A 72,089-nucleotide genomic window follows, 5' to 3' on the forward strand; every position below is an offset into this window, starting at 1 on the left:
GAATCAGCCATGGGTGCACATGTGTTCCCCATCCTGAACCCCTCTGCCACCTCCCCCCCCATCCCATCCCTCAGAGTCATCCCAGTGCACCGGCCCTGAGCACCCTGTCTCATGCACTGAACCTGGACTGGTGATCTATTTCACATATGATAATATACATGTTTCAATGCTATTCTCTCAAATCATCCCACCCTCACTTTATCCCACAGAGTCCAAAAGTCTGTTCTCTACATCTGTGTCTCTTTTGCTGTCTCGCATACAGGGTCATCGTTACCATCTTTCTAAATTCCATATATATGCATTAATATACTGTACTGGTGTTTTTCTTTCTGACTTACTTCACTCTGAATAATAGGCTCCAGTTTCATCTATCTCATTAGAACTGATTCAAATGCATTCTTTTTAATAGCTGAGTAATATTCCATTGTGTATATGTACCACAGCTTTCTTATCCATTCGTGTTTTCTCCCCTCTTGATTCATCTCTGCATCACCTGACTCTTGATTACATTAATAGACCATTCTCCCATGCTCTCATTAGATTTTTCCACTGCTAAATGCTTACAATAATGCCTACTCCACAGTAAGCACTCAGACAATACCCATCAAATAACCTGAATGTATGTCAGGGGCGGGGGGCATGATCCCATGTGTGTCCTCCCTTATGCATGTGCTGACTCTGTCCACCTCTCCCCAAAGAGGTCTGGATTGGTTCAGCCAGGCACTGGTGTGTTATTGGGGCATAGCTCTCTGACCTGGCTATCCCACAGGCCGCCTTGTCTAATCATCTGTGGCCTGATGGGTGAGGCCCATTCACGAGGTGACAACTTCTGTGTAAGGACTGACCTTGGGTGATGGTGCTGTATAGGCATAGCAGTATATGCATGAACATTCTGGATGCCTCACTAGGACTCAGTAAATATGCCCTGATCATCCATTTTGTGCTCAGCAGTGCACCAGTTCTTGCAGATATGGACAAGTTAGAGTGAGTGCTCAAGTTCTTGCAGATATGGACAAGTTAGAGTGAGTGCTCAAAAGCTGCCTCCTAGGCAAGAAGGAAGGATTAGAAAGGAACTCAGGGAAACTTTTGGGGGTGATGGATAGTGTCTTGATTATGGTAGAGGTCTTGTAGGTGTGTGCAAGTGTCAAGATACCAAATTATGTGTGGTAAATGTATGCAGCTTATTGCACATCAATTGTATCTCCATAAAGCTGCCCCCCCCCAAATAAGTAAAAAGATGTCCTGCAAAATAATGAGGCCATTGTTTCCAAGGCTTGGCCATTCATTGGAATCTCTAGCTGAAACAGGTGCTTTTACACCTCTCCTGTTCCATAGCGTTTGTCTGAACATGAGATGAGAAAGATCTTGATCTGAAGTAATTATAAGTGTGTTGGAAGGATGGGCCAAATCCAACAGACGCTGTTTGATTTAATGGGGAACGATGTGAAACTCCTCTGTGACTCAAAAGCTAATGACACAGGGATGGGTTTAGGGAAAAACAGTTTCCCAGGAGAGTATACGAGGATGTTCAACTGACAGCAGATTTAACAGTGCGCTGTGACTGCCAAAAAGTGAACAAAAGTAAAATTTTAGGATGCATTATCCAGAAGAAGGAAAGAGATTGTTCTCCTTCTGAGTTCTTAGCTAGAATATTGTGTCTGTGTCCGGTAGAGCTCATTGTCATAGGGACATTTGGATAGTATTTTTCGGGGATACAAATCTGGATGGTAAAAGGATTTAAGGTAATATAGCATGAGGAACAGCAGAAGGAGCTGAGAATGTCTAAACCAAGGAGTACCTTCAACGATTTGCCAACTACAGGGGAGTGAAACTCAGCAGGTTCCAGGCATTCTGCAAAACATACATCACATGCTAAGCTTAAATTTGTAAGTCTGCAGGGAGGGGATGGGGGCTTGCCAGGTTCACCAAATTGGTCAACTCTCCACCTTCTAAGGACGTGTTAGAATTGAATTTTATAATTGGGCATAGCCATGTCATATTCCTTGGGCAGTGAAGTGCGTGCAAATGATACATAGAAGTTCTGGGTGGAAGCACATGTCAATATAGATCCACCAGCTGGATCACTGAGTGAAGACAGGGTAGGTGAGACCCTGGTCCTACTCACAGCGAGCATGAGCAAAAATGGAAACTTTGTTATTTAAAGCTCCGGAGACTTGTGGAGCTGTTTGTTACTACAGCAAGCAAAACATGCCCTGATCAATACAGTTTGTCATTAATTAGTATTTTCATATTTCAAATGAGGAAATAATTTGCCTAATACCCTACATCCAGGACGGAGCTAGGATGTGAAATCTGATGAGGGTGCCCCCAAATCACACGCACTTCATCACCCTAATACCCAGAGGGGTTAAATCTCATGAGTAATATTTGAGCAGAAGAAAGACCAAACTGAAAGTTAAAAGAGACCTCATTTTCGGCTCAATGTAAGAGATCTCAACCACAGTTATCTGACAATAGAAGGGGCTGCTCAGGAGGATTTTATCTCCCCATCTCACAAAGTGTTGAAGCAGAAGTTTATCAGCTGCCTTTCTAGGATGTGGTGGTAAAAATTCAAGCACCAGAAGACGCTTGAGTTTCCTTCCCGCTCGGAGATCCTAGTAGACAATGCCTTTTAAGTGGTAGATATGCCCAGAGGGCAGTTGATAAACACGAGCTGAGTGCAACAAAACATTCTCAACCAGAAAGGGGAAAGGAAGGCCCCCTCCTTCTCAGCATCTAGGTAACTGGTAAATTAAATCAATGATGCCAGCCCATGCACCCTGTAGAAGTTCAGAGGACCCAGCTGAGTCCTCAAATATTAATTACAGGAAATGATTTGTCTGCTCTAAGTGGTAATGCAGACCATACCCTGGGGTCAGTCTTTATTCTCTAAGATCTCCCCAAAGCAAAATACATTTTTATCTTTATATCTTGTCCCCGACCCACCCCTACCTCCATCTCCACCCAAACCCAGGTTAATAAATGCTGGCATTTAGTTGTGACCAAGGATTTTCTCTGCATTTTAAATCTCACCTTCCTTCAGTAAGACAGTAAGGCCCCAGCTCCCCCAGCCTGAACGTCTCAGCCACATAAATCATAGAGCAAGGAGATTTTTATGCAAAATAAAGCTCTTTCCATGCTTTTCCCCTTGCAATGATTACATGATTTTCCCCTGAAACTGAGCAATATATGTTTCATAAATAGATCCCTCTCTCTGTAAGCAAACCTTGGAAATGGATTATTTGTTTGGTTTGCATTTTGTTTTTCACTGTCAGAGACCAGAAGCCACTTCTCACAGGCCAGGGCAAAGAGGGGCGGAGGAGGGAGAAAGGAAATGGAAGGGCTGAGAGGCACAGAGACGGTTCTTTTCACTGGGACGCCCTCTCTTCCAGTGGTGCATTGCCTCTTAGAACTTAGAGCACAAGGTGCCCAGAAAGCCTTGAAAAGAGTCCATCCCTAATCCCAAAGCGGATGGTTCTCAAATTATCAGTGAGGGGGGAAAAAAAAGAACAGTAGAAAGAAAAAAAAAATGATGTGTTTTAACATCTGAAATTCATAGCCCTTCTAAGCGTATATTTATTCTTAGTAACCTCACGTCCCTTCTGAAGAAACCAGAGAAAGTTCAATATTTGAAAGAAGTTACCATTCTCTGCTGCCGGTACAGAATGGTGGGAAGTTAGAGGCACTCTGCAGGTTGATACCACATTGAACACAATCAGCTGCAAAAAAAAAAAAGGGGCACTAGTGATCCCTTTGAAAGAAAGGGTACGTTTAATGCCAGGGTTGTGAGTGCTGGACTGAAACAACTTCTGAAAGGTATTTATTTATTCCCCACTTCACAGAGAACCCCTGCAGTTCAGAAGGCCTCCCCCACCCCACCCCTGCCATGGAGCTGGGGCTGGACCCGGGGTCTCCCAGCTCTGACTTGTCATGTCCACTGGCCACGTGAGAGCCAGGGCTCCCAGCCCAGTGCGTCTAAAGAGACCAAATCATTTGATTTCCCAGGACAAAGGGGCCTCATCAGAGTGGACACAGCCCAGCAGGAAAGTCCTGACATCACACAAAAGAGAGACAACCTCATTATTCTGGAATGTAGGGGGTGGAGGGACAAAAGGGAGAGCAGAGTTGAAATGTGGCTTTGTACTATACCTGACTCTGAATGAGGCCCGTGAGTTTCCGAGTCCCACTGAGAACGCAGTAAACAATTTCAGCACTCTGCAGCACGCGGACACTTGGTGTGAACGTGCACCAATATGTGTCCACTTCACATGAGCCTTCAGTCTTTTAGGGAGGTCACACAGCCTAGTGGCTTCGGAGCGGGGGCCTGGTGTCAGCCTGTTTAAGCTTGACTCTTCCATCTCCAGCTTGTTACCGGTAAGACACTTTCCACGAGTACTCCTGTGAACTTCCGTTAACTCAATTGCAAAATGGGATCAGAACTCATTGTTGTCAGGCTTTGAACAATTCCTGGCTCCGAGCAGGTGATGTTCGACTCATTGTGATCACACGACCATCATCATTATGATGGAAGGTTTCCTGAGTATTTCAACCGGACACGCTCCTGCTGCTGTGGAGACCTTAAGATTCCGGACGTTGTAATCAAGTGTCCGGTGTTGAAAGCTTGAGTTCTCTACATTCAAATGCATGTGTGTGTGTGTGTGTGTTGAAACTGACTTGAGTCTTAGCTTTTCCATTAACAAAATATTAATGACAGTGTCTAGGATCAAGTAGGGTGTAAGTAAAGAGGGCCACCTGTGTAAAGGTGAGTCCCATCCCTGACACACAGCGTGGTCCGCATGGTAGCACCGTCAAGCCTTTCCATGAACTCAGATTCACGTCCTGTGGCTTGACAAGCCTTCGAGAGTGTGGGGAGTGATTCCAGGAGCAGCATGAGCTCCCCTGCTGTTCCTGTTGAAGGGTCCCTTGAAACAGGGACCAAACGGTCATATCTAAAATCTCCACCCTCTAACTCTTCATCCGTCACTGCAACCACATCTGACTGTAGCATGTAGGCCTCTGTCCCCACAACTTCTGGACCACAAGCTCACAGGAGCAGCTAAATGGTCTTTGCCACTTTCTCACACTCAGCCTACAGAAAACAAGCTATGTGAATGCCCAGGAATCATTCATCAGGTGCTTACTGAATGAATGAATAATACAAAGCCGCCTTCCCCCACCATTTAACACAGTGAGAGGTATTCTGTTTGCTAATTTAATATCATGTCTTTCTGGGCAGCATCTATGTGCTGGATTTACTTCATGCCGTGTCCCCAGTTTGAACACAGTTCCTGGCATACCCTGGATGTTCAATAAATGTTTCTTTGGTGAATGAATGAAGGAAGGAAAAAAATGAGTAAGCCATGGAGAAGCTCAGTGAATATTTGCTATGTCAAGCTAAATAAAACATTTGCCATCTGATGACTTGGGCAAATTAGGGTATAGGCATCAGTTCATTATGTCTGTGGCAAAGAACCAGTCATTGAACTTGTCTCTTTATAAAATATGATTTGGGGACTGTAATAAACCCAGAATGATGCATGCATGAAATAAAACTTAGTTGTGGGCTTTCCAAAATGATCCCATTCATCTACGTTCCATCCTGATTCGAAAGGCCTTTTCTTTAAAGTCTGTTTTCTTCACTCCTCATCTCTACGCCTCACCCCTCCTCAGGGACAGACCTGCCAATGCCAGCATCCTTTTTTTGTAACTTTTTTTCAAAGGAAAAAAAAAAAGCATTAAATGGCACGTGATTCACTGCAGAGACACAAGGCTTTATCTTATAAAGTGGAGAAAATACAAGGGACTCACAGAATAAATGTTGGGACATAACCACATATTGGCAAGGATTGGAAAGGAACCCTCATGCGATGATGGTTAGAATATAAATTGGTAAAACTATTTTGGAAATCTGTTTGCAGTTTCTACTAAAAATTAATCACACACCAACCCTATCACTCAGGAATTCTATCCCTGGGAATATTATCCATTAAAACCGGGGGCGTATATCCAAAGAAGACATACACGCAAATGTTTCTAGGTGACTTATTCATCTTAGTCAGGAGATAAATAGACGTGGTTTCTCCATCCAGCGGAATACGATAGAGCAGTTTACTACTGCTCCAACAATAGTGCCCATTTTAACGCAGTCTGGAAGAATCTCACAGATATTCTGTTGAGGAAACCAGGCACAAAAGAGTACCTACTGTATAAATCTATTTGTAGAAAGTTAAAAATAAAAAGGAAAACCCATCAATGATGATGGAAGTATGAACAGTGGGTAGGGAGGAAGGAGGCTAAACCAGGAAGGGGTGTCAGAGAGGCTTCTGGAGGGAGAGCTGGAAACACTTTACATCTTGATCTCACTTGAGGACACATAGGTTACCTTTATCATCAAATCAGATACTTAGGGTTTCATGCTCTGCTGTAGGTATATTGTTCCTCATTTAAAATATTTACTTGCAACAAATATCAGGATTCTCTCACAATACCAAGATTGCTAGACTTCTTTATTCATTGGTACGTTCATCTTCTTATTTCTTTTGAAATATCAATACGTGGCTTCGAATAGATTTCCCAGGTATTACTTTAATCGTTCAATTGCCCTGATGGTTGTAACATGGACCTCTCAGGTCAGAGGACAGATGCTCTAGAGCTTGAACTCAGGGACCGTGTGACCCAGATTCGCATTCTGGCTTTGCTGTGGATTAGCCATGTGACCTTGAGCATATTATCCTAAACTTCTTAGTCTTGGTCTCTTTATCTAGGAACTGGAAACAATATCTATATTCATAAGGATTAGAGAATATATGGGAAAGTGGCTGGCTTGGCACAGAGTAAAGGGTGTCTAGTCTTTGTATTAGAAGGAGTGGATGGGTCATTGTAAATGTTGTTGTAGTCATTGTTGCTGTTCAGTCGCTAAGTCTTGTATGACTCTTTGCAACCCCATGGACTATAGCATGCCAGGCTCCTCTGAGCCATGCCATCCAGGGCCCCCCAAGATGGGTCACAGTGAAGAGTTCTGACAAAACGTGGTCCACTGGAGGAAGTGGCACTAGCAGTAAAAGAGCCCGCCTGTCACTGCAGGAGACGTAAGAGACATGGGTTCAATTCCTGGGTTGGGAAGATCCCCTGGAGGAGGGAACAGCAACCCACTTCAGTATTCTTGCCTGGAGAATGCTATGGACAGAGGAGCCAGGCAGGTTACAGTCCATGGGGTCACAAAGAGTCAGAGACCACTGAAGAGACTTAACCCAGAGAAGGAAATGGCAACCCACTCCAGGATTCTCGCCTGGAGAACCCCATGGACAGTGTTGCAAAAGTACTAAAAGGATAACTGGAGTCCCGTTGGCTGGGGCACATGTAACCTCTCACGCTGGGTGTTGAGTGGAATGCATCACAGGGAGGGGGTGTGAGTGCCCTGAATGGTAATGACACTGAGGTCATGTCCTGTCAGAATGGGAACCTCCGAGCTTGACTTGGAAGAAAGGAGGACAACGGCCTGCAAGACATGTGCTCCTGGATCTGGAACACTGCCTGCTTAGGCTCTGACATTTATCCACGTTCCTGATGTCGCCAGAGCCCAAAGTAAAGCCAGATGTGCCATGCCCCAATCTGAACCCCAGGCTGTGGTTCCGCAGGCAGATGGCTCCAGAATTCCCCACAATGCTCCCCTCCATGGGCAGTGTGTGATGACTGTGTAAAAAAGGAAACCAGAGGTTCAACCTGGGTGGAATCCATGTCTGGTTAGATCATTTACGTTCATAATTACTTTCCGTCACCACACTGGAGCGTGTCTGGTTGTTCACAATGGGAAAAGTGATTTGCTGTGGCATCCACATGGAGAAGGGAGTGTGACTCACGGGTTCAGGCCCAGCTTCGGGAACGCAGTGTGGCCGAGTCCCTGCCTGGGCTGATTCAGTTGGTGGTGGCCAGGCCTTCCTGGCAAGGCCTCCAACTCTCAGAGACAAGAAAGACCAAGAACTCAATCGGGACACAAAAGATAGGCCAGTATTTTTCCCAGCAGGTCCTATCATTGTCCACAGTAATGGAACTTGTCACTGGAGCAGCGCCCGCTGAGCACTTCGTGTGTCATGTGTCACTATGACCTCCTGCTCTGTCTGTCTGGATACAGTCATCTCTGTTATAAAGATGATGACATGAAGGGTTATAGGAATGAAGTGAAGCTTGCAAGTGACAGAGCCAGAAATCGCATTCTTTCATGCCTGTCTGGACTTTCCTAATGGAACCTGCAGACTATTCGAGAGTCTGACTTTCCATTGGCCATGACCAAGCCCTATACTCAGGATTCCCTCAAGAATGACCACACTGCTGTCCTCAAAGAACCAGTTTCTGAATCAGGCCAGTTATCCCAGTTCTATTTGCCAGCTCTCAGTCCCTAACCTGGGCTGTCCTAGTGGCTCAGAGGTGAAGAAACTGCCTGCCAAACAGGAGATGCGGGTTCAATCCCTGGGTTGGGAAGCTCCCCTGGAGAAGGAAATGGGAAGCTACTCTAGTATTCTTGCCTGGGAAATCCCATGGACAGAGAAGCCTGGCGGGCTACAGTCCATGGGGTTGCAAAAGATTCAGATACAACTTAGCAACTAAACAACGATTCCCCTATCCAAATATCACATCCATTTGGGAAGGACTGAAAGTTGAAGGTAGCCCCTTGCTTTTTTCAAGGACATTGACCACAAGAGGAGCCATGTCAGGGAATCTTGGAGTCAGAATAACTCAGCCTTTTCAGGTGAAATCTCACACATACTCTTATTCCTAGAAGATTCCAAGAAGAAAATAAGAGATGTGAAACTTCATATTGGCTTCACCAAAATGCATGTACACATCCCAAGTGCACACTGGTTGGAGACTGATGATAGAGGCAAACAAAACAAAGAAACTTCTCTTGGCTCCCATGCTTCACACGTAAGATATATTCAGTGTACTACAGTCATTGGTTTTATTGTCATTCCATAAAAGAAAGGTATTAGTTTTCATCTCCTGTGGATGCTCTGAGAGACTTCTTACAAGGATTCAGCTTCTAAACAAGACTTAAACCCCCCAAGAGAGTCCCACAGAGGGGAGATCCCACCTTTGCCCATGAGCTGCTAGTTCTCTTGGACCATGTGGATACTCACTTCGCCCTTGGGATCTTGGGAGCAGGGTGTCTTCCAGTCACAGGACAGAATCAAGCTCTTGATCATAGTACAGGACACTAGACAAAAGAGACCAACACACACAGGCATTTGCGTGAGAGGAACTCACTCCTCCCTTGCAAAGGACTTGATTTCTGCCTGTCCATCTGGGGCTACCAGGAGCCACTGTGCCTGGCAGATGCAGGGGTGCTCACCAGCAGGCCGTCTCCAGGTGAGTGGACGTGCAGTTAAAGACAGGCAATTCGCTTGTATTGATCGCTGTGGTTGCCGGCACTTCCAGCAACTGTGCATCAGGAGACACTTGGAGCGGAACAAATGGCAAGCTTGGGTGTGTTGCCGTCACATCGCCCAGATTTACATCTGCTTAGAATAATTTTAGCTCAACACATTTCTCGTCGCTGAAACTGAGCAGGAGCTGTCACATACGATTCGAGCCAAGGCCAGGCTGGACTCTGTTTCCTACTTTCCAGCAGCCAAAGGCCCGCACTTCAGGACTCATCTGGGTGATTCTGGAAAAGATGAAGTCGTTGCAGATTTCATCACCGGGAAGGCCTGCCATGTCTTATAAGTCATTTGATATTTACATAGATCAGGCTTCGAAAACAATGAACTCCCAGGAAATACATAGTGGACACTAAATTTGTAGTCCCAGAGAAGAAAATGTTTCATGTTAGGGAAGGAACAGAGGTCCTGTTTGTCAAACTGTGCTCCATAGGGGCTGAGCTCTGCATTCCTTCCATGAAAAGAGGGGTCTGTCATCAAACAGTGGATGTATGTTAGAGCCCCGTCTCAGAGGTTCCCAAAATGTATCAGCAGACAAACAGTTCTCAAGTCCAGCAATCATGAAACCTCTGTCTTAGGGTTTTTCTGGAAGTTTTGCCCGTGGAAACTTTTTTCTCAGGAATACCTATTACCTGGAATGAGTTCTAGGAAACAGTCGGCCAACGCAAGAGCTTGCATTGTCACAGAGACCCAGGAAAAACATTCCTTCTCAGGTTGCAAGTCCTCAGAGATAGCTCTCTAGCAAGCTGCTGCTGCTGTTGCTGCTGCTGCTGAGTCGCTTCAGTCGTGTCCGACTCTGTGTGACCCCTTAGACGGCAGCCCACCAGGCTCTCCCGTCCCTGGGATTCTCCAGGCAAGAACACTGGAGTGGGTTGCCATTTCCTTCTCCAGTGCATGAAAGTGAAAAGTGAAAGTGAAATTGCTCAGTCGTGTCCGACTCTTAGCGACCCCATGGACTGTAGCCTACCAGGCTCCTCCGTCCATGGGATTTTCCAGACAAGAGTACTGGAGTGGGGTGCCATTGCCTTCTCCATCTCAAGCAAGAGTCCTGCTGAAAAGATTCTAGCTGGCAAGAATTATTTCACACTGGTCAGATTTCCAGGGGAGGAGAGAAGAGGCTGGGGAAATCACCCTCAAAAATGCAAGAAGTTTTGGACATTTTGTCAGGGCTGTTTGCCTTAGTCCACTTAGGATGCTAAAGCGAAAATACCACCACCTGGGTGGCTTAAACAACAAACATTTACTTCTCACAATTTTGGAGACTTAGGAAGCCCAAGATTATGACACTAGCATATTTACTGGCTGGTGAGGAACCCACGCACTTGTTGATAAACAGCCCTCTTTTCCCTGTGTCCTTATGTGGTAGAAGGGGCGAGGGAGCTCTCTGGGGCCTGCCTGGCCCTCCCTCCCTTCCTCCCTTCCTTTTCTCTCTCTTTCTTTCTCTCTACTGAAGTGTAGTTGACTAACAGTGTCATGTTACTTTCAGGTGTACAGCGGAGTGATTCAGTTGCATATGTTTTATATATATGTACATTATTTTTCATTTTCTTTTACATTATAAGTTGCTATAAGATATTGACTCTATCTCCCTGTGCTATGCAGCAGGCCCTTGTTATCTCTTTTATATACAGTAGTTTATATCTGTTAATCCCAAACTCTTTAATTTATCCCCCACCCCCTGCTCTCCCCTTTGGTAACCGTAAATTTGTTTTCTATGCCTGTAAGTCTATTTCTATTTTGTAAATAACTTCATTTGTATCATTTCTTTTAGATTCCACATATAAGTGATATCATACAGTATTTGTCTTTCTCTTTCTGACTTATTTTACTGGGTATGATAATCTCTAGGTCCATCCATATTGCTGCAAATGGTTTTATTTCATTCTTTTTTATGGCTGAAATATATATATATGTATATGTGTATATATATGTATACGTACATATGTATGTATGTGTATATATATATCTATATTATAAACAGTGCTGCTATCAACATTGGGGTGCATATATCTTTTTGAATTAGATTTTTCATCTTTTCTGGATATCTGACCAGGAGTTGGATTGCTGGATCATATGGTAGTTCTATTTTCAGTTTCTTAGGGAAAGTCCAGCCTGTTTTTCATAGTGGCTATATCAATTTACGTTGCCACCTACAGTGTAGGAAGATTCTCTGGAGTCTCTTTTATAAGGGCAATAATTCCGTTCTTAAAGTCCCCACCCAGCTGCCCAAATCTCTCCCCAAAGGCTCCACCTCCTAATGCTATCACCAGGGGACCAGGTTTCACTCATGAATTTTAGAAGGACACACACAGTCTATAATACCATCCAAGTTAATATCTTAGAAACAAAGTCAAGGATAGGAGGCCATGACCCTAATAACGTCCTAAACGGGACCTGGCTTACTGACCTGGGTTCTGGAGTCATTAGAATCAAGTCTAAATCCTTCACAACAGCGGCGTGGCCTCAGGAAACTTTCCTAACTTCCTCTAGCCTCACAATCTTAATCTTTAAAATGAGGACACTATAATAATAACAGTAGCATCTGCTTGTGTGAACCTTGTGAGGTTAAAATGAGACTATAGCTGCAAACCCCGGGCCTATTAGAAGCATTCGATAACTGCTAGCTATTAGAATTATTTGCTATTTTTCGTTTTTATTCTCCAGTCTTCCCATAGCGATGAGCTCTGAAACCCTGTAAGTAACGACAGTGATTTTATTCCAAGGCAAGGAGGGAGGAGGCAGACAGATCGAGGGGAGGGAGGACCCCAGGACAGAAAGTTGGTGGGGGCAGCCCCAGAAAAGAAAAGGGGTGGGCCTGGCACCATATGGAAAGAGGAGAGCCAGAAACAGCCTCCTCGGGGCTGCACAGCCGCATTAGAAAGGAGAGGAGGTGACTGCCGCCAAAACAAACTCGTCAGACACGGCCACAAGTACAGATGAGCGGCTGCGGAGTGCTGGGCGTACCTTCAGGGAGAGGTAGACCCAGCTCTGTGCTTCCGTCGCTTCCTTTTCCTCTTGCAATTCTAGTTTAGAGGGTTTTTTCTTTCAATAAAACTTTGCTGCTATCTGGGCCTACGGGTTTCTCAGGCATAGGCGGGTCTCTCCTTTACGTGTTAACACACTACATGGGAGCCCTGCAAACCTGGAAAAGTGGGTGCTTACCACCTGCTCAGAATCCACACCTGCGTGCATGGATGCGGCACTAGATGACAAAGTCAGAGCTTGACTCGTTTGTTAGTTTCTTTGGGATGCCTTGACAAATGACCCCAAATGTGGTGTCTTAAAACAAGAGCTGAAATCAGTGTTGGCAGGCCATGCTCTCTCTGAAGGCCCTAGGGGGGGAGCCTTGTTACCTATTCCAGCTTCTAGGGCTAGTGGCTTTCTTGGGCTTGTGGCAGCATAAACCCCAATCTCTGCCTCCCCTGTGTGTATGCCTGGGTTCCCCACTGTGCTCAGACCGTGGGTGTAGGCTCATCTTCATCAAGTGTGAGCTCGTCTTGAGACTCTAAATGAATGTTGTCGTTGTTGTTTAGTCACTAAGTCAGGTCTGACTCTTTGTGACCCCACAGACTGTTGCCCACCAGGCTCCTCCATCCTTGGGATTTTCCAGGCAAGAATACTGGAGTGGGTCACCATTCACTTCTCCAGGGGATCTTCCCGACCCAAGGATCGAACCCACAGCCCCTGCTTGGCAGGTGGATTCTTTACCACTCTGCCACCTGTTCAGCTCAGTTCAGTCACTCAGTCATGTCCAACTCTTTGTGACCCCATGGACTGTAGCACGCGAGGCTTCCCTGTCTGTCATCAACTCCTGGAGCCACCTGGGAAGTCCCTACATGAATTATATCTGCAAATACCCTATTTCCAAATAAGATTTCATTCTAAGATTCCAAGTAGACAGGAATTGGCTGGAGTGGGACCCAGGGATGAGGGGGCAGGCAGCTAGTATCCAACCCACTGCAGTGTGGGGGCCTGAGGTCAGAGTTGTGGGGGGTGGGGGGTAAGGAGCCAAAAGAGGATTAAATCAGGGCCGGTCACTCAGATGGGAAAAGAATTATTGATAATAATAAACAGAGGCAATGAGGTGGTCCTTGTGCTAAGTGTCCACATACTATCTCACAGAATCCTCATGAGGATGAGCGGGGTGACGTGAGTGCTGCTGTCAGCCCTGCTTTGCAGGTGAGGAAGCCAAGGTTCAGCGATGCCGTGGAATTTGGCCACGTCCACAGAACTAACTAGCGGTGGAGTCAGCTCTTGAGTGCAGGCTTCCCAGATGGCACAGTGTTTTAGGCTCTCTGGGCCATGAGGTCTCTGTTACAAGTACTCAGCTCCGCCATTGTCCTTTGAAAACAGCCAGAGATGATACGTGAACAAGTCAGGGAGGCTGTTCTCTAGTGAAGCTTTACTTATAAATACTCATCATGAACTGGATTTGGCTCAATTTTGATAATGATAATTTAACTCTATTCCAGGTCTTTAAGACAATCCATTTTTGAAATTGAATCCATCCAATACCACTATGAAGATAGTATTGTCAGGCCCATTTTACAAATAAGGAAACTAAAACCACACTGATTACGTCGTTTGTGGAAATTCCCATAGGTCTTCAGTGGCAGAAGTGGGATTTGAATCCAGGTCTGAGTGACTTCCAAGTTCCTGCCCTTAAGTAGGAGCTCAGCTGTTCTCAAACTTAAATCTGCCAGAGCTTTTGCATTTTAGCAAAGACACCTAGGTGACCTTGATGTAGGTGGATCTTGGGAAATACACTCTGGACAGTAAGTTACACTGCATTCTACGGTCACCTCCAAAGTAGGGTGACCACCTGTCTCAGTCTACACCCAGCAAGTCCCACACTTTTGGGGACCTGGGACAGCCAGTCCACTCAGATCCACACCTTCCCAACAGTGCCCAGCAGGTGGTAGACACTTGAAAAATCCTCATGGAAAGAATGAATGAATGAACCCAACTCTCAGTGGAAGCCCCAGTTGATTGGCAGGGCTCCCCCATAGCAAGAGATTGGAGGGACTCTTCAAGACCTAACTCAGAGGGACAGCTCCTCCCATTCCCCCGCAGAGCTAGTCACAGCCCCGGAAAAAGTGATGCCTCATCGTGTTCCCATTTGTGCTGACGTGTTCAGATGCCGCTCGTCCTTAATGCAAGAAGAAAGGAGAAGGAGACGGGAGTAAATCTCTGCTGTCATAATTACTCTTTCTGCCTTTCCACTGCCCTTTCCCCAAACTCTCAACCCTCCCCTACCCTCCTGCAGAGACCTGGCCCCAAGCGGTGGGGGTGGCAGGAAGGTCCCTGATGTTGGGAGGCTCTGCCTGTCCAGGCTTCACCTGGAATCCATTGGTGACCCTCTTTGGCAAGTCAGTGACCCTCTTAGGACCTGAGAAACAGCCTTATAAAGCTGGGAGTGGGGCAGTGGTCGAACCCTTTTCCTGCGAATCTTATAAGGTCAGCCTGAGGCGCTCACGTGTGGACAGGACTATGCCAAACCAGCACAGCTCAGACAATAAAACCTATAGTTACCATCAACACCCACCCATTTGTCATTCACCTTCTCAGGGGGTGTCTTAAAGTCCTGTGTAGAGCCAAGGAGGGCCTCAGGTTTTTGGAATCTCATGAGTTCAGAACTTTTGGTCCGTAGGGGAGACAGGCATGTAACAAATAATCACATACAGGGGGATGTAATTACAGTCATAACCATCGTTGACGTAGCCTCCAAAAGAGGACTTTGTCAGACCATGTAATAGGGAAACTGGCCCAGTCTTGAGGTTGCTGGAAGATTTCCTAGAGGCCCAGAGGTAGCACTGGAGTTAGCCAGATGAGGAAAGGGAGGAACTGCATGCTAAGACAAAGGAACAGCACAGGCGAACAAACGTACAAAAGGCAGCCAAAGTTGCCAACCTCACTGTCTTCTCATTCTCTTTGCACTTGCTTCTTTTCCTCCTGTGTCTTTTTCTCCTTCATTTCCTTCTACTATTTTTCTTGTTTTTCTTCTCATGCGGTGAGTATAGAGTGACCTCTTTGCTGCTGTTGTTGCATAGATACCACCCCCAGACTAGAGAACCAGCTCCCAGTCCACAGAAGCACCATCTGCTTTCCTTCCATTGTCCCCCCAGGTGTGGTCAGCATTGAGTGGCCCATGGCAAAACACAAGACCCAAGGGACACCTCATTCTATTGCAAATCACTCCAGGCCAGAGTCCTGGTCCTGACCTTGCACCAGCTCCCAAGCCCTCGGTGGGCTCCTGGGGGCCTCGAGGTATTCAGATGGGCACTGAGACCATAGTGGAATCCATTCACTTTGCAAATTTCGTAGAGTTTGGAAGCCTTTTCCCTAGAGGTAGAAATAAGTGGCCTCTTCTAGGAGAAACGGACCTCTTTTCACGTTGTTTGCCCTGATTTGTGCTCCATTAAAACAAACCTTCAGAGTCAGCTTCTGGTACGAGCCTCAGGATTCTTCTAAATGTATCCTTTCCATGAAGACGCTGCCATTGTTAATCACCAGGCACCATGGATTTGACGCCCTGGTATTGGAGTACGGGTTTTGCAGCTATTTATTTACCAACAGGGAAACAGAACAGTGGTTCCATTTGCTACTCTTAAATTTATTGTCAGTCCTTCTGTGTGGTGTAAAATTTTTAGTCATCTTCAACAGCTCTCAGAAATAAGCATTCCAAATATATTCGCCTACTGTACAAAGATGTGCTGATACCACTCCTTGCAATTTTTGCAAGAGACGATGGGAAATAGTAGATCTAACTGGTGGGAAATGAATCTTGGGAAGAAAACAAAAATCTGGGACCTTTGTAAAGCTTAGAAAAATCTCAAGAATCGCAAAGGTGCCCCCGGCATGGCCCACAGAAAAGAGCCTAGGTTAATCATTGCAGCTGGCAAGGGAAGGGAAAGGAGTGTTTCCCAGGACTGTGAGGACAGTCAAGGGTCAAAGGACATTGTCTCTGCACAGTAGTCACATCAGTGGTCAGCCATTGGGCCCACCAAGCCTCCTATCCACATTCATTCTCTGCAGCTTACACCCTTCTGGCTCTTCCACGAAAATAAAGGGAAACGGCCTGACACTGGCTGCAGAATTAGAGTTGTGAAAACCCAAGCAATCTGGAAGTCCCCAAACCTTTCTGCCCAGCGGGAGAAGCTTCCTGAAAACAAACAGGAAACGGAGCACAGTTTCCCAAGTGTTTCACCACCACCCCAGGCCAAAGAAATGGGCCCCAGCTTATGGGAGCTGACCTAGTCCATCTCTTCCCAGCTCAGCATGCTAAAACCCCTTATTGGCAGCGTGAAATTGGCCACGGTGGGCGTATGTCCACCAGGAAAGCTGGCAACTGCTCCAAATCGGACTTCAGTTTTTCTTGGGGCATCAATTTGCCAGCACACGGGATGCCTAATATCCATACCATTCTTCATTCTCTATCCTCAGATTGCATATCTATCTACTCATTCATGCAACCTGTGTTTATCGAGCCCTTATGAAGTGTCAGCATTCTGGAGTGGGAAATCTAGCCCCCATTTCATCTGTGTGAACAGCACTCAGAGAAATGAGCTGACTTGCCCAGAAGCACGGAGGGCCATTCCTGCCAGCCACTGAGGGTTCAGAGTGAAAAAGACAGACAAGGTCTCTGCCCTCAGGGAGTTTACATGCCTTCCATTTAAAAATCTGCACGTACGATAAAATTCTTCATTCATTTTCCATTTTTGTAAATGACTTAAAAGCATGTAAAACTGCCCATCAGAGCTTTAATCAGTTGAAAGAAGCAGTGTGGTCACAACAAACTAATGTCCTCTCCCCAAAAGCAAAGATGTTTTATATGGCTTTGTGGGGAAGAGATGTTTCTTATTGCAAGTTTGATTTCCATTGGTAAGATTAATTATCACAAGGTATCCTAGATAAATCCCTGGATTGGGAATTCCAGTTCCCATTTTATATATATATATATATATATATATGAGAAATCTAAAGAGGTGAGCTGGCAGAGGGAAGGTTTCTCCTTCAGGAATTGGGATCAGGACAGAACTTGATGCCAGAGACCCCGCCCCAATGGTATGCGGGTGCTGTATAAGAAAGTGCTTTGCAAATGCCAGTGCTGACTGCCATGAGCATTAGATGTTAGTGTTACATTGCTATGACATATAAGTGCACAAGCCCATGACACCAAACACGATTGTAGACCTTCTTTCCCAGGAGAAGGAACCCATGTTACCTTTCTAGGGGTTGTGCCCCTGTCTCAGGCCTCCATGTGTAGACTCCTGGGGCAGTGGGATGAGCAGAGGAGAGAAGGGAGTTGGAGAGCTGGCATTTTTGGTGAGCGCCATACTCTGCAGAGCCTGGGATGATAAGCAGAAGAGTTCATCGGCTCCCCCATTCCAGCCATCAGGCAGGAGCCAAATCAGGGCCATCACGAGTCCCTGAACCAGAGATGAGCAACAGCTGCTGGAAACCCAGGCTTCTCGCCCTATCCACAGAGTAAGCCGCTCTTCCCAGCAAAACAAAATGTTCCCGCTCATTATTATTTATTTTTTTTTTTTTAAGAAAGTCATGCAAGGCGTTAGAGTGGTGCTGAAGCTGGTTGTGTTCAGAAACTCCAAAAATGATAACAAATGTTTTTTATTTTATTTCATTTTCTTTTCCAAACCATATGGACTTGCCAGCTCCATGCATCACTGCTTGTTTATTCTAAACCAGCTGTTGGCACCCTGATAATGCTATAGGATCGTTCAAGTGCAGACTGCCAAACCACAGGATATGGAAATCATCTCCCTGATTGAAAAGAAAAAAAAAAAGAGAGAAAACCCCACCTCACGGCAGATTCCAGTCATGAACTTCTGCAAGGATGGGGGTCGGAAAAATGGGTGTGGGATCCTATAAATAGGCTTAAAACTCAGGATTGTTTTAACCAGGAGAACGTGTGACTCGTCTGGTTAATCACAACTAGTATTTGACCTTTCCAGAGGTACAGTTTGTGTTGCATTGCCAAATGCAACTTGCTGTTTTCTTCTCATAATTACTAAACTCTGATTCAAAAGTCAGCCACAAGAACACAGTTTGGAAACTCGATTCCCTATAGGTTTTAGGCATTTTCGTAAATGTATTTATTTGTTTGGACCATGAAAAGATAAACCACTCATGACAGGGGTAACCAGCCAAAGACACATATCTCGGTCTGCTGTCCTAGAATCACCCTAAACTTGTATTAGAGTCACTTGACCAAGTCTGGCCCCTGCATTCTATGCAAAGAAGAATAAACTAAGCAGAGGACCTAACCACAAAGAAGAGTCCTCCAGTCTGGAGGACGCAGGCTCTTTGAGAACTAACTATTGGACCTGGACTTGGCCTCCATGGAACAGAGTCCTACCTGCTGGAACTTTCTTTGTTGTCTGTATATTCTGCCACAAACAGCTGGGAAGAGGGTTAAGGAGGAACAGGAAGACAAGTCGTAGGTGAAGCCTTGCTCAGCACAAGGCACAGGCATCGTCTCAGTGAATCTCCACCAGACCTCAGTGCAGTGGGGGAAATGACTCCCATTTTACAAGACACGGGAACTGAGGCCCAGCATGGGGAAGCATCTTGTACCAGGCTATTGTGGGTTGGCCATATTCCCCAAAGAGATGCTAAAGCCTTAACCCCTGGTACCTGTGAACGTGATCTTGTTTGGAAAAGGGTCTTTGAAGGTGTAATAAGATGCAAATTCAGATAAGGTCATACTGGAGTAGAGTGGGACCTTCATCTAAAGTGACTGGTGTCCTTATAAGAAAAGAGGAAGAGACACGGAGACAGACACACACAGAGACTAATGCCGTGTGAAACACACAGCCATGCACAGAAAGGAGACAATGTAAAGAAGCCATGCGACCGGGGAGGCAAGGATTTCGAGGAAAGCCAAGGACTGCCCCCCTGGCGACAGTAGAAGCTAAGAGAAAAGCATGGGACAGATTCTCTGTAGAGTCCCTTGGAGAGAGCAGGGCCCGGCCAACATCTTGATTTCAGGCTTCTAGCCCCTAGAACCATGAGAGAAGACATCACTGCTGTTTCAAGCCACTTAGCTTGCAGTAATTAGTTATGGCAGCCTCAGGGGGCTAATACAAGGGTTAATATGGTTGGGACATACTTTACAATGGCTGGATATCCTTTACCTAAAGTGATAAAGAGAAACACGCTCTGTGCAGGAATTCCGACACATTTCAAAGAATTCCAGAGATAAATGGGAAACACATGACAGGAAATGAAGAACTGGGGAACTCCCTCCACGGCCCACATTCTATCAGGTGCCGAGGCTTCAGGGATGGGTCAGCTGTGGTCCCTGCCCTGGAGAGTAGGGATCCAGGGATGCTGGCGTCATCATCCCGATGTGCGGATGAGGTCCTCAATAGTGGAGACGGAATCGTCAGGGAGACCTTGAGCTGTTGGATGCTAAACCCCAGCACAGGCAGGAGCTGGAGACATCTTCTTAGAATGCGGATGCTTAAAGGCTGTGCTTGGTGGCCCTGTGGGATTAGATCTGGTGACAGGAAGGGGTAGCAATTGAGCAGCTCCATGTAAGGACTTCTGGCAGTGATGGCCACGCTAGGGAGGTCGGGGGCCCTAAGGAGAAGGGCTCACTAGTGCCGAAGTCATGTGTTGGCAAGAAGGGGAAGGCTTGAGACTTCCCCAGCAACACTGGAATGGCAGGGTGATCAATTTCTTGGGGCTCTTGTAGCTGCGGGTATTTAAAGACAGACAGGCACAAAGCCCGAGCTGGTTCTGAATGATTGATTCAGCAGGAGAGGAGCTTGAGAGCTGACGGCTGTGTCCAGGCACATCCTTGGGCCCTGGTTCTCTCAGATGAGCTTATTTCTCTGGAACCAGTCAAGCCAGTTCAGGGGCTGGAGAACTACTGTCATTTAGCCAAACCCGTGGGCTTCTGAGCTGTGATATATCTCTTTGCTCTTCTCTCAAAGGACATGACATCATCTCGGCACAGACACTCAGGTAATGTTCCCCATCATCTCGTTTGGCAAGAAAAATCCTACCAAGGAGAACCGCCCGCACCCCCCCACCCCCAACCAGTCTCGGAGCCTCTGGGTAATGGGGTTTAGGAGTGAAGAATCATTTTGCCCACATGAAAAATGCTTGGGGTGCTTTAAAGTCTTAACCTTCACTGAGCAAATGTGGCAAATAGTTTATTCCTCACTGCATGTTACAATTCTGATTTCTTCCTGGGTTTAAAGCTTTACACCAGTTAGTGTGAATGCTTAAATCTCCATGTTTATTAAGTGTCCATTTTTTGTCATTTTATTGAGTGCCTATTTATGCCAGGCACTAGGTTCAACTTTTACAAAATTTTGAACATCTGTACCTTATCGTATTTAATCCCAATGGCATTGAGTCTTGTTATCCTCGTTTTATAGATGAGGAGACAGAGGCTCAGAGAAGTTCAGGAACTTGTAAAAGTGGACCAGTTGGTGGGTGACAGAGTATAGGCCTCTGATGCTGGTGCCTTGATTCCAACCCTGTATTTTGATCCACTATGTTACCTTTTCAAAAGATTCAAAGATGAGTAATGTCCTTTATTTTCTGGACCGTTAAAGAACAGGCTCACGGTCTGCCCATTTATTGGCTTAGAGAGGAAGCACCTCCTCTCAAAACAGCATGCTCCTCTGAACCTTGTTAACTTACAGATTCTTCCGGGAATTTTCCTATTGCCAAACGCACAACACACACACACACATACACACACACAACTGAGCCCCTAGCAATATCCTCCCCCTTGGAAAGGGTCCCAGAAACAGCATGAAATCAAGGTTGCCAATCTTTTAACCCCTTGATCTAAGAAAAAAATCCTCATAATGTGTTTCAGGTGGTGATATTACAGATATCTCTTGCACTATGTAGTAATGGCTTTGCTGAAAAGTTGTGTGTAATTAATTATTGGTGACTCTGATGCAATTTAAAATTCACTGGTAGAACTTCTCTTGAAAGTAGTTCCACTGCATCTTGGTTTATGAAATGAATAGTCTTCTTGTCCATTTACAAACTGATTTTTTTTCTTGAAAACATAATTATAGAAAAGTTGTGAGTCCCATCTACTAAAGGGTTGATGACTTTCTTCACCTCCTCAGAAGCATCTCTGAGTTAACGTTTATTAATCCCAAAACATCAGGAGACAGAAACCTAAGTTTCTTAATAGAAACGCTTAATAGCATTTAACATAAGCTCTTTAAAAGAAGTCATCTTCCATTAGGTATATGAGTCTCATGTAGTTCCTTCTAGAGCTAACATCAAAAAAGATGTCCTTTTCACCACAGGGGATTGGAATGCAAACATAGGAAGTCAGGAGATACCTGGAGTAACAGGCAAGTTTGGCCTTGGAGTAGAAAATAAAGCAGAGCAGAGGCTAACAGGGTTTCATCAAGATAACACACTGGTCATAGTAAACACCCTTTCCCAACAAAACAAGAGATGACTCTACACATGTACATCCGTTCAGTTCAGTTCAGTCACTCAGTCGTGTCCGACTCTTTGCGACCCCATGAATCGCAGCACGCCAGGCCTCCCTGTCCATCACCAACTCCCAGAGTCTACCCAAACCCATGTCCATCGAGTTGGTGATGCCATCCAACCATCGCATCCTCTGTCGTCCCCTTCTCCTCCTGCCCCCAATCCTACCCAGCATTAGGGTCTTTTCCAATGAGTCAACTCTTTGCATGAGGTGGCAAAGTATTGGAGTTTCAGCTTCAACATCAGTCCTTCCAATGAACACCCAGGACTGATCTCCTTTAGGATGGACTGGTTGGGTCTCCTTGCAGTCCAAGGGACTCTCAAGAGTTTTCTCCAACACCACACTTCAAAAGGATCAGTTCTGCGGTGCTCAGCTTTCTTCACCGTCCAACTCTCACATCCATACATGACCACTGGAAAAACCATAGTCTTGACTAGATGGACTTTTGTTGGCAAAGTAATGTCTCTGCTTTTCAATATGCTGTCTAGGTTGGTCATAACCTTCCTTCCAAGGAGTAAGCATCTTTTAATTTCATGGCTGCAATCACCATCAGCAGTGATTTTGGAGCCCAAAAAAATAAAGTCTGACACTGTTTCCACTGTTTCCCCATCTATTTCCCATGAAGTGATGGGACCAGATGCCATGATCTTAGTTTTCTGAACGTTGAGCTTTAAGCCAACTTTTTCACTCTCCTCTTTCACTTTCATCAAGAGGCTCTTTAGTTCTTCTTCACTTTCTGCCATAAGGTTGGTGTCATCTGTATATCTGAGGTTGTTGATATTTCTCCCGGCAATCTTGATTCCAGCTTGTGTTTCTTCCAGCCCAGCGTTTCTCATGATGTACTCTGCATATAAGTTAAATAAGCAGGGTGACAATATACAACCTTGATGTACTCCTTTTCCTATTTGGAACCAGTCTGTTGTTCCATGTCCAGTTCTAACTGTTGCTTCCTGACCTGCATACAGGTTTCTCAAGAGACAGGTCAGATGATCTGGTATTCCCATCTCTTTCAGAATTTTCCACAGTTTATTGTGATCCACACATGTACATCATGTACACATGTACACGTACATCACCAGATGGTCAATACTGAAATCAGATTGATTATATTCTTTGCAACTGAAAATGGAGAAGCTCTATACAGTCAGTAAAAACAAGACCTGGAGCTCACTGTGGCTCAGATCATGAGTTCCTTATTGCAAAATTCAGGCCTAAATTGAAGAAAGTAAGGAAAACCACTATGTCATTCAGGTATGACCTAAATCAAATCCCTTATGATTATACAGTGGAGGTGATGAATAGATTCAAGAGATTAGATCTGGTAGACAGAGTACTTGGAGAACTATGGACAGGGGTTCATAATGTTGTACAGGAGGCGGTGACCAAAACCATCCCAAAGAAAAAGAAATGCGAGGAGGTAAAATGGTTGTCTGAGAAAGCTTTACAAATAGCTGATGAAAGAAGAGAAGCAAAAGGCAATGGAGAAAGGGAAAGATACACACAATTGAATGCAGAGTTTCAGAGAATAGCAAGGAGAGATAAGAAAGCCTTCTTAAATGAATAATGCAAAGAAATAGAGGAAAACAGAATGAGAAAGACTAAAGATCTCTTTAAGAAAATGGAAGATATCAAGGGAATATTTCATGCAAGGATAGGCACAATAAAGGACAGAAATGGTAAGGACTTAACAGAAGCAGAAGAGATTAAGAAGGGGTGGCAAGAATACACAGAAGAACTATACAAAACAATGTCTTAATGACCCAGATAACCAAGATGGTATGGTCACTTGCCTAATATCCACTTAGCCAAATATCCTGGAATGTGAGGTCAAGTGGGCCTTAGGAAGCATTGCTATGAACAAAGCTAGCGGAGGTGATGGAATGCCAGCTGAGTTGTTTCAAATCCTGGAAGATGATGCTGTGAAAGTGCTGCACTCAATATGCCAGCAAACTTGGAAAACTCAGCGATGGCCACAGGACTGGAAAAGGTCAGTTTGCATTCCAATCCCAAAGAAAGGCAATGCCAAAGAATGTTCAAACCACCATACAATTGTGCTCGTGTCACATGCTAGTAAGGTAAAGCTCAAAATCCTTCAAGCTAGGCTTCAGCAGTACATGAACTTAGAACTTCCAGATGTACAAGCTGAATTTAGAAAAGGCAGAGGAACTAGTGATCTAATTGCCAACATTCATTAGACCATAGATCATTGGACCATAGAAAATTCCAGAAAAGCATCTACTTCTTCAGTGACTACACTAAAGCCTTTGACTGTATGGGTCACAATAAACTGTGGAAAATTCTTAAAGAGATGGGAATACCAGAACACCTTAGCTGTCTCCTGAGAAACCTGTATGCAGGTCAAGGAGCAACAATTAGATACGGACATGGAACAACAGACTGGCTCAAAATTGGGAAAGGAGTACAAGGCTATATATTGTGACCCTGATTATTTAACTTCTATGCAGAGTACATCATGTCAAATTCTGGGCTGGATGAATCACAAGCTGGAATCAAGATTGCAGGAAGAAATATCAACAACCTCAGATATGCAGGTGATGCCACCCTTATGGCAGAAAGTGAAGAGAAACTAAAGAGCCTCTTGATAAGAATGAAAGAGGAAAGTGAAAAATCTGGCTTAAAACACAACATTCATAAAACAAAGATCATAGCATCTGGCCCCATCACTTCATGACAAATTGATGGGGAAAAAGTGGAAAGAGCGGCAGTTATTTTCTTGGGTTCCAAAATCATTGCAGACTATGACTACAACCATGAAATTAAAAGATTTTTGCTCCTTGGAAGAAAATTTATGACAAACTTAGACCATGTGTTAAAAAGCAGAAACATCACTTTGCTTACAAAAGTTCATATAGTCAAAGCTATGGGTTTTCCAATAGTCATGTACAGATATGAGAGTTGGGCCATAAAGAAGGCTGAGCGCCAAAGAATTAAAGCCTTCAAACTGTGATGCTGGAGAAGACTCTTGAGAGTCCCTTGGACTGCAAGGAGATCCAACCAGTCAATCCTAAAGGAAATCAGTCCTGAATACTCATTGGAAGGACTGATGCTGAAGCAGAAGCTCCAATATTTTTGGCCACCTGATGCAAAAAGCCAACTCACTGGAAAAGACCCTGATGCTGGGAAAGATTGAGGGCTGGAGGAGAAGCGGGTGACAGAGGATGAGATGGTTCAATGGCATCACTGACTAAACGGATATGAATTTGAGCAAACTTCCTGAGATAGCGAAGGACAGGGAAGCCTGGTGCTGCAGTCCATGGGGTTGCAGAGTCAGACATGATGGAGCAACTGAACAACAGGGTCTCTAGCCCAACTATCAATACAGTGGTGACAGACACTTCCCACTGGTGCCATGTGGTGATATCTTTTTGGTTCCTATCCCATTGCTAACCTCCCCATTAACACGGAACCCCTGGCTGAGAACACAGCTCTTCACAGGCCGAGGGAGCAGCCAGTGATAGTCAGGACAACATGGTTATTTACGAGCGCGAGCCTTGAAGTCAGAGGGGCCAGAAGTTACATCCCGAACCTGACCCTGCTGGATGACCTTGACTTTGATAAGTCATTAAACTCTGAAGTATCAGCTGCCTCACTTAGGCAGTGGAGAAATGAGAAGCTACCTCTCAGGATCAGTTGAAGTTTAAATGAAACAATATATTTAAAATGCTGTGCTTAGCACCTAGCATATAACAAGTGTTCATTAATATTACCCCCAGTTATTTCTTCTTGGCTTAAACTTATCAAGTATAATCCAGCCAAACCCTTGCTAAGGGTCATTCCTCTCATCTAGCTTCACAAAAGTTCTGAAGAACAAGGTGACTTCAGATGACACTCTCAGTCGAAGAGGCCCCAAATGAAGATGCTGAGACCTCTCAAATAAGCAGCGGGACAGGGAAAGTTACAGTACCTGGAGATGAGATCTAGAAAAATAAGAAAATTAGGCCCTGCTTAAATTACTTTTACCCAGCATTAATCACCATGAATGCAGCAAGAGATCTATTTTTGTACCAACATTAGAGGTCAAAGCCAGTGGAGATTTGAAATTTTTTTTTTCTCTTTCTCAAATTACTCAGGACTCAAAGTGGAGAAGATGACTTGTTGGTTTGCTGACTGGAGATTTTAGGCAAAGTCATGAGGCACTGACTTTTCTCTCCCCAGGACAGAGTAAGGTGATGCTTTGTCAACAACCTGGCTGATGTCATTGCTGTTGATAGTTGATCCTAATAATGTAGTCGGCAGCGTAGGCCAAGGGCTCCTATATGATATTCTCTGGCTCCTGAATTTCCCATACAAGCTGTCTCCATTGATCAGATATAATCGAATAATGGCTGAAATTCTGCTTCTCCATGGGTCCTATAGGCCATTTCTTTATGACATGACCAAATTGGCCATAGCGCATTCAATTTGTTTTAATGGCCAACACAGAGGCAATTAAGCGGATTGACTGTGCAGCGATCCAAATTGTCCATTAAGAAGGTGGCCAGAATAACTGGACCAAAGTCTTGTATCCCCCTACCATCCACTTATTTTGGGATGTCTAGACTTGGCTGAGCCTTTAAATTTTTTTAATTCTTAAAACTCCCGTTAACTAGTTCTGCTTAATGTTTATGCTACAGTTCTTTAGAAAGAAGCAAAGCAGGTTTGGAAAAGAAAGAGGGATTTTTTTTTTTTTTTTGGATGATCTCGACTTTTCTGATCTGAGTGAGGTAATAGGAAGTAAGTACCTCGTTCAAGTTCTGAAGATTTACAAGGGTGTGAGAAATGAAGTGCATTGGTGCCGATTGCTACTAATACACGTTTTATGAGGAGGAATTTATCTTCCCACACTAGCAGCCCCCAAGGTTATGATCTGTCTCTATAATATGTACCTGCTTTTGAACAACTGATGATTGACTTCATCTGGTCCTATTTTGCTAATTCAATCTGCAAAGGAAAACTACTCTTGCCAGAATTTTAAAGATGAAAAATGCACCCATTATATTATCAAATACAATTGATCTTGGAGCACGTGTGTGTTTAGATAAATGCATCTGATTCCTGTGTAAAAATTTAAGCAACACTGCGTACAGAAAGCCTCATTTTGTAGGGAGAAATAGAGTGTGTCAGCTATGGTGCTTTCGCTGAGAAGTTTGCAGTAGAGGGGCTAGTTTGCCAACAGAAAGAGGCAAAGATCATCAGAAGCAATTTGATCTCTCTCAACTTTCATGCTGAGAGTGTTTCATGTCCCTGTTTTCTGTTTCAACTGGCACTTTTCCTTTATATATTTATCATCAGTGTCATTGGGCAAAATCAAAAGCGAGAGCAAATTAATAAATCCATCTCAACTTCTTTCCACCATTTGTTCAAATTAGTAGTATCTTAAATGGATATTGTGTTTTTTGGCTCTCAAAACATATTTTCATGAGGGTCTCATTTTGAATAGATGAGGGATCCTTCTAAGATAGATATGGCTAACTCTGTTTGACTGATAAGGGAAGCACAGAAAAATGAGCAACTTTCCATAATTATGGCTATTGGTGGCAAAAAGAAGAACCAGGGCTGCTGGTTTGGAGCCTGGGGTTTGCCCTCAAGATAGACCTGGGTCTCCTGGCTGGGAAGCAGTATCCGATAGATAGTAAGGAGTGACCTGTAGTCATGCTGGCACATGGACATCTCTGGACAGGTCATCTCTGCCACCCCATCCCCAAAGTCTAAAGTCCCCTGAGCCCAGGAAATGTTCTTAGAGGCAATAAGTGTCAAGGTTAAAAGTGAAGAATCTGGATTTGAATCCAGTCCTGCTGTGGACTAGTCATGTCTTATGTCCTTGTTTTCCTTACCTACAGATTAAGTGTAACAACAGTATCCACTTCACAACTGCTCTGTTTTCTCTCCTGACTGGCTTTCTCTCCTGTTGACCAGTATATACTAATAAGACAATCCTACCATGAATACCTGGCACTCGGTAAATATTTGCGAATGAATGAATGAGAATAAATATCAAGTTCCTGGTATATAGTTATAAACACTCAATACATGTTCACTATTCATAATAATAGCTTTAGTAATGGATCAGAAGGGATTCCCTGGTGGCTCAGATGGTAAAGAATCTTCCTGCAGTGTAGAAGACCTGGGTTTGATCCCTGGGTTGGGAAGATGCCCTGGAGAAGGGAACAGCTACCCACTCCAGTATTCTCACCTGGAGAATTCCATGGACAGAGGAGCCAGGTGGGTTATAGGCTATGGATCAGAAAGATAAAGACCCACTTTTGTGTCTCTAAATGGGCTAGATTACATTGCTCTCCTCAGGTTATGGGATACGTTAGAAAATTCTGTGCAGAATGCCTGGCATGGTATCTACTCTCAGTGTTTCTGTGACCAGTATTATTATTGTTAATATTATCATCATTATTATTATTTCGAGTTCTGGAATTCCTCCAAGACTTTGCATACCAGCAGAATGGAAAAGGTTATTAGCATTCCCACCTGCTCACCATATGACAGAAGTCTGACCTACAGCACAGTAACTAGCCTGTGTAGGAAATATTCAATTCCTGACGTTCAGATGATGGATACTGAGGCTCGGACCTGGACAAGGTCATGGTTCTGGGACTTGGATGTCATTCTTCTCTTTTGTCAAGTCTCAGATTTCTTTCAGACCATGTGTCACCCCTATTAGTGGCTATTGCCTGTCACCACGTTGAAGCACGTTGTTCTCCAGGCATGAATGAGAGAGGGAACTCTGGGGCGATCACCATTAAGACAGCTCCATCAGTTTAACTCCTCCATCAGTTTGAGGAAAGAGCAAGGACTCTCCTTTTTTTCATGGAAAGGCATTTTATGTTAAAAATAGTAGTGTGTATACATCGATCCCAAACTCCCAATCTATCCCTCCCCCACTACCCTTCCACACCTGGTAATTAACCATCAGTTCACTCTCTAAGTCTGTGAGTTCATTTGTATCATTTTTTTAGATTCTGCATATAAGTGATATCACAAATTTATCTTCCTCTGTCCGACTTTCTTCATTTGGTATGATAATCTCCAGGTCTATCCATGTTACTGCAAATGGCATAATTTCATTTGTTTTAATGGCTGAGTAATATTCTGTTGGATATATATATGTACCACATCTTCTTTATCCATTCATCTGTCTGTAGACATTTAGGTTGCTTCCATGTTTTGGCTATTGTGAACAAAGCTGCTATGAACATTGGGGTACCATGTGTTCCTCTGGATATATGCCTAAAAGTGGGATTGCTGGATTGTATGGTATCTCTATTTTTAGATTTTTAAAGGAAACTCCACACTGTTCTCCATAGTGGCTGTGCCAATTTACATTCCCAACAACGCTGTAGGAGGGTTCCCTTTACTCCACACCTTCCCCAGCATTTATTGTTTGCAGATTTTTTGGTGATGACCATTCTGACTGGTGTGAGGTGATATCTCATTGTAGTTTTGATTTGCATTTCTCTAATAATTAGTGATGTTGAGCATCTTTTCATTTACTTCTTGGCTGTCTGTATGTCTTCTTTGGAGAAGTGTTTCTTCAGGTCTTCTGCCCATTTTTTAATTGGGTTGTTTGCTGTTTTGATACTGAGCTGTATGAGCTGTTTGTATTAATAAATTTTGGAAGGACTCTTCGCTAAATACCTGGCATATGGCAGGAACTCAGTATCTATCGAATGGGTAGATGAGCATCTCCTCAGACAAAAAGAGGGTCAGAGGGACAGTGTTCTCAAGTCCTGATCACTGCCTTGGGCCCCAAGGAAAGCCCCAGAGGCCCCATGGGAAACTTGAGCACAGTGGCTCTTGTCCTGATATCACTGTCATGAACGCTTTCAGGACACATCTCCTATTTTCTCCCAATTTAGAGAGAAAATGTAGTCTTGTGGCCCTGAGTTAGTGCCTTCCTTCCCGCCCTTCCACCAGCTTCTTCAAAGTCTGTTCAGCAGAGGCCCAGTGGTCCCCATTTGCAGAGTCTACGGCAAATTTCCTAATACCTGTGAACCACGAATTGCCTTATCAGCGCTTCTCTTCTCTTGCTGCTGCTGCTGCTAAGTCGCTTCAGTCGTGTCCAACTCTGTGCTACCCCATAGACGGCAGCCCACCAGGCTCCACTGTCCCTGGGATTCTCCAGGCAAGAACACTGGGGTGGGTTGCCATTTCCTTCTCCAATGCATGAACGTGAAAAGTGAAAGTGAAGTCGCTCAGTTGTGTCTGACTCTTTGCGACCCCACGGACTGCAGCCTACCAGGCTCCTATGGTGGCACAATTAACCAGATGATAAAGCTCTTTAAAATGAAAGAAAACCCTAAAAATATATTGATTTTCTACAGAGCCATAATGTTTAATGTATCATTCCAAACTGGAGAGGGGACTCATTTAGAAGGGACCCATAAATCTACAACCATCTCTGTGCAATGACATTAAAAAAAAAAAAGGCATCACAAAAAATTATATATATGGAAGCTTGTCTATCATTAAATTACTCAGTTTGGATTTCCACTAATAAAATAGAAGGACTTGTTACTATATTAGGCAAGTCACTCCCATTATTAATTTGTTAGATAAATGGCTTCTATATCTTGGAACTTTAAATGAAATGGAATTCACTAATCCTAATTGCTTTGCCTTCTACCGGAATTTTTTCCCATTAGTTCAGCATGTTTTTGTGTGTGTGTTTTTTTTTAGCTCTTTTCTACTTGAAGAGAGGAGCCTTCTTCAACTTAAAGCCTTAGGGTATACTTCATGGGTTTATTAATTATCAGGTATTCATTCAGAGGGGTTAATTAAGCAATGACTTTTTGTTGACTGTGGTATACAAAGAATAAAAGGCTTGACTTTGCCTGCTGATTAAGCTGCTAGGGACCCTGCCTTCATTTTCCTCCCTGTGGTTGAGGGATATAAAAGATCTTTGACCAGTTCTGGTCTTAAGTTCCAAGGCCACTCAGGAGGCCAGTTAAAACCAGTTCATATTTACAACTCAAGCCACCTTGAGATCACCCAAAGAAAAAGAGAGAAGCAATTCCCACTTTTGGGGGGAAAACTTTGTGCTTCTCTAATAATCATTCTTCTGTCTTCTCAGCCCAAACTTCAATATTTGCATTTTTCCTTTTTTTTTTTTTCCGCCAGTTGCTCAAGATGCCTTTCTTTTCTTATGACTTCAAACAGTCTACAGCATACTTTTGAACAGTGGAAGATAAAGAATGAGTTTCTGCCCCTTCTCTAGGCAGTTTAGTGGAATCAAAATAAATCACCATGGTAAGTCCAAACCGGCGGGAGTGGTGGGAGTTTGGATTTTTTTTTTCTTGATCATTTTCATCTCAGAGTACATCTACTCAGGTCCATGCTCAATAGTTGTGGTTCCCAAAAGTGAAGATGGGATAGAAGCAGGACGTATGTGCAGGGACAATGGGGTTTTTTTCCGTGTTCTTCGGTCATGCCTCACCACTCCAGAACCGGGTTAGAGAAACTGAGAAAAGAGGCCACACTCACTGATGCATTGAAATGCTGGAAAGCTATTTATCAGATGGCTCTTCTTGCCAAGTTCTATGTTTTGAGTTAGCACCTGCCTTCAGGAAACTTACAGTCTCCTGGAGAAGTCAGGGAGGATGCCCCATTACTTTGTAGCACTGCAGTTTTGATCTCTAGATCTTAGAGTTTTGATCTATAAGAGGATAAGTGATGAAGGGCAGGGGGAGAGATATATCAGTAAATCCCCACAAGACCAAGAGGAAGGGTCTAGAAGTATGGGGCTCACATAAGAGATCACCGGCACACAGACCTGGGGTCCCTCCCTTGAGCACGCAGCCCTCTCTTTAGAGGCCTCATCCCCAGCGTCTGGGGAAAAGCAAGCCTCAATTCAGCATTTAGCAGAACAAAGGAAAAACAATTGTGACCCAGAGACTACAAATGTTTTTCTTAAGCAACCACAAGGGACAGCCTCTTTGGTGAGTGCATTTACCAGATGGCCGGGGCTAGTCAGCTGCTTCCAATCAAATCTTGCACCACTGAGTCCGTGTATCTATCCCACACACTCAGCAAGATTCTGCTGAGTAGAGGAATTAAAAAAAAAAAAAAAAAAACACTTATTTTGTTCTATACCTAGAAAGTGTGCTCTTGGGGTTTTCAGGGACAGAATCCAAAACCAACAAGACCTTATCAGAGGAGAGCAATGGAAAAACGACCAAGCACCCTGTCCTGGGGCATAAGTTTGTTTTCAGTTTATGGTATTGGGGTAAAGGCAAGGGGACAAACTGGTTCTTCCAGTCAGGGCAGGAGTGAGGGGGTGGGGAATACTTTGGGGAGATGGAGAAGAAAGATTGTGAAAGAGAAATGAGGACGTTTGCAAGGTCACAGGGTGCTAAAGTTCAATTAATATTTTGCAGATTATAATTTATCTTGCTTTATCACTAGTCTTTAAAAAAAAAGACTAAATTCATTCCACCATATAAATGTCATGTAAGTGAATGTCGCTATATGTACTCGATTATTGATATCCATAAATATCGATTATTGATATCAATAAATCAGTGTTCTCGATAGGAACTCTGGAAAACATGCTGTAGTGGAAATTTTAAAATATATCATCCATACCCAACCTGTCTCAACATAAAATGGTTTCCTTTTAAAGAATCTGCTGGAATGACCGTTTTTTGGGGACGAGGAGGGCGCAGGTAAGAAATGAGATAATTTCTAGTGCTTGTTGAATGTGAGGAGGATTTTTGGTCCTCACACTTCCTCGTGTACACACACACACACACACATACTGAAATGCAGCTACCTCCCAGGTTGGAAATGCCCCCTCCAACAAACAAAATAGTCCACCCTCTCTCCCTCTGAATCTGAATGACTTTTTTCAACTTCTTTGTAGAAACAGGAAGTCCCTTTGGGAATTGGAACAATGCTTGCTGAACTTGACACCCCCAAACAGCACCGCCCCCTCCACACCCCTTGAACAGGGCTGGAGACGTTCAGTGTCTTTCAGGTCTGAGCACCCAGTCTGTCCTGGAGCCACCAGGCTTGTTCACACCTGCTTAATCGTTCTAAGACACAGAGCAGGGTTCCTGTAAGACACTTATGAAAAAGGCAAGGTGAGACTCTGCTGTGCAAAGGAGAGTCCTTTATGTGCCCCACCCTGAACCATTCCAGACAGCAGAGGTGTCAGGGGACGGACTGGAGTTTTGGTGTGGTCTGTACTCAATAAAATGCTTAGATTATGTCTTCTCCTTCTCTCGCCCCACCCCACTCCCACCACACCAAATCACACAAACAGATACGTGAGGCCCAATAATCCTCTCGTAAATGCAAGTAAAAAGAATCCCTACATTAGCCACCTCCTGTTAGCCAGCACTCTCCCAAGGCCCGAGATTAAAACTCTATAATATTCCATTTCTGTGTCTCTAAAGTGGGGCAGAATACCAGCTCACAGGGCAGTGGGAGGTGTAAAGAGATGAAGAGATGCAAGTTTGCAAGACCCCCGGCGTGTGGGTCCCTAGTCCCCACTGGGAGTTTCCCTCCGCTGTCTTCTTTCTAGTCTGCGCCACCCTGATCCAGCAATACTCTTCTGATAAAACACAGTTTGGCAGACTGTGAAATTGTTAAATGTCTGGATTTGGATGATGGTGAGGGAGAAAATTAAATTGCATGCATCTGAAGTAAAACCAGGAGCTCAGGAATTATCTGGCAAAGGGAAGCTTGATCTGGAAAACTGCTCCCCAGTTTTTATGACTTCCCAGTATGAACACACCCACCAGAAAGGGGTCAGCGTTCAGGAGATGCTGCAGTTGAATGTGACTTAGTGATGGGAGGCCTGGAGGATGAACCCTGAACCTTCCGAGGAAAGAAGGGGGCTGGGGGCCAGGGAAGGCAGGAAAGCACCTCTCTTTCCTGGAACTGCAGTGGAACACGGCCCTCCAAGCCCCGGCAACTTCTCTTTGCCGAGAGGTGACTTTGGAATCTGTGTCTTCCTGCAGCCACTGGTTAACTGTTAGAAATCTGTCCATAAAATGTGGTCAGAAAGCTATAATTTTCCCTCTGGAAGATTGCCCCATTGTGTAGAGATTTTGCTTGTTTGTTTGTTGGTTTTAATTCTTGTAAGAGGCTAAAAATAGCATGGGACTCATTGTCGACAAGGGTAGCTAAGTGTTTCTAAATCAGGATGTCAACGGATTTTGCTACCATTATATGTAGGCTGTCTCTGAGAAAGAAACAGTATGATGAAAAGGACCGGGATGCAAATATACAATCCTGTTTATTTTATTTTAATTCAGTCAAGACTTTCCTCCATCATTTAAGCTGCCAAAAGCCATTTTAAATACTACTGAGTCCCAATGTGTCTGTATTATTATTCACCCGGGGGTCTCAAGTCCCTTTACTAGTATGATTCCTGAGTCCACAATAGATGACTAGCAAGTATGGGATGGGAAGATGAAGGAATGATTGCATCAAGGATGACAGAATTAACTGTAAGTAGTCCCAAGGCTCTAGCTATTTCTTTCTCTCTTCACCGGCTATTTCCTCCACCACTCAACGTTCCATCTCCTAGATAAATGCTCAGATTATGCCAGGTGAGACTGGATTGCGTGATCTCTAGGCTAGCACTGGCTCCTCTTCCCACCTCCACTTCTTAAACTTGCTCCCTCATCCCTCACTTCTAGGAGTGTTTTCAAAGTCCTCTGACTGTAAGAATCACCTGGGATGCTTACTCAACGCACCGCTTCTCAAGTCCTTTCTGTGGATCTCCACCTAAGTTGCACATTAGATTCAACAGGGGAGCTTTTAAAACTGCTGATGACCAAGCTGTCTTCCAGAACAATTCCATCAGAAACTTGGGGTATAGGATCCAGGCATCAGCGGCTTTAAAGCTCCCCAAGTGATTCCTGTGTGCTGCCAAGTGTGAGTACCACCGTCGAGACGGGGATTCAGCAGGTCTGCTCTGAGGCCTTGGAGGTTGTGCACAAGTGCCCCGGGTGATTCTCAGCATCATGGACAGGTTTTTTGGAATTATCGGGCTACAGTTTGAGAACCAGATCAAACACTGTTTCTGACAATGTGTCAATTTCTCCTAAGACCAGTCAGTTGAGAGTTACTCCCCTGTGTACAGTTGAATTGCTCAGTGGTAAACACCTAACTAAATTGTACTGATCACATTCTCTCACCTGAGATAGTGGAAAGGGGAGTCACTGGGCTGCAGGTGGTGGGTGTCCGTTGTAAGAAAATATGAAGTAGATTTTTGATGGGATAATCCTATCTACTCCATTACATGTGAAGCTGGGGGAAGGAGCGAACAGACACACTGAGAGAAAGAAGCCATAAAGAAGGAAGACAGGACAACCCTGGCGAAAACTTTCTTTCTGCTCCTGATTTTTGATTCCCATGAGGCCCAGATGCTTGTCCTACCCATAGGTTCATTCATCATTCCTTAATTCTGTACACGTTCTACATGTTTCTAGATGGTTGTTGTTTAGTTGCTAAGCCATGTCCAACTCTTTGCAACCCCATGGACTGTAGCCCACTAGGCTTCTCTGTCCATGGGATTCTCCAGACAAGTGTGTTGCAGTGGGTTGCCATTTCCTTCTCCAGGAGATTTTCCCAACTCAGGTCTCCTACATAGGCAGGTGGACTTTTTACCGCTAAGCCACTAGGGAAGCCCATGTTTCTATATACTTCTTATTGTTTTCTGGATTAAGTAGGTTTTTCTTTCGTAGCAATCCAGATATAATTGTGATGGGACACATTCACCATTCTTCCTGGAGCCAAGTCAACAGTGGTGTCTGTCCTGGGATCCACGTTTCCTAATAGCAATTTTTTTTTTTCTTTTGAAGTCAGGTTTGTGGCATTATAATTTATCAATGACAAAATTAACCTTTTGTGTTCCATTATGTGAATTTTGACAAACATGACAGTCATGTAGCCACCTTTGTATTCACAATATAGAATATTTCCATCACTTCAAAAATGTTCCTTATGCCCTCTTTGTACCCTCGGCGTCTGACATTCACCGATGTGTTGTCTGTTCTTATAGTTTCATAGCTGTTTTACTTTCCATCATATCACGTGATTGGAACCATACAGTCGGTTTATTTTGAGATTGGCTTCTTTCACTTAACAGCATATTTTTTACTAATCCACAGTGTTGCAGGTATTAGATGTGGTTTTTTTTATTGTCCAGTTGTATTTCATCGTATGGGTATACCATAATTTGTTTATCCATCCACCAGTTAAATGACATTTGAATAGTTTGTTTTTTTCTGGGTTTTGGTGATTATGAATAAATAAATCCACTATAAATGTTTGTATTGAGGTTTTTGTGTGAAAGTATACTTTCATTCCTCTTGGGTAAACAGCCAGGGATGGAATTACTGGCTAATATATGTGTATGTTTATATTTACAGACAGTGTCAAACTACTTTCCAATATGACTGTACCATTTTGTATTTCCCTGAGCATTGCATGAGAATTCCAGTTGTTCTTAACTCCTGTCAGCACTTGGTGTTGACACTTTGATTTTTTTAAGTTATTTCAGCCATTTTAATAGGTAGTGATGTCTCATGGTGGTTTTAATTTGGATTTCCCTAATGACTAATAATGCTAAGCATCTTTTCAAGTATTTATTTATCATCTCTATCTTCCTTCCTTCAAGTGAAGTGTCTCTTAAAATATCTTGCCCATTTTTTTATTGGGTTGTTTTCTTATTATGGAGTTTTATAGGCTCTTGATAGAAATCCTTCATCAGGCATTTATTTTGCAAATATTTTCGCACAGCTTTTGGCTGGTTTATGCATTTCCACTGTGCCCTCTGAAGCGCAGAAATCATTCATTTTGCTGAGGTCCAATTTACAAATTTTTAAAAAGTGGATTGTATTTGTTGTGTTGTATCAAAGAGATTTTTGCCCAACTTAGGATTTTCTCCGATGCCAAGTTTTCTCTTACCTTTTCTTCCAATATTTTACATTTTCAGCTAGTTTAGTTTATAATGGTACAGGATGTTGACCAGTGTTCATTTATTTTGCATATAGTTGTCCAATTAGCATGTGTTGAAAAGATTATCCTCACTATCGACTTATTATTTATACCTTTTTCTTGAACTGTTTTTCGGAGCTGCTCTAGGGTTTACTGCATGTATTTTTAAATTATTGCAGTTCACCTGCAAATAACATTTTAACCCTACATGTACAATGAAAGTATCTACAATAGTCAACTTTCAGTTCTTTTCTGAGGTAGGCCTGCACACCTGGGCCTCACAGGTGGGTTTTCTGGCTGTCTGCGTGCCTCTTCTCGAGGGCAGCCAGCCTCTGTCCCACGCCTGGGATGGGTCATGTGGAAGAGCAGTCTGCTGCCCTCTCTCAGCAGTAGCTCTCTATTGTAATGAACGCCTTCATCGCCCACCTCCCCCCCCCCCCATACAGAGGGACTGTATCTTTTATTCTTCCCCAAGCCTTAATGAGTCTTTACCTGTGCCCCGGATGCCACAGGGTTTGCTGTGCCTCTCAGGCAGCTTAAGGGCTTTGATCAGTAGGAGGAAAGGCATCCTGCCTGCCCCACCCCCACAGCGGCAGTGGGTCCTCTCCCCCAGGGATGCATCACCTAAGGAGGCTCACTCTGGTCTCCTGCTTGTCCCCAGCCTTACTTGTGAGCATCTGGTGGACTAAATTGGAAATCCTACAAGTGAGTGACAGCTCCCAGTGTGTCTGTGGGTCCTAGAGGTCTCTATCCTCCTGCTGGCCTAGACTCTATCTCTGGCAATTTATTTAAAATGTTAAGGTACCTCCTGGTGTTGAGTCTTCCTTGGCCTGCCATGTGGAAAATCGTACTTGTATTCCAATTCTCCCATCCCTTGGAGAGGCCTTTCTTTACTTGGAAATTGGGCTACTTGGTGACCTTCTAACTTCAACTCTCTCACAGGTTCAAGAAAAGCTAGTTCATCTGGATTTTTCTTACTGTTAAGGTGGGAGTAGTACTCTGTTCAGCTTTCTATCCCCAAGGCAGAAGTGGAAACCTCTGTTTACACAAAGAGGCTAAACTTCTGGAAATACTCTCTTTCCTCTTAGACACATAGAGGATACAGGCCAGATCAACAAGTTGCTTCAATGTTCAGTTCATCACTGAACAGCTAATCTAATCTAGACAGTCTTTCTGAATTATATACATAAGTATTGATTGATTAAACCTCATGAACTATTTATTGATATACAGACACACTAATCTCATTTTTAATCATTTCTTCCAATATGTTTCTAGGCAGACAGTTTTAGTTTGGAATTCTTTTAATGCTGTTTTCATGCTGTGTTTCTTTCCTTTTTAAAATATGGTAAAATAATTAAGTACTTGTATTACTTTCTTACATCTTTGATAACAGACTGCTACAAACTAGTTGGCTTAAAACAACAGATATTTACTCTTGCACAGTTCTGGAGGTCAGCAGTCTGAAACTGAGGTGTGGGCAGGATAGGCTGCTTATGGAGGATTCATGTTCCATGCCTCTCTCCTAGCCTCTGATGGCTTCCAGAAGTCCCTGATGTTCCTCGGTTTGGAGATGCACCACTCCAGTTTTTGCCTCCATCTCTTTTTCTTCAATTGAAGTATAGCTGATTTACAGTTTTTCAGGTATAGAACAAAGTGATTTAGTTTGATTCACATATATATATGTATGTGTGTTTGTGTCCGTGTGTGTGTGCGTGTGTGTATATATACATACGTATATTCATATTCTCTGATTGTTTTCCATTATAGGTTATTACATAATGTTAAACATAGTTCCCTGTGTCATACAGTAGGTATAGCACAGATATAGTGGATATCTGTTAATCACAAATTCCCAATTTATCCCTCCCTTCCTTTCCCCTATGGTTCAGTTCAGTTCAATTGCTCAGTCGTGTCCGACTCTTTGTGACCCCATGAACCGCAGCACGCCAGACCTCCCTGTCCATCACCAACTCCCGGAGTTTACCCAAAGCCATGTCCATCGAGTCGGTGATGCCATCCAACCATCTCATCCTCTGCCGTCCCCTCCTCCTCCTGCCCCCAATCCTTCCCAGCATCAGGGTCTTTTCCAATGAGTCAATTCTTTGCATGAGGTGGCCAAAGTATTGGAGTTTCAGCTTCAACATCAGTCCTTCCAATGAACACCCAGGACTGATCTCCTTTAGGACGGACTGGTTGGATCTCCTTGCAGTCCAAGGGACTCTCAAGAGTCTTCTCCAACACCATGGTGACCATAAGTTTGTTTCTATTTTGTAAATAAGTTCATTTGTATCTTTTTTTTTTTAGATTCTACATATAAGTGATATCATATGATATTTGTCTTTTCTCTGACTTAGTTCACTTAGCATGATAATCTCTAGGTTCATCCATTTGCTGTGAATGGCATGGTGTCTTTTTCATGGCTGAATAGTATTCCTGTGTGTGTGTGTGTGTGTGTGTGTGTGTGTGTGTGTGTGACATCTTCTTTATCCATCCCTCTGCCAATGGACACTTAGACTATGACCCCATCTTCACATTGCCATCTTTACTGTATGTATCCTCTCCTTTTATAAGGACACCTATCATTGGGGTTAGGGTCCACCTTAAATCTAGGAACATCTCATCTTGAGGTCCTCATTTATATCTTCAAAGACTCTCTTCCAAATAAAGTCACCTTCACAGATTCTGGGGGTTGGGAATCAGCTATATCTTGTGGGGGCCCTACAGTTCTATTGATCTATGTTTACCAGGTCACACAAGTATTGTTTTCATAGTTGTAAGCTTTGCATCCACTGAATCTTCATTAACTGGTGAGAAGAAGCCTTGGGGAAGTCTTTGCCATTACAAAAGATGCCAATGTTTGCCAGTTTCACCTAGAATCAAATGATTTAATCAGTGAAGCCATTTGTTCTTTTTTTTTTTTCCCTGAAAAATCCACCAAGAAAGTCATTAGACATATTTTGGTTGGACTGACATTTTTAGTAGATCTGTAGTTTCAAAGTAAATAGGGCACAGCATCACCAGAAAGCCACAAAAAATAGACAAACCTGAATTAGGAGTAACTAATAACCCAAAGTTAGTTTATGTTGACCACAGCAGACAAATTCTGTTTGGCAGGTATAGACTCATTTCTGTAGTTTATATTGTCATTAACACGAACTGCCATGGAGCCATAATGACCTGAATAATTTAGTTCTGCTATTCAGGGATTAAGAAGAACTGAGTTCATATCTCGGCTAATCCATTTACAAGGTGTGGAACCCTCAGCAAGTTATACCATGAGTCTGGGATTCATTTTTCCCATCGGTTACATAAAAATAATATTACTTATGTTCTCTCAATGTTGTCCTGAAGATTCAATTAAATGAGGCCATGTAGGCAAAGCAGGGGCAAGTTCCAAGCACTAATAAATGTTAGTTACCCTCCCCTTTGACCCCATATTGCTGTTCATCAAATTAACCTTTCCCCACACGAACTGATTATGTAATGCTTTATGGCATTTTTCTGCTCATACAGAAAGGAAAGCAAGAAAGAGGCCTGGAATGGAAGTCAGGAGAAGTGGACTCTAACCCACTTAGACCTCTACCGCCCAGCTCTTTATCCTGCAGGACTGGGCTTAGTTGCCTGGGCCTCAGTTTCCTTCACCACAAAACAAACACCAGTCTCCAAAATTATCAGCTGTCTCAGAGGACCTTACAACCCCGACTGCACGCAGTTTACATCCTGGTTGCCAAAATCAGTGTCAGAGATACATGCACACTTTCTTCTCATTTATTCCAGACTTTCACACCATTGGTGATTCACCCATAATCTCCTAACTTGGAGAGTAAAGTCAGCACAATCGGGAGAATAAAGACCAGGCCTCTCTTTTCGCCAGGAAAGAGGACTTGGATTTGGGGGTAAAAACAGATGCAGGACTGTGTGGGTTTTCTGCCAGGCCCCGCGGATAGTGTATTCAAGGCTTGTCTCCTCCCAGAGGACCTGGCGCCACCCCATCCTCCGTCTCACACAGACCAGCATTTACCGCCTCTCCAAAACCTCCCAAGTATGTATTTCATAAAAGCAGGGCCTGGTTCAAATCCCTTGTAATGTCTCCAAAGGGAAGGAATAGAGTCAATAATCAGGGCTGTGTCTGTGAGTCGTAAATTCCCCAATCCCCTATTCCCTCTCCCAGCAAGCACACGCAGGCGCACGCACACACACATAAACACAGCCATAAATATATACACTCCCATTTAATAGACTGGGGACTCAAATTACAGTTACAGTGTAATAAAACTGACTAATCTGCAGGGTGTGTGCAGAAGCATGTGTGTGTGTGTGTGTGAGAGAGAGAGACACTTACAAGTCTTCTCCTTTACTTAAGGTCTAAATTCCCCCAGTGTGTTTCCTCTGGGACGCTGAAATAATCTGTCTTCACAGAACTGTCCTAGAAGCTTCTTATCCCTGGAGGCACAGCTGGTTACCTAATTTGCAGGCCCAGTGCAAAATGAAAACACAGGGGCCAGTCTTTAAATCTTTAAGAATTTCGAAACAGCAACAGCAGAGTGTGAAACCGAGTGTGGGATGAGACCTTCTCATTGCCAGGACCTCATGAGATTGCGCAGGTCACACCGTGGTTTGGTAGCAGACAGGTTCCCCGGGGTCAGCTCCCTACACCCTGCGCCATTTTTCTTTAGGGTATCTTACAGGGATGCATGCTCCTGGAGGTGTGTGACGTCAAGGAAACAGAGTGATCTTTGCCTGGGTTTGAGTCCTGCTAGACCACATACCAAGGCTGCCTGCTTGGACACTTCTGTTGCTCATTTTGAACTTCAGCTTCCCACCTCTTCCATGGAGACAGGGCGATTCATTTCCCAGAGTTAGAAGGAGCATTAAAAGCAGCAAGACATATAAAACCGCGAGGACAAAGCCTGGCACACAATAGATGTTCAAAGGGCCCTTCCTTTGGGCACAGACCTTGCAGATCTGTTCAAACAACAACCACACTGTTAAAAGCGAAGCTATTGTAACTCAAGTTTGCCAAAGGCCGCTGGTGATGGGGACCCAGTGGGATTTGAAAGCCCGACCAACGGTTTTCAAGGTCCTTCGCTTTTTACCACAAATGAGGTTTTCTCCCTTGAGAGTGGGAAGGGGTGACCTTCGAAAAGGCGTCGAGGTGGGGGGACTCAGGCAAGCGTCGACTAAAGGTGAAGACGAGTTGCAAGGGGAAAGGGGGAGGAGAGAGAGAGAAAGAAGGAAAAGTTCGCGCTGAAGTCTGAAGAGCGCCTGGGTTTGTTTTCCTGCCTGGGACGGGGAACTGTCTGGCCGCCAGGTTCCTGGAGCGCGGCCCGCGGCTCCCATTGGTCGGCACGCGGCTGTTGCTACGCGGATGGACCAATGGCACACGAGGGCCGTGCTGGCTCCGCCCTCCCCCGGGCTGGCTTGGCCCCTCAGGCGGTTTTTTTCCCCTTAGGAAGGCCAGGCGCTGAGTTGGGGGCGAGCCCGGGCGGGGCTGCCGCCTCCTTGCACCGCGCCCGGGGAGGTTGGTTCACCTGTCCGACTCGTTCCTCTTCCCGAGCTCCCTCGCCCTCCTGCCTTTGCACCGCCCCGGGGCAACGGCGCGGGGCGCGCGGGCTGTTTTATTGCATATATTTATTTATTTATCCCTCCCGGAGACTGTGCGTGTTTTATGTTTTAATAACTTTATCAACTCGGCGAACTTGCGCGAGGGCACGGGCAGCTTCTTTTGCCCTCCCTCCTGCCCCCCTCTCCCGCCCCCACCAATCTCTAACTGGCCTCTGAATCCCTTCCAAAAGGTAAATGCCCCCCCCCCGACCCCAGCCCACCCCGAAGGTCCTCCCCACCTCCACCCGCACCCCACGCAAACACTGGTTGAGGAGCATTTTGGTATTGCCTAACACAGTTTCCTTGCCACAAAGCAGGTCCTAGGTTTAGAAATTTTTCAGGAGGGAAATTGCCTGGATAAGAGGGAAAGAGAATTGAGGTGTAGATAGCACTGGGTACTTCGGGTTAATAATAACATCAGTAGTAAAATAATAATGGCTGTCATTTGCTGTACTTGGACACTGGATCAGGCGCTGTGCTTTTGCTGCTAAGCAGTTGCCATGATTTAAAGCTTGGTGTAGATGGGTAAACTGAGGCACCCAGCAGCAGACCCCTTGGCTCCCAGCAGCCAGACAGAAGCAGGACTTGAAGCCCAGAGTGTCCTTGGCTCCAGCTGTTGCACAGCCCTAAGCCAGCCCCTGACGTATGGGGGATCCTGGGTCCCCCGTCTAGGCATGCTCCAGGTAGAGCAGGCCTGTGAAGGCATTGCTCTGACACGTGACTGTGCTTGCATCAACCTACCTGCATGCTGGGAGTCACTAGTTCCCAGGGTTAGGAAGAACCCTCCAGTACAGCATAGGTAGCAAAATGTGTTTGTCTTACCAAGTTTCCTTTCTCTTTGTTTTCAAGGGGCTTCCTTCCAGTTCTCCTTCTAACGGCTTCACTACTGGCATGGTCAAAACGGCAGGCAAAATTAAGCCTAAAGGTGAGGATACGGAGTACAGAGAGTCTGTGGGCCTAGCCAAGGTCACACAGTAACCCCCTGGCAGACCCCATGCTGGTGCCATGACAAGGGCCCCATGGTGTATAAATTTAAAACAACAACAACAACAACAAAATAAATAAATAAAACAACAGCAAAACTTAAGGATTGAGAATGCAGGAGAAAAAATGTTACTGAGAAATGAACTCAGTCCTATTTTGTGTGTGTGTGGAAACTGCCTGGAAAGTGGGCCCTCAGCCGGGAGCGGGACTGACTGGTGGAGGAGCTTCTGCTGGCAAGGCTGATTTCCACCTGGCAGAAAACTGCCTACCACCCTAGCCCTTGTTCTGAGCCTGGCACCTCGGGGAAGCATGTCTGTACTCAGTCCGCTGTTGCCTAAGAGGCTGAGCAGAAAGGCTCCAACTAGCCTTCCCTCTTCCCTTCGCCGGGGCAGAGGACCTGGCCGTGCCCCCCTCTTCCCCTAACACAGCAGAAGCCAACAAGTGGTGTTTCTCATCTGGTGGCTTAAAGGAGGTGTATTTGAACTTTACCCAGTACCCAGTGTTACCCAGCCCCTGAGAGCCGGTCCAGCACCACCCCCTCCCCGGAGATTCCCTGGGTCCCAGAAAGATAGGACTGTCTCCTTCCTTAAATCCCCCTGGCTTAACAAGCCTCGCCAAAATCCTGCTCATAATCTTTCGCCATAAAGTTTATCTTCGAAAACTTTTCTGTAAAAGCTACGGAAAAATAAAAATCAGGGTTGGGGCTGAGCAGATTGTTGTGTTTGTGGAGGCTGATACGGCCCTGGTGGCCCACTGTAACGCTTTCCGCCGCCCAGGATTTGAGAGAATGTTTGTGGAGCTGCTTGCTTCCTTCCTGAATGCTAACCTGAATCCCTCCGGTTGCAACCTTTGCTCCCTCCCAAGCCTCGCAGGGTAGTGCGACACCGACCCACTCGAGTGCTATGTCTCACCTGCTTTCAGTGCTTTTTGTAGCCAAGAGCCACGCAGATGTCTTTTCTCCTCCCACCAGCATTTCCTTGGAGGGTGCTCTGCCCCTGTGGTGGGCACTGAGGACTCCCACCCCCACGTTTGCAGTCAAGTGAGAAAAACAGTGTTACCCAAACCCCCTCACAAACCCGAAGTTACACTGTTATCATGTAACAAAGGAGACATACATACAGGACACCTCCACAGAGTATAAAAGAACTTAGTCATTTAGAGCAATCAAGGCAGCCTTCACAGAGGAGGTGATGTTTGAGCTGAGGTTTCATGGATGGACATAGCGTGGAGGCTAGGGTGAGGCTGGGTAGGAAGAAGAACCAGCACAGACACATGTCTTCTGTGGGGTCTGATATCCCTATATCATTTAGCAGGGCCTCTTACAGTCCAGCCCACTCTCCATGGATGGGAAATTACTTTTTTATGAGACTGGTAAAAATAAGTTTCTCTCAGAATATGGGTCTTTCTCCTAAACCAAGAAATTGAGACTACACGTTAAGGCCTAGTCTTGCTAAGTGGGTGTACAGGTCACCAAAGTGATAAAATCAACACATTGTTCACCGCTTCCCTAACCAGGGACCAGGAGGAGCACTGGAGTCCTACCGATCTCTGCCTTTGCCCGGTGTAGTTAGTATTATTAAAAAATATTAAACTTTCAGTGCACCGGAACTGGAAGTGTTCACCTTCAGATGCCTCCACGATTTGTGAAATGCTGAGTGGGAGCCTGGTGTTTCCTAAGTGTGACCCTCTGGGAACCCTTACAACCACACTAGGGGATAGAACTGTTCAACTGCTCTTTGCAAAGGCCTAGAAAACCCTTGGGTCCTGACTCCCAGTGTGTGACATGGATGCAGAAGAGGAGAAAGCCCCCTTTGAGAGCTCAGAGAGTGAGGGTCATAGGCTTACAAAAGGTCAGATGTGGACAGCATTTGAGGGCAACTTTCTTTCTTTTTTTTTTTTTTCAATTCTTATCCAGGGTTTGATCTACAGATAAGATACTCCTATACATTTTGCAAGTTCACTTTAAGATGACCTGCACTGATACCTGTTTTCACTAACTGGAAGAAATCTGAAGAGGACTTGTGGTCTTAGGAGGACAGGTAATTGCTTCTCCAATCTACCGTGTTTCTACTTAAAAATGTTTTCGGAGGTACGTGCTACTTTCTGGGGGAAACCTGTGTAACACCACTGACATGTCCAGCCTGGACCTCAGTCTCTCCTCTAATAAGGAATTCATGGCCTTTTGGATAAAGCCAGGTTAACTTTCAGATCTTTGATGATTCAAAAGTGCCTCTGCCTCAAGACCTCCGATTGGCCCAAGCAGAAAGCCTGACCTTCTTAGCAAAGATCCTCAGTGAAGATTTGAACCGAGTTGGGGAGTAGAAAGAATCAGGTGTACTATCAGGTGCCTTGCTTGGAGATGATAACAGTCCCATGGATGAAGGCAGAACCCAGAGTACCTTCATAGAGATCCTAATCTAAGTGTCTAAGAGCCTTGGAGGGGCTACATTCCCATCATTCTGTAAGACCTCTCTTACCTTCTAGGTATTATGATGTTAAAGAATTGAGTCAATCATACTTCTTGGTGATCTCTCTGTGGAAACCCTTCTAGACCTGGCACCACCAAAGTGAGGCTCTGGGGTCACCTTTCCAGGCTCTGTGCATGGGTTGGTGGTGAAAGGTCATGGAGCTGCCATTTTCAGATGCCTGGAGCCAGCTTCTCAAGTCCTTGGGCATGACACACTTGGCTTCTTGTTTGTTACCTCTCCAGTTGGGTGCGTCCCTGATGGATATGAAGTAGCTGGAGCCTCTCCTAAGCGTCAGTGACAGTGGCCTCCTCAAATAGAACCTTTCTTAGTTCACCCATCCGTCTTTCCATCCGTTGAGCAAACATTTGCTGAGCCCCTACTGTGGGCAACACTGCGAGGAGGAAGTTAACAGTGCAGTCCTATGCCTGCTTTCAGGACATTTACCATCTAGTAGACAGAAGAAGACACTGTGTAAAGGACCAGGAATGAAATGTCAGATTCCCAGGGTTATTATGCAAGATCCGATTTCCCTTCAAGAAATTCCCTCTGGATCCTGCGAATGGAACGGGAGACGGGGGAGAGGCATGGCTCTCCATCAGCTGCTGCCTCCACTGGCGCTCAGTCGCCTTCTTTGTGAATTTCCTGCAAGCACTGCACTGCCCTGAAGCTACTCTCTTATTTCTCTCTTTTCTGGTGGCCGACCTACCTTCAGACCTCTAGAGTGGAAACTCCATGAAGCAGGGAGCTTTCTCTAGCTTGCTTACTGCTGAGCCTCCGGCACCAACAGAATCCCTGAAACCAAAAGACGCCCCATCCTAGTTGTTGAGCCCATGAGTGACTTTTGCCCGAAAGCTGAGTGAGGCAGGATGCTAGAAGCACAGAGAGAGAGAGGGTGAGCAGGGGCTCCTGTGGCTCTTTGTCACTCAAAGAGGCTCCACTCTGCTCCCCAGGAATCCTTTAAGGATTTGGAAAGAAGACTCTTCTTTGTTTTCATTATTTAATTACTGGTTAACAGTTAACATGGATTCCCCTGGTGGCTCAGATGGCAAAGAATTTGCCTGCAGTGCGGGAGACCAGAGTTCAATCCCCTGGACGGAAAGATCCCCTGAAGAAGGGAATGGCTACCCACTCCAGTATTCTTGTCTGGGAAATCCCATGGAAGGAGGAGCCTGGCAGCCCACAGTCCATGAGTTCAACACAACTGAGCGACTAAACACTTTTAACAGTTAAATCCAAGTTCAGAGATAAGTTCTTGAATTTGCAGGGCAAGAACTTTTATTTTTCCTTTCCTCCCCCACCTCTCTCTTCCCAGAAGAGGGTGCCTAGCCTGAAACCTGTGTACTTAGCAGTTGGCCATGGAAAGCACATGGGAATAATCTCTCACTTTGATCAAGGAGGGGAGAAATGGAAAACTTGATCCCCAGGTGGCTTCATAGGAACAGGAAGGAAAAAAAAAATGGAGATGCTGGCAGGGTCCAGTGCTTATAATATTTTCCTTTTTTAAAACAATCATTATGTTTGTGCTAGCAGCATGCTTGGTAATCACTTCTGAGCATGATTCTCTATATCAGCACGGCATTCTATCCGTTTTGAGGAAGCAGTTGAGGTCAAGAGTGGGTAAGAGCCTCCTTGTTGAGGCACAGCTAGCTCAGACCCGGCAAGGACCAATGTGCAGAGAGTCCCTGTTGCCCTTGGTAACATCTCCTCTGAAGATTGCATCTCTGATGTAGTAAATTGCGAAGGGGAAGACCCACACTCTGGAGGGGTTTGACCCACAAACAGAATAGCAGCATCTTCTTGTGCTGTCAGGGCTGGAGAGGAGGCCGAGCAGAGTCCCAGCATCCGCCCCTTCTCTGCAGCGTGGCGCTGGCAATTAGGGACATCGTCGCTCACCCCCACATCTCAGACAAGGAGGGGGCGGTTGGATGTCACCGGAGGAGACGGAAGATGGATAGCCCTGGATGTTCCTCTGTCCTATTGATGCAGACACACTCGTCTCTCTGTCTCACTGCTGGCATCACCTTCAATTTGGCCAGATGGACATCATGGGGGAAATTTCGTCTGGACCAGGAATCTTAAAACACTAACAAAAAGAGCTGGCTCTTGGGAGAAATGAGGATGGGGCCATTAGAAGTTGGGAGCTGGGGCCATTAGGAAGCAGCCAGGCTATGTTGATGCACAGGGGGATTTCTGCTCAATAATGGGATATGTGAACACAGGTTAGTGCTGTGATTACAGCCTCCTGGAAGGGGGCCCCTAGAGGCCTGGAATAGATTAAGACTCACTCAAGCAAAGGTTGGGGGAAGGGAGGAAAGTCACCTCTTCAGGTCCTGACCCGTGTGGTCAGAGGCATTCTCCTCCACCTCGCAGATGGCAAGGGTCCTTTCAAGGGTCACACCAGGAAGTGGCACATGCATATCGTATCCTGAGACCTGGAAGGCCTAGGCCCTCAAGGAGGGGTGGGTGGCAAGTTAAGTGCATGCCCGGAACGGAACTCTTGAGAGAGTTTAGGAAAGGCTTTGCTACACCCTGTTTCTGGGGGGCAGTTTGGCAATATCCATCAAGAACCTCAGAAAACAGACTCAAAAATACACAAATTTATTCTGGAAAAGCACTCAGATATCCACACAACAGCTTACAGGTAAGAAAGAGCGTCAGCATGATATTTGTACTGGGAAGAATACGAAATCATCTAAATGACCAACGACAGAGGAAATAGCTAAATCAATTATCGTTCCTTCCTCCAATGGCACTTAGCAAACCTGTAACTATGAAGTCATGTTAATGACATGGGAGACTGACTGTGGCCTGTTAGGTTAAAAAAGTGCAGATTACACTAAGAAAGCAGGTAGAATGTGATCACAATTCAGTAGAGAAAAAAGGTCTGAAAGAAAATGGGCCCAACTGTCAGCAGTGGTTATCTCTGTGTAGTAGGATTCTGGGTGATGTTTTATATTCTTTTCATAGTGTTCAAAGTTTTCAAAAGTATCTACACATTGTGTGTGCTAAGTCACTCAGTCGTGTCCAACTCCTTGCAACCCTGTGAACCATTGCCCGCCATGCTCCTCCGTCCATGGGATTCTCCAGGCAAGAATACTGGAGTGGGTTCCATGCCCTCCTCATCTACACATTAATATGTATGAATGCATATAACTAATATGCAGACCACTCTCCCTTCCTTATCTTTCTTACTCTGCTTTATTCTTCTCCACACTGATGTTTGCCAACATCTTATGTACTCAGTTGTTTATTTCCTACTTGTCACTGGTGCTCCATCCTCTTGAATATAAGCTTCTAAGGGCAGAGCTTTGCCTTGTTCAGAAATCTAAACCCCTCTTCCCTCCCTGGCACACAGCCTTAGAATTCCATAAATATCCACTGGAAAAATTGATATGCTCTTTTGATAATCATAAAAAAGGAAATGTTATTAAAATATAAAGAAGAAAAGTTTTCATTGCAGAGGGTATGCTCCCCCCTTCCCCCATTTTCATGACTGTGATAAAATCAAACCAGGGTACAGGATGTATTAAGCTTATGCTCTGTCATGGCAGTTGATCAGTAGTAGCCGCTGATTGAGTCCCAGATGGGGACGAGTAGTAAGAGACAACCCGGCAGTAGAAAGGTGACTTCAGTGACCCTGGAGTAGATGGTTTGAACCACGGGACTCAGCCCTCAGGACCGACATTCCCTGAGAAGGCCAGTGTGCATAGGCTCTGTGAATTTGGTCATTCTGTTTATAATGTCCACTTTTCCTCCTGAAAACTGTTGTTTCAGTCATGGATGCATCTCACCTGAACACAGAGGTTTAGAAGGCACACGGCATACTGAAAAGGTCTCAGTATACGTATTGGTTTAGAATCCTGACCCCACACTTCTTAGCTGTATGACCTCACTCAAAATACTTAAACCTTCCTAATCTATAGTTCCCTTACCTGCAAATAATCCTACTCTACAGGGTTATTCTTGTATGATTTGAGACTATATAGAAAAAGTCTCACGTAGTGCTAAGCATATATGGCTTTCCCCAAATTCACACCATCTACAAAAAATCTGGTTTGATAAGAATGAGCTCAGTTATAACGACATACAACAAATATCAGTTTCCACACTCATGAAAATTAGGGCCTAATGTTCTCTCACTTGAGCTGTGAATTCCTCTGTCCCATCATGGTCTGCAGGCCACTGACATCCCAACCACTCGTGTGCATGTGAGTGCGTGCTCAGTCATGTCCAACTCTTTGCAACCCCTTAGACTGTAGCCCTCCAGGCTCCTCTTTCATGGAATTTCCCAGGCAAGAATAGTGAAGTGGGTTGCCATTTCCATTTCCAGAGGATCTTCCCGACCTAGGGGTCGACAACCCGGGTCTCCCGTGTCTCCTGAAGGGTTTGTTAAACTAGGGCAGGGGTTAACAATACAGATTCCCCATCCCCATTGGACTTCTGTGTCACAAACATCTAGGTATGAATCTTTGAGAGTCTCCAATCTTAAAGGATCACCAGGTGATTCTCACGCACTTTCAAATGTGAGATCCTGTGCAACTCGTGTTTCTAAGGACACGCAGAAGAGCCCGTAGGCTTTTTAAAGTCAAGGCATGAAGTTTGTGTTCTTTCTCCTCTTCCAGGGTTTTCCTTGTCATAAGGGCGACATCTCAGAGTGTGGCTCGATGAAAGAATACAGGCATTTGCCATGTAGAATATGCACTCTGTCCAAGTGCTATTCAGTGACACAGCCCTGACTTGCCAAGCCTGTGTCTGCAGGGCTGTGGTTAACCACACAACAGTCCCGAATGCCCAGTTCTTGATGAGGATTCCTAGGGTCTTTTTAATTTGCACAGATGACCTAATGGAAATCTGAATCAGAGAAAGAAAACATCTGTGTCCCTTTTCACACCTCCCCACAAATTAATACCCCCCTCATTTCTGCTTATTTCTCCCTTCTGGTCCTTGAATGCTTAAGTTTTACATATTCATAATCATTACATTGATATGTTTCCAAGATACAGTTCTTTTGATTTCATGATCAGTATCTTCCCCACTCTCCCTTTTCTGCTGTTCCTCCCACACCGTAGAATTTCTTTTTCTGTAGTAATTAATTCTTAACCTTTCTGTGAGGCTTCGCCGCTCTCAAAGCATTTTCATGCCCATTTTCTTATGAGCGGAACCAGCTTCATGTATTCAGATGATAGCTTTGTTCTTGGTTACGATAAAGCATCTCAGGGGAGAGTCACCCAGCAAAATGTTTAGGAGTTCGGGCTCTATAACTGGAGAGACCCAAATTTAATTCCTGCCGCTTAACGGTGGTGAATTCAGACAAGTAATGTAGCCTCACATGGCCTGTTTCTCTCGTCTGTTGCAGTGTAGATAGTCAGTTCCCAGCCCATAGAGTAGCCATGAGGATGAAATAAGATAATCACTTATAACGTGCTCAGCACAGGGTTGATCTGGGTTCCATTAATGTCAGTTATTATATTGTTGCTATCATTGTCATTAAATATATTAGATAAAGGGTTTTAATGATGGTGGGAAATAAGAGGAAGCCAACCCACTCTGGCGTGAACTCACCCCTCAATCTAATTCAGTGTAACCCACAGTTTTCAACCCAGAATAGGAAAGGAAGAGCCACATTGTGCACCGTGCCCTTCACTGGTTATCTGCCTCATGGACACATTCTGCCTCCGTGTTATGTGACATGTGCACCTGGGACAGAAAGATACTTTTTGAGCTCTCACCCTCCCCACCCCATCCCACCCTTCAATAAAAAGCAGATATTGGGCATTGCTGGTTAAACTGAAATCCAGACTTTTCAGGGTTTAGAAATGTTTGGGAGGTACTTTTTGTAGTTCTCAGCTGGGATCTTTTTAGACTGGGGTGGAGATGAGGGGGTTCTTCCTGCCAGACTTCTCATGGGAAAGCATGTTCGTGCAGGTCTCAGCAAACTTGCTTGGTTCCAAGAGTTCAGGCTCAGGTAAGCTTTGGACAGGCACCTGAGGCTCTGAGAGGCTTAACTGAAATGAGCCCAAACTTAAATGTTTTATGAGGTACGCCCATCACTGATTTTCTTGGCCAAGTTTTTAGGTGGCCTTGTTGTGGATATGCTTCTCTTGGCAGCTGGGAGACCCAGGGGTCTGCCGTGGAGCCTCGGTGTGCTTTGACCTCACCACACCTCCAAGAGCTGCCGGCCACGGGTGCGTGTCAGTGCTCACGGCGTGATCACATGGAGACCTGGGAGCTGTTTCTCCCTTGGTACAACTTGTCTTGTAGTTCCAGACAAGCTGGGCCTCACCTTCCCCGAAGCAAAGTCCTCCAGGCTGGGACCGAATTCTCTCTCGAATGTAACAAGTCTCAGGAACAAGGGAACACCTAAGCCAAGCGCCCTGCCAAGCTCCTGTGTCGATCGAAAGTGAAGCAGAGCCCGTCTTGTGAAAGGAGACACACGGTACCCCAGTGGACGGAGTGCCTGGGGCCCCCCAAGAGAGGAGCAGTTACTCTACCAAGACGTGCCGTCCTTTCTGGTTTGGAGAAGTATCTTCCCACCCAAGTTCAGAATCGTCTGAAAATGTCTCCTCATCTGCTCCCCCTACCCCAGACTGTAAATCCCTCGGGGTCTTAGGTAGTTTTTCATTCCTTGGGAGAATCATATGCCAACAATATTATTAAGAACTGCATGCCGTGAAAGTTTGAATGGAACACCATCTGAGAGTCCACGTAATTTTGAGAACGTTCTTCAGGCCAACAGGAAACGAACTGAAAAGACACAAGTCAGATAACAGCGCACTGACATTCCAACCCTGCATTCACATGGCCCTGTGGAATGTTCTGGACCAGTCACGCTCCAGCCTGTCAGAAAGAAGAGTCAGAGCCAGGGGCCCAACGGCAAAAATTCATTATGGGACGTTGTATTACAGGGTCTGAAGGTGTCAACGAAAGGCAAGCAGGGATGGGTGACAGCTGGGATCTCCTGCCGTACCTGGGGCTGCAGGGGCAAAGCCTGGATGAGGTCTCATCCGGACTCAAAAGCCGGGCTGTGTGACAGCACATTGGGTGGTGGAGGCTCCCTGGGTGGGGCGGGAACGGTGAGGGAGGGATAAGCCTTGCCAGAGACACCGATCACGGCGCGGAGCGGGCAGGAATCCCTCTGGCAGGTCTTCACCTCCCAGCCGCCAGACTCCGGCCAGTGCCTCCGGTGACCCGGGCAACCAGAGGCCAGTTCCCAGGGGTCAACGTCCCTAGGGAGTGGATCTCATAGCAAGTTAATATATGAGCAGTGCCCACATTGACTGAGGCCACTTTATGTCATTTTTGTACTTGTTACATAAGAGCAAACTGAAAAATCAGAAAGCCACGATTATCTGAGTCCAAACACCTGCATCTTCACATCCAGTATTGTGTCTCAGCCCAGTTTTGCATGTTATTCCAAATGCTTTATTTTCATACTGCCAGTATCTGTGTGTAGGACAGTCTCCATACAAATTTCTGATTCAAGAAAGAAAAGACTCTCCTTTCGCTAAAAGGAAGGGTGGCAGGAGCCTCGTTGGCGAGCATGGCGAACAGGACTCCTTCACTGGACCAATGTCAGGATCCCACAAGCGATCAGCTTTGAACATGCCGTGTGAGCGTCAGGCCGAGGCAAACACACGCATCATCAGTGCCTCGCGCTGCGTGTGCCGGTAAAAGCATCCAACATCTTTTCTTCAGGGTAATGTTGACACATGTCAAATACATTAACATTCCTATTGGAGTGACTCATTCAGCGGGAACAGTCATCTCAGAAAGATGATAGAGGGGAGGGCGAGAGGCATTTTGCAATCGTTCAAGATATGAAGACCAACTTGTCCTTGGGGGTTCGGGATGTTTAAAGAAGGCACTCACTGCTATGGTAGCGCTGTTTGACAGTATCATCGTTGTTTCGATGTTGTCTGTTGCCTTAGCTTCACTAACAGGAATCTGGAGGAGGTCACTGAGCTGCGGGTACACGAGTGGGTGTCCCCCCGGCCCGATCTCTCTCTTCTTCAGTGTATCAGCAGAGGGTGCTCCCCAAGCCTGCAGTGTCTGCCTTGGCTTCCTCCTCCTTTCCCTTATGCTTCTCCAGACCTCAGCTCACTCTCCTCAGGCAGAGGGTGGAGCGACACACAAGGCTGGCCTGTGGGGTCAAATTCACAGGTGCTGTCCCCCACCTCCATTCAGAGTCTCCTCTCCACGATGGGAGAACTTTGTTACCATTGTGGCTGTTACTCGAGTTTGCTTTGTTCTGTGGAAGTTTTGACTGTGGCTTTTGCTATAAAGAAAATGAAACAAGATCAGTTGTAACTGAACGACCCTACTTATGGCCAAAGGCCCAGGGCTACACAGGACAGCCTGGCCTTGCATGTCCTCAACCTCAGCCTGCAGGGAGGGGAGTTCCTCCCTCCAGGGAACCTCACACATGGCTCGGTCACTGAGGAAGGCAGCGGAGAAGAGGTCACTCCAAACCAGCTCCCTCCTCCTTCCCTCTGTCCTCTGTTCCTCCCGCCTGCTCTCCCTTCCTTCCTTCTTTCCTCCTTTGCTTCCTTCCTCCCTCCCTCCCTTGCTCCCATCCTTTTCCCTGGCTTCTTTGCTTTATTCCTCTTTTAAAAATTCCTTTTAACCCAGTGTTGGTTATTTATCTGAATCTACTATAAAACTGAATCTATCTTCATCTGTTACCTAAGGTCACCAATATGGATCTTCTCACAGACGTGAAGGCTCACGTTTCTTGAGCTTCTCCTCCAGATGCAGTCACATCTCTTTCCCTTCTTCTCTGTCCCCCAACTGCCTGAGGGTAATTTAGGGGGACCTTCTGAGCCAGCTCCATGACGTGTCCTCGCTTTCCCGTGAACTCAAGATACCCGAGGCCTCTCTGGCTGTTTCCCGGGATGTGCCTCCTGACCTTGCACCTTTCATGTGCTCCCTCTAACTCTCAGAAGTGTCCCCATCTTCTGATAACTCACAGTTAACTCTCTTGCTAAGAGATCTTTAAACTTGGTTCAGACCCTCAGGTCATGACTTGTGCCTGCCAATCTCAAGCCCTCCCTTAGATTTACAGGAGTGTCTGAGTATCTGGGGTGCAATGCCTCATGCTTCTCTGTGGCTTCCTAGATTGGTTCTCTCAGGCATCCCCCGAAATATAGAATCGGGCCTTCATTGTTGATTCAACACCACTGTTGACTCAGACTCCACCAAGATGAATCCTCCGTGCATTTGGGTCTATGTTATTTACATTTGGTGCATGTGCTGGGAGTGGCCATACTGTGGTTTGTGAGCACACACCCCCCCCCCCAATCTTACTGGTTCCCTTCCTCCTGCCCCTCATCTTCCCTTATCTCCTCTCCTCTGCTCAGGAGCAATAAACACATTCCTCTCTCTGCCCCCTGCAGAGCCTTGGCTTCTCTCCCTGCAGCTTGCCAAGGAAGTTTTCTAAAGAAATAGCTTGCTCTTCATGGAAAAAAAAGTCTGAAGAATATGTTTTTTTCTTCATGTGATTAAACCTACCTGCCCACCTACCTACATTTGATTTAATTGTCTTTCTCTCGATTCTCACTGGCACACGGACAAAAGTAAACTTTGACAGAAAAATATGGGAGGAAAGAAGAGACTAAAGCATTAAAGAATTGAAAATCATGGGACAGGGAGAGAAAAGGGGACAGAGAGAGAGGGAGAAACAAAGGTGGGGAGGGAGGGAAGAAGGGGGAGAGGGAAGGACCCTGGATATCAGAGTTTAGGACTGACTGTAGCCTCCTGAACAGTGGTTTTAAAACTGTCCTGTGAATGGGTGTTCCCAGGGGTGTTGTCAGCAGTTTAGACTTGTGAAGCCTCACCACCCCACCAAAGACCTTGACCTGGTAAGTTCCACAAAGACCACACTTTGAAAATGCTTCTAGGAAATGCCTAAGCTTAAGGCATATAGTAAGGTTTTATAAACTAAACACAGCAGAATTGGGGAGGATTATGTTTATTTTTCTTTTCATCAATTTATTTGAACTGTGCAGAGATCATTCTGCCAGCCTTGATATCTTATTTTAGCCTAAGAATCTGAAGTCATCTTAAGTGGCAGAGTATCGAACACAAGCATTAGATTATCCAGGTTCTTTTTCAAACCCAACCTTAACTTAAACAGTATACACATTAGCCTTAATATAGTAGCTTTGCAGACAGAGACACTGTCAGGCCATCCAACACAGTGTTGGCCAAATTCTTGGGGCTTTGGGAGGACACTTTAGAAAAAGAACATGGCAGAGAAATGGTCGTGAAGTAATACACGGAAAGTGTCTAGTACTTTGCTTAGAACAGAGTGTTGTTATAATGAAAGGGGACTGTGATTTATCTGTTGAGGACATAGAATGGCGAGCTCCCTGGCGTGTGATATCCGAGGTACTTAATCAGTGTCTCACCTCTGAGGAGAGTACCGACTCCAGGTTGGCACTAGTGGTAAAGAACCCACCTGCCAATGCAGGAGACTCAGGAGACCTGGGTTTGATCCTTGGGTTGGAAAGATCCCCTGGAGCAGGGCATGGCTACTGACTCCGGTATTCTTGCCTGGAGAATTCCACGGATGGAAGAGCCTGGTGGGCTACAGTCCATAGGGTAACAAAGAGTAGGACACTAATGCAGCAACTTAGCATGCATGCACACTGCCCCATATTCTTCTACACAAGTACCCATAAAAAGGGGAAACCTGTGCCCATCACCGAGAGGACTATATTCTCTTTCCGGGAAAATCCAAAGACCCACATAGCATTGTGAGTTTTTCCATTGTGCTTTCTTCTCCGGACCTTCATCAAGGCTGCTGCAAGTCCATCAGCTTCATTCTCCAGGAACTAAAGAGCCTCGTAAGGATGTCAAGAGGGTAATTCATCCAGGGAGTCCTCAGCCTCAGTTCTCACAGGTATGAAAGAGATCACTGACTTTTACCTTTTCAAGTTCATAAAGGCAGCTCTTGTTCTTTATGTCAGATGTCTTATTAAAAGCCAACCAGTGACTATGTGTGAGGTCACATCTGGACGGACAGTTGTGTAAAGGACTCATACAAAGGTCAGTTCTCTTTGTATCCACTCCTGAGCCCCTGGTATTGAAAACAAGTGTGGGCACGATCTCCTTCACAGGATGTTACTAATTCAGAGGCCACTGGGCTCAAGATTTCATCCTCCACGCAGATATTCACTTTCACAATCCCTAGGCGGTAGTTTATTCTGAGTCCCATAATTCATGGCATATACATTAGTCATCCACAGGAGGACATAAAAATGCTTTTGGTGTGAACCTAGCTTGTGTGGGTTTCAAGCACTATCTTATTCGTGGGAGTTACTTACAATAGATGAGAGCAAAGTAAGACGCCCTTCAGAGAGACTGTCACACTGGCTTGCTCTGTACTTGGTAGGTAAGTGTGATTCAACCTGTTTGAGCATTTTCGAGGTCAGAGTGAGAGGGCTTGAATAGTACACATCTTCATGGCCTTGGACCTTCTGCCAGGCCAGGCATATGGGAAACGCACCACAGCTTCCCCTGTACTGTTTAACTAGTCCTGGGATCCTTCACTCAGTATTGGTGGTAGTCTGCCGTGACATATCTGCAATTAAAGGGTGATGTCAGTTGACACAATGCCACAGAGACCAGTTCAACATTGTTCCTCAGAAAATAAGTGCAGGATTCAATCCTGAAAACATTGGTAGTGGTCCAGGGACTGAGTCATTTGGCTCTGTCGGAGCGTCTGCGCTAGCTGCAACATGTCAGGAAGCCCAGGTTCCCTGCACACCATGGAAGCAGGAAAATGTACTTTGCAAATAACGCACTGCTCTAGGGAGCCGCTCTTCCCTCACGACTCAGGTCTTAACCTTCCTCGTGCACATTTACCCCTTGTCCTGCAGCTCACCGCGTGCTGGGTGGGAAGGGCAAGGGCCACACAATCTGAATCGTTTCTATACACTTCACAGTGCTTGGAGATTTTTGTTTTCTCCTTTGCTTCTTGCAAAAGAGCTGGGAATTGAAAGATTAACCCAATTTAACTTAGGGGCACCTCCCATTTTGATGGGAATATTTGGAATGTATTATAGACTTGTTAAAAAAAATGCCAAAAGTCTACCCAAATGACTGTACTCAGTTTGCACGGTCTAAATGTCCTACAAAAAATAATAATACCTAGTTTAGAGGAGGGACATAGGTTGCCCCTCTAAAAGGGAGAACGTGGGTATGTCTACACTTTCTCTTGTTGGCAGTAACACACTGTCACCAGCTTGGCTTGAAACAACACAAATTAGTTTTCTTACTCTTCTGGACTTCAGAAGTTTGACAGGGGTCTCCCTAGGCTAAAATCAGCATAGTCGTGTTCCTTTGGCAGCTCTAGGAGAGAATTTGAAAACCAATTTCCTTGCCTTTTCTAGCTTCTAGAGGTCCCTGCGCCCTTTGGCTTGTGCCCCTTCCTCCATCTTCAGAGCCAGCAACGGTGGGCAGAGTCCTCCTCACCTCATAACTCCCTGATTCTGCATCCTCTTCCACCTTGAAGAACCTTTGTGTTTACACTGAGCCCATCCAGGTTGTCTGAGATCATCTCTTTTAGGGTCGGCCGATTAGCAACCTTAATTCCATCTGCAACCTTCATTGCCATTTCCCATGCCAAGTAATAGAGTCACATGCTCTCAGCTTTAGGACTGGACCATTTTTTGTGGGGGGAGGGGGTTATTATTCTGACTATCACAATTTCTCATTTTGACTGTCAACTGTACCAAGTAAATTCCAAATGCAAATGAGTCCTTTCCCATCTGTGCTTCTGCAAAAGAAATACAACTGAAATTGATTTCATACAACAATTACATAAGTGAATGTGGAATTACAAATTTATAGTAGAAGGAGAAAGGTGGTTTTTTTTTTTAAATGCATTTTGGTCAAGGGCCAAAGATTCTTAACTAAAAATTTGCGGAAAGTACTGCTATAAACAGATGACTATTAAACTTAAATAGTCATCAAGTTAAGTTAAATTCAATTTAACTTAAATATTTATTAGGAGTGAAAGCAAACATAAATGTTGAAAACTCAAATCCTTATTTCTCAGCTGCCTCCTCATTTGCCCACAATGTATTTCTGGCTGTTCAGAGGTAATTTCCTAGATTTTATTAACCTGTAACAGAAGGGGTTTACAGCTAAATCCATTCCAGAGAGTAACTCATTTGTAACCTTTTGTTGAGCTCTCTAGAGTCAAAGAGGTTAAGGAAAATGAGCATGAACTCAGAAGCCTTGTTGCCTGGGCGCTTAAGTCAGTTAAAGAAATGTAGGGGACCTGATCCATTAGCAATATGTAGGTTTCCCTTTATAAAGTAATTGTAAATAATGAGAAGGGAGTAACAGAGAATGAGATGGTTGATGGCATCATTGACATGAGTTTGAGCAAAGTCCAGGAGATAGGGAAGGACAGGGAAGCCTGGTGTGCTGCAGTCAATGGGATCGCAGAGTTGGACGTGACTGAGCGACTGACCAACAGTAACAACAATACATTAAGTATCGAATATATCCATAGGCACCAGTTTTCTGCTGAGCATGGTTTCAGGCACCAAGGCTATGGTTGTGATAAAGGCAGGCAGGCTGTCTCCCCTCATGAGGTTTACTCTCCTATAGGGAGATCTTGATAAAAATGTAGATATTTAAAATTATTATAGAGAATGTATAACAGGACACACACACACACACACACATCAACACACACACATCACAAAACAGACAGCACAAATTGAATAATTAAGGAGAATTCTGTAAAGGACTATTTACGTATGTGTGGGCAGGTTCAGGGTGAACTGGGGACCCCCAGCAGGGAGGGTATGGGGCATCAATACTCTGACCTACACCCCTCCTGCCCCCGATTGCCTTCGAGCACGTCCAGTGGCCAGATCCAGCCTGTAGCCTGAAGTCCCAGGAGCCCACTGTTGCCCATAAAGATCAGCCTCCCTGAGCACAGAAGAAGGGGAGAGGTAGATGGGACCCAGAGGGGCAAACTCAAACCTTCCAGCACCTCCTGGTGCAATGGGATCGATTTTAGTGTTCAAGGAAGATCTCTCTTAAGGGGGACATTTGAACTGTGACCACAAAAGGAAAAGAAACCACTGATGCCCAGACTAGGAGCAGGGGGTTCTTGGCAGGAAGCCCCCAATCGCCGGTGCAGAAGGCCCTGCAGGGCGGATCCGCCTGGTGTGCTGGGAGAAGGAGAGGTCAGTGTGGGAGTGAGAGAGTCCCATGGGACACAGGTGATGGGAGGTGGCTTCAGAGAGCAGCTGACACAAGGAAAAGGAATAACCCAGAACAAAGTGGCAAAGGGGTTGTGTTGACAGTTCATCATCCCAAATCAAAGTTTGCTATTGTTTTCTAAATAATTTTGTAGAAGAAAGCATTTTAGCCCTTTTGAAATATACGATCCACTGGTTTATGGTGTATTTATAGTGTTGTGCAGTCATTCTAAAATATTTCCATCACCCCAAAAAGAAATCACTTCCCTCCCGATTTTCCCCATCCCCCCAACCACTGGCAACCACTGTACTACCTCATGTCTCCATGGATTTGCCTATTCTGTGCATTTACTGTACTACGTATCTACTATAAATAGACTCTTACACTATATGGCCAATTGCATTTGACTTCGTTCACCAAGCATAATGCTTTCAGGATTCATCTATGTTGTAGCACGTATCAGTGTTCTATCTCTTATATGACTGAATAATGCTCCGTCATTTGTATATACCATGTTTATTCTGTCAGTTCTTTAGTTGATGGACATTTGGATTATTTCTACCTGTTGGGTGGTGTGAGTCATGCTGCTCTGGACGTTTTTCTACAAGCTTTTGTGTGGATATATGCTTCTGTCTCTTTTCAGTATATACCTAGGAGTGAAATTCTGAGTCATATGATAATTCTGTTTCAGCTTTTAAGGAACTGCCAAAATGTTTTTTGCAGTGTTTCAGTTCAGTTCAGTCGCTCAGTCGTGTCCGACTCTTTGTGACCCCATGAATCGCAGCACGCCAGGCCTCCCTGTCCATCACCAACTCCCGGAGTTTGCCCAAACCCATGTCCATTGAGTCGGTGATGCCATCCAACCATCTCATCCTCTGTCGTCCCCTTCTCCTCCTGTCCCCAATCCTTCCCAGCATTAGGGTCTTTACCAATGAGTCAACTCTTCGCATGAGGTGGCCAAAGTATTGGAGTTTCAGCTTCAACATCAGTCCTTCCAGTGAACACCCAGGACTGATCTCCTTTACGATGGACTGGTTGAATCTCCCTGCAGTCCAAGGGACTCTCAAGAGTCTTCTCCAACACCACAGTTCAAAAGCATCAATTTTTCGGCACTCAGCTTTCTTCACCGTCCAACTCTCACATCCATACATGACCACTGGAAAAACCATAGCCTTGACTAGACAGACATTTGTTGGCAAAATAATGTCTCTGCTTTTCAATATGCTGTCTAGGTTGGTCATAACCTTCCTTCCAAAGAGTAAGCATCTTTTAATTTCATGGCTGCAATCACCATCAGCAGTGATTTTGGAGCCCAAAAAAATAAAGTCTGACACTGTTTCCACTGTTTCCCCATCTATTTCCCATGAAGTGATGGGACCAGATGCCATGATCTTAGTTTTCTGAATGTTGAGCTTTAAGCCAACTTTTTCACTCTCCTCTTTCACTTTCATCAAGAGGCTTTTTAGTTCTTCTTCACTTTCTGCCATAAGGTTGGTGTCATCCACATATCTGAGGTTATTGATATTTCTCCCGGCAGTCTTGATTCCAGCTTGTGTTTCTTCCAGCCCAGCGTTTCTCATGATGTACTCTGCATATACGTTAAATAAGCAGGGTGACAATATACAGCCTTGATGTACTCCTTTTCCTATTTGGAACCAGCCTGTTGTTCCATGTCCAGTTCTAACTGTTGCTTCCTGACCTGCATACAGGTTTCTCAAGAGACAGGTCAGATGGTTTGGTAGTCCCATTTCTTTCAGAATTTTCCACAGTTTATTGTGATCCACACAGTCAAAGGCTTTGGCATAGTCAATAAAGCAGAAATAGATGTTTTTCTGGAACTCTCTTGCTTTTTCGATGATCCAGCAGATGTTGGCAATTTGATCTCTGGTTCCTCTGCCTTTTCTAAAACCATGTTATATTCCTATCAGCAATGAATGAGGCTTCCAATATCAACATACCTACACTAACACTTGTATTTCTCATTTTTAAATTGTAGCCATCCTGGTAGGTGTGAAGTGTTATCATCAAATTATGATTTTGATTTACATTTTCCTAATGAAGAGCGATGATGAGCATCTTCTCACGTGTTTGTCGGCCATTGGTTTATTTTCCTTAGATAAACGTCTGTTCAGGCTTTTTGCATATGTTTTAACTGGGTGATTTGTCATTTTATTGCTTTGTGAGATTTCTTCATAGATTCTGAATTCTAGACTTTTGTCAGATGTATGATTTTCAAACGCTTGCTGTGATTCTCTGGGTTGTTGTCTTAGTTGGTTCGGGCTGCTATAATAAAGCATCGCTAACTGGGTGGTTTACAAACAACAGAAATTTATATCGTGTAGCTCTGTCTGGAAGCTGTGAGACAGGGTGCTGGCCTCTTTGGGTTCTGGTGAGAACACGCTTCACGATCACAGACTGCCACCTTCTTGTTGCATCCTCCGTGATGGATGACAGTGCAGAAGAAGCCAGCCCTCTCAGACCCTCAGAGGGCACAAATACCATCTGTGAGGGCTCCACCCTAGTGACCGCATCTAACCCTGATTACTTCTCAAAGGGCTCCCCTCCAAGTACCTCAGTATTTAGTGGGTAGAGTTTCAACATATGAATTTGAGAAGGACACAAACCTTCAGTACATAACACTTACATTTTTCATTTTCTTGGTGGTGCTTCAAAGGTGCATGGTTTGAAGCACAGATTTTTAAATTTTGTTGAAATACAATTTGTCTAGTTTTTTTCCTTTTGTTGCTTGTGCCCTTAGTGTCACATTTAAGAAACCGTAGCCTGATCCAAGTCACAGGGATTTATTCCTTCTTTTTCCTCTTATGGTTTTAGCGCTTACATTTAGATTTTTGATCCATTTTGAGTTAATTTGCTGAATATGGTATAAAGTGAGGGCTTCCCAGGTGGCTCAGTGGTAAAGAATCCATCTGCCAATGCAGGTGACGAGGATTCGATCCTTGGATCAGGAGGATCCCCTGGAGGAGGAAATGGCTACCCACTCTAGTATTCTTGCCTGGAAAATCTCATGGACAGAGGATCCTGGTGAGCTGCAGTCCATGGGGTCTCAGAGTTAGACACAACTGAGAAACTGAACATACACGTCTGGTATAAGGTAGGGGATCTGACTTAATTCTTCTGCACTTGGATATCCAGTTGCTCCAGCACCGTTAGTGGAAAAGACTGTTCTTTCACATTGAATGGTCTTGGTAACCTTGTTGAAAATCAATTGACCGTAGATGTATAGGTTTATTTTTGTACTTTCAGTTCTGTTCCATTGATCTATATGTCTGTCTTGATGCCAGTATCACACAGTTTGATTTCTATTGTTTTTCAATAAGTTTTGATATCAGGAGTATGTCTTCTAACTTTGTTTTTCAAGATTTTGACTATTCATGTACCTTGCATCTCCTTATGAATTTTAGTGTCAGCTTGTCCATTTCTGTCAGAAAAATAAAAATAAAAAAAGACGGTTATAATTTTGATAGAGTTGTATTGAACCTTTAGATTCATTGGGGAGCTATTACCATTTTAACAATATTAAGGCTTTTTATCTATGGTCATGGTGTGTCTTTTCCATTTACTTAGGTTTTCCTTGATTTCTCTCAGCAAAGTTTTAGAGTTTTCAGGGTGCACATCTTACACTTTCTTGATTAAATTTGTTCCTAAGTATTCCAGTACATTGTTGGATAGAAGTGGTGAGAATAGACATTTCTGTCTTGTTCCTAATCTTAGGAAGAAAGAAAGTGCCCAGTCTTTCACCACTGAGTGAGTTTGTTAGCTGTAAGTTTTTTATATATGCTCCTTATCAGGTTGAGGAAGTTCATTTCTGTTCCTAGTCTGTTGTATGTTTTTATCCTGAAAGATGATGGGTTTTGTCAGATTCTCTTTCTGCATTTAGTAATATGATCATGTGGTTTTCTCCCCTTTATTCTATCAATATGGTATATTACTTTGATTTATTCTGGCCAACCTTGCCTTCCTTGGATGGCTACCACTTGATATCAATGTATAATCCTTTAATTATATTGCTAGGTTCAGTTTACTAGTATTTTGTTGAGAATTTTTGCATCTATAGTCATAAGAGATACTACAGTTTTGTGTTTTTTTCTTGTGATTTTGTTTAGCATTAGAAAGTGTTCCCTCTTTTTCTACTTTTTGGAAAAGTTTGAGAAAGATTGGTGTTAATTCTTCTTTAAATATTTGGAAGAATTCACTAATAAAGCCATGTGGTCCTGGGTTTTCTTTGTTGGAAGTTTATTTTGTTTAATTACTGACTCTGTATCTTTCTTTTTCTGCTTGACTCTTGGTAGTTTGTGCGTTTCCAGGAATTTGTTCATTTCACCTAGGTTATCTAATTTATTGGCATATGACTGTTCATAGTATTCTCTTACAAGCCCTTTTATTTCTATAAAGTTGGTAGCGCTTTTATTTCTGATTTTGAGTAATTTGAGACTTCTCTCTTTCTTGGTTAGTCTTGCTAAAGGTATGTAAATTTTGTCGATCTTTTCAAAGAAACAGCTTTTGGTTTCATTGATCAGAGTTTGTTTTTGAAGAGAAGTTTTTCACTTCGTGATAACTGCTTCTAGTTTGGGGGAGTTCATACTGGTTTCTGCAAGCGTAGAGGTATTGTTCTCTTCAGGGTGCAGTGTTTTTAAAATGATGGCTCTGTTTTCATTTGATGAATGAAGTTGCGTAGGTATTGACTTAAACAGAAAATCCTCTCCCTTTAGTGAAATAGGATTGGCTACATTCTGACAGAGAGAGCAGGCTTGGGATGGTAATAAGGGGAAATCATCCCTGAGGACACTGAAATCTGTTACAGTCATTGTAGGCCTTACCCTCTTTGCCAAAAGCAGGTTCAACCAAACACAAATCTCTGAATGTAAACATTTCCTTTATCTGTTACCTTATTCTCAAATGCCTTCTCAACATCTATCCTCCATAGACAGGCGACATGTGTTCACATCCTTTTTCCTTATAAGGCTCGTCTCCTCTCACCCCATAAGCCCACAGAAGTCTCACTCGGAGGTGAAGCTAGAAAAGAAATCCTGCCAGGTAGCCATGAAGCCAATCTCTTTTCTACATCTGACTTAGCATAGTCTGTCTCCTCTTCTTTCACGGTCTGCCCTCCCATCTAGGCACCTCCAGTCCGTCCTCTAACGTCTCTCAAAATAAAGAAGACCCTTTGACTTGTTTTCATCAGGAGAATCATGTCGAGGGCCATCAAGTGGGTGGACCTTGATCTGCTAATTAGAGGAGAGAAAAGACATGGTATTGTGCCCAAGGCAGGGCAATCATGCGTGAGGGATGGTCTGGGCAAAGGTTGAGTGACAGGAAAAGGTGGATAGAGTGTGGGTCATCACAGGACAGTGCAACGTCTAAAATAACCTTCAACTCCCTGCCTGAGTGGTCCCACAGACAGAAGCATGTTTGTCTGTTTGACCTCTAGCCCTTTTCTCTCACATTTCCCTCTGATGGAAATGAAGCTGAAAGCACAGTGGAGGGACCTGAGAGCTTCCTCCTTGGGGATCCAGTGGAGACTCCAGGGAGGTCCCACTGCAGAAGCTGATGCTCATCTTGAGCCTTGTGTTAGCAGAAGTGAGTGCTGCAACTCATGACTTGGAGTGTGTGTGCGTGTGCATGCTTGTGTGAGACTGTCTACATAGACATGGAACCAACAGTTCCTCCCCTGCCTGAGCACACGTGCCACTGCTTCTGTCAAGAGGAGGAGGCCTCTTCCCTTGAATGCAGCTGTCCTTCCAACTTGTGTTGATGGACAGAATCCATCAGAAGTGAAACTGTACCTTAAGAAGTCTGGGAGCTTCCACACTGACCGTTTCCTGACCCAAATATCATGTAAAGAAGATTGGGCTAAACCACTGAAAAATGAGAGAAGACGTGGAGAGGGGAGGTTCATTTGTTTGTTGTCTAAAAAAAAAAGTGTAGGTGATTTGACTTCTTAAAAAACATAGCTCTCGTTTCGCAATGTAAGTGGAGCAGCTGTGTTTGTGAGTGTTGCATGGGGGGGTGACTGAATGTTGACCTTTAATGTCAGATCTGCAGAGAATACCTGTGGATTCCAGAAATGCTCATTCAAGGCCTGGTTCGTGATGCCTTCAAAGTGTCTCTTTGTTTTCAGAATGGTGAACGTGGTGTTTCTTAGAGAAAAGATAAGACAGGACCTAGGTTAGATGGTGGTCACCTGCTTTGGTCTCAGGCACGTCTTTGCATGGGGAGCTCACCCACTGCACAGGCAAGAGTTATATATATTCAGAGAGTCTTACGTTCTTCAAAGTTCTAACAGAATTCCAACGCAGCCACAAACAAGTCCAGGTCTCACTCACGTTCCATGCTCCTCTCACAGTCATCACCTCAAAAGAGAAAGCTAAGGGACCAGGAGGATTCTTGAGTTTGTCCAAGTCTCCTGGGTAAATGTCAGCTGGGTCTGGAATGCGACCCCAGTGAGAGAGAGAAGGAAATCCTGCAGAGCCTGACCCAGAGGAGAGGGGTGGGGCTTTCATGGAGGAGCCAGATTCTCGGCTTCATTGATTCAAATGTATTTCCTTCTTTCTCTCCTTCCATTCATTGCACAAACCAATCAGGTGTACGCATTGGGGAATGTCTTTAAGTACACTTCAAAAAACCGCTGAGAGCTAAGTATTTTGGCCCTCATTTTACAGTCAGCTTCAGACAATAACTCGACGGTGACCACACGTTCAGCCATTGCCGGAGCTAGAAATCTTAACAGCGCTTTCACATTTCAAAGATGACATTCATTATCCTACCCTAGTGTTTCCCAAATGTAAATGAGTTGCCATATTCAATTATACATCTATTATAACTTACTCAGTATTTTAAAAATTTATACAATCTTTAGATAAATCTGTTTTAATAAATTTTGGAAGCTTAGCAGAGAAAAACCAACATGGCTTGTCCCAAATAGAAAGGAGACATGAAAATAAAGCCCCACTGTTGGTGTCTGGCTGGATAAGAGGCCCTCTCCAAGGTCTTGAACCTGCAGCCAGATCACTCTGTTAAAAAGGGCAGCTAGCAAGCATTAACCCAAAGGAGTTAGAAACATCCAGACCCCCTGGCTGAGACTTGCTCCTACGTGAATGAGAAAGAATGGAAGAGAATTGAAAAGGGCAATGCGCACTGGTGAGGTGTCAGTGTTTTTCAGTGCCTTTCTGTGATGTGCTCTGCAAGACCAGCTCCTGTCCCACCTTTGGGTAACACTCCTCTGTGTGGTATTCCTTCCCTCATGAGCTCCTTTAAAAGCGGTCTTGAAAGAGATAGACAAGAAGCAGCAGATACAGGGACTTCCCTGGTGGCCCACTGGCTAAGACTCTGCACTCCCACGCTAGGGGGCCCAGGTGTGATCCCTGGCCAGGGACTAGACCCCACATACTACAGGTAAGAGTCTGCATGCCTCAGAGAAGATCCCGCGTGCCGCAGCTAAGACCCAGCACAGCCAAAGGAATGAATGAATAGTTTGAAAAGCAGCAAATACAGGGATGTGTGAAGAGTGTTATGTCATCATGGTCTCCGACCTTTTTTGACTATGCACCCTTGTTATGAATTTCTTGACCATACTTCCTATACACATTTATATTTCATCCTTTAACGTTAACCTGTGGGCACCGATATGCTAATATTTTATACACATCGTCAGGCATACAAAGGTTGGAATTAAAAGATTAATGTGCTAATTCACTGCACAGTTGCCCAAAAAAAGGCCCTGCACTGCCCAACTTCGGAGGCCCTGGTGCTAGGCGAAAGTGCAGGAAGCACATCACAGACACAGAGATGGAACCCAGGTTCAGAAAAGGCTCCCTGGAGATAGATGGCAGGGTCCTAGGTGAGAAATGGAACTCAGAGCAGAAAGGGCTGAGCCCAGTGGGCGTGCCTGGAGCCACCAGGGGTCTGTGGAGGAGGGAGTGGGAGGTGGCTTGGGAGGAAGGTTGCAGGGAGAGGGGCAGGCAGTCCATGGGGAGCCTCGTAAGCTCGGCCAGGTCAGGGCTCTGTCCAGGGCCAGCGGGAGCCGCCAAAGGGTTTTAGCAAGGAACAGTCCAAGCCCCAGAAGGTTCTTCCTCCATTCACATGCCTACATACATGTGGGTGCTCACACCCGGCCTAACCCCCACGGGAACACGGCAGAGCCCTCCCGGCCTCCCTAGTGACTCGCCGTGTGTCGCTCAGCACTCATTCAATTCCCTCAACACTCATTTACCCCGGGCCTGCCGGATGCCAGGCACAGTGTGGGGGGCAAGTGCTGACCAAGTCCCCAGGTCCCCAGGGAGCTTTCGGTCACATGGAAGAGATACTAAAACACAGAGATAAGCCACGTCATTCATCATCTCAACTTATGGGAAAAAATAAGGGGAAATAACTAGCACATGATGGCAATTGGAATAGCAGTGCCTTAGATGAGCCTGTCAGGGAGGCCCCGGGGGTGGCGGGGAGACCCAGAAGCCAAGATGCTCACCCGGAGAATTCTGTGGACGGAGCCTGGCAGGCTACAGTCCATGGGGTTGCAGAGAGTCAGACCCGACTGAGCAACTAACACTTTGAACAGCTCACTCTGGGTGCCCAGAGGTCTGGCGATCACTGCAGTTGGTCTCTCCAAGGAGTTGGCTTGGGCTGTGGATGTAACGATAAATAAAAAGGCAGCCTTTGAGTGACACTGTTGTTAGAACTCAGTGGTGATGAGGAGGAGAAGAATAGAATTTGGGGAATGACACAGGGACCAAGCTCAAGATGTCCCAGGGAAAGCCTTGCTGCATCGATGAACAGGGAGACCAACCTCGAGGCAGGACGGGGGGATCCGTCTCCTGTCGAGGCAACTGCATGCAGCTTCTGGAAGGAGAGAAACTTCCCAGAGATCCCAGGGCGTCCTCAAGTCCAAGCTCAAAGGGTGGCCTTGAAACATTTCTGTCTCCAAAAAGGTTACACATGCCTGATTCTGCCTTCCAAAAAGGCATCGAGCTATTAAAAACTCTAATGAAAACTGGAAATGTGGTATTGATCAGGGGTGTTTTCTTCCAGTCACCACTGGGCTCTGCAGTGACTCAGAAAGAGCCCAGTGCAGTCATGAATCATCTTGCATATCACCACCGTCACCCTTGGAGGAGCCACGTCGGCAGGGCCGCTCACCAAGAAGTTTGGGGGACCACCTGGGGAAGGGGTGGGACGGACTCCAGCAGAGTGTTCAGGCCAGACCACCCCCTTGGTGGGAACAGAGGAGCGGAGGGTCTCTGATTGCCCCGTGAAGCTGAGCCTCAGCCAGCCCCAGCCCCAAAGTCTGTGTGTCTCCTCATTTTCTCCTTGTCGTGTCTTCCATCCATCCCCAGGATTGACACGTAGCACTGTGAGTTGTCTCAAACAAAGGGAAAGAAAAACGGGCATGCGTTCAGCAAGAAAACAGCTCATCAGAGGCTCCTAGCAAAGGTTCACCACCGGGAGTATTGCCTCTGTTTTATTAACCAGAAAAAATGAAGCTAGGCCATGTCAAGAGATTTATCCAAGAGTCTCACAGCTAAAGAGTTGTAGGTCCAACTCCATTACAGAGAAGGAGCTCATTGGTGCACATTTATGCATTCCATGTGCCAGACAAGAGTCCACATCACCACGTGTAACCCGTGTGACCTCCACCCTGAGTCCCAGGAGGAGGCAATCTGGAGGTGAAAGACCCATAGCAACCCTACGGGGATGACCTCAACCCGTCGCCTGAGGTCATCTGGACAGAAGGGGCTGGAATTTGAACTCAGGCATTCCGGCTCTTCTCCCTGCCCCCGATTTGCTCAAACTTCTGTCCTTTGCACTGCACAACTTTGAACACAGAATCACTTAGAAGGCAGTCATTCCAAAGCCTGCACCAAGCCCCACAGCAGGACTCAGGAATGAGATGTAATCAAACAAACATTTTCTATAATGAATGTCACACGGGCCCAACCAACAGGGGTCCAAACGTGTTCACATGTGTCATCCATGTGTGTGTATTTCAAAGGACAGATAGCGAGGAGTCGCAGAGACCTGTCACGTTATGTGATGTGAGCTACAACACACGCTTCTGCTCTCTGAGCCTCAGTTTTCTCCCTGTTGGAAAGAAGCTAATCCCTCCTGAGTGAAATGTACCCATGCACGTATTTTATGACATCGTGAAATGTGGAGGCATCAACAAATGTCAGACCCACTCCTCCTCCCAAGAAAGGTGGAAGAGAGAAGAAAGAAAGTGACCTGCAGAGGTTTCCTTTATGTTCGATAAGGAAGCTCTTGTCCTTGCTAAAGGATAGAGTTCGTTGCTAAAATGGAATTCAAAATAATACAGGAGAACTCAGGGGAACCAGGTGATGTGTGTGCTAAGAACAACAGGATGGCAGAAGAAATCTTATAGTGGAAGAACTCCTTATTAGTGAGATTGTGTCACTCAGTTGTATCTGACTCTTTGCAACCCCATGGACTGCAGCACACCAGGCCTCCCTGTCCTTCACTATCTCCTGGAGCTTGTTCAAACTCATGTCCATTGAGTCGGTGATGCCATCCTACCGTCTCATCTTCTGTCGCCCCCTTCTCCTCCTCCCCTCAATCTTTCTCAGCATCAGGGTCTTTTCTAGTGAGTTGGCTTTTTGCATCAGATAGCTGAAGTATTGGCGCTTCAGCTTCAGCATCAGTCCTTCCAATGAATATTCAGGGTTGATTTCCTTCAGGTTTCACTGTTCCATCTCTTTGCAGTCCAAGGGACTCTCAAGAGTCTTCTCCAGCACCACAGTCTGAAAGCATCAATTCTTCAGTGCTCAGCCTTCTTTATGGTCCAACTCTCACATCCATACATGACTACTGGAAAAACCATAGCTGGCAAACTGATGTCTCTGCTTACTCTGTCTAGGTTCATCACGGCTTTTCTTCCAAGGAGCAGTTAGTGAGATAGCAGAAGGAAAAGGGTTGGCTCCCCCATCATGCCTTTTTTTTTTTTTTTTGGCAGGGGGACAAGCTGCATACGCCTCACCCAGACACACTGTAGGCCACACACAGACAGGAAAATAGACTTGTCTGGCAAATAAGAACGCCTTCTGGGGGGGGGGGCAGGTGGGGAGGAGGCATAAGAATTGGACACCTGGCGCTTACATATTCACTTATCCAGAGTCAGAGCAAGGGAGAGAGAGCAGGTCCCCACCCTCCACTGGGAGCAGTCAGCCAGCAGGCAGCAGGGACAAAATGGGGAGGAAGTATCCAAGTGTAACAACAGAAAGAGGACACTCCAGAGGCAGAAGCCAGGAGGGCGGCGTGGGGGAGGGAACACTGGACCCAGCGGCATGGGAGGAGGAGGAGGGCATGGGGGACTCAGGGTGACTTTCTGGGATTGTCAGTTGCGCAGGAGGCAGTGTTAAAGGAGTTGTTCAAAAAACATGGGAGAGAATCGTACTCCGGAGATATTGTTCTCCAATTTCTCTTCAAGGCAAAATAGTCTCGGTGTGGGGCAGAGCTCAAGACGTCTGTGGTTATGGACCAGCACAGGGTGGTCTGAGGGCTGAGAACTCTGCTTGGTTCATCTCTGGTCCTTGCTGCCCGACACAGCGCCTGGTACGCAGCAGGGGTCCGGCAGTGTTTAATGAACCCATACCTACGGCAGGAGAGTGGCCGTCTTGATCCCCGTGGACGCCTGCTTGTCCTGAACCATCAGTGGAGCCCAGAAGCCTAGGAGCAAAGTGAGGTGGAGAGCACCCGGTAGGGAAACAGGAAACCCCCAAGCACTCCAGGGCAGAGAGCTGGAGAAGGATGGTCAGGGGCCCAGCAGAGAAGTTCCGTGTCCCTTTGCTCTGTGCAGGCGCCCGAGCAGCTTGGAGTGAAGCTGTAGGCTGCAGAGACGCAAGGATCGGGGTTGTGGAGGTGGGACACTTTCTCCCCAAGGGCACT

The 72,089-nt window shown here is 45.2% G+C and overlaps 2 long non-coding RNA genes across 3 annotated transcripts; both read left to right on the top strand.

Moving 5' to 3' along the window:
- The first annotated feature begins 4,139 nt into the window (after positions 1-4,139).
- LOC145514886 (uncharacterized) lies at positions 4,140-14,972 on the top strand. The gene is made up of 2 exons (XR_014060540.1): positions 4,140-4,374; positions 13,907-14,972. It is a non-coding gene; the product is annotated as an uncharacterized LOC145514886 (long non-coding RNA).
- A 27,375-nt stretch (positions 14,973-42,347) lies between these two features.
- LOC145514883 (uncharacterized) lies at positions 42,348-55,471 on the top strand. Of its 2 annotated transcripts, none has more exons than XR_014060536.1 (4): positions 42,348-42,692; positions 43,351-43,426; positions 45,401-45,524; positions 52,062-55,471. It is a non-coding gene; the product is annotated as an uncharacterized LOC145514883 (long non-coding RNA). The 2 variants fall into 2 exon arrangements; XR_014060537.1 differs by having other exon boundaries at positions 53,407-55,471.
- The last annotated feature ends 16,618 nt before the right edge of the window (positions 55,472-72,089 follow it).

This window comes from Giraffa tippelskirchi, chromosome 7 (assembly GCF_054371585.1).
Source record: "Giraffa tippelskirchi isolate mGirTip1 chromosome 7, T2T-mGirTip1v1.2.pri, whole genome shotgun sequence".
NCBI lineage: Eukaryota > Metazoa > Chordata > Mammalia > Artiodactyla > Giraffidae > Giraffa > Giraffa tippelskirchi.